This window comes from Coccinella septempunctata, chromosome 2 (assembly GCF_907165205.1).
Source record: "Coccinella septempunctata chromosome 2, icCocSept1.1, whole genome shotgun sequence".
Lineage (NCBI taxonomy): Eukaryota > Metazoa > Arthropoda > Insecta > Coleoptera > Coccinellidae > Coccinella > Coccinella septempunctata.
Window position 1 is genome coordinate 24,235,936 of NC_058190.1, and position 72,089 is coordinate 24,308,024.

At 36.8% G+C, this 72,089-nt stretch overlaps 4 protein-coding genes across 4 annotated transcripts; 1 reads left to right on the forward strand and 3 right to left on the reverse strand.

Moving 5' to 3' along the window:
• Nucleotides 1-33,373: 33,373 nt before the first annotated feature.
• On the reverse strand, nucleotides 33,374-35,138 carry LOC123307079. The gene is made up of 2 exons (XM_044889282.1): nucleotides 35,002-35,138; nucleotides 33,374-34,010 (listed from the first exon to the last, which is right to left on the reverse strand). The coding sequence occupies exon 2, from the start codon at nucleotides 33,878-33,880 to the stop codon at nucleotides 33,374-33,376; it is 507 nt and encodes a 168-aa protein (XP_044745217.1). The 5' UTR covers nucleotides 33,881-34,010; nucleotides 35,002-35,138.
• Nucleotides 35,139-38,271: 3,133 nt separating this feature from the next.
• Nucleotides 38,272-40,147, reverse strand: LOC123307080. Its single transcript, XM_044889283.1, has 2 exons — nucleotides 38,641-40,147; nucleotides 38,272-38,321 (listed from the first exon to the last, which is right to left on the reverse strand). The coding sequence occupies exons 1-2, from the start codon at nucleotides 40,145-40,147 to the stop codon at nucleotides 38,272-38,274; spliced, it is 1,557 nt and encodes a 518-aa protein (XP_044745218.1).
• Nucleotides 40,148-40,289: 142 nt separating this feature from the next.
• Nucleotides 40,290-40,871, reverse strand: LOC123307081. The gene has a single exon (XM_044889284.1). It carries the CDS (start codon nucleotides 40,869-40,871, stop codon nucleotides 40,290-40,292), a length of 582 nt encoding a protein of 193 aa, XP_044745219.1.
• Nucleotides 40,872-62,681: 21,810 nt separating this feature from the next.
• LOC123307977 lies at nucleotides 62,682-66,977 on the forward strand. The gene is made up of 3 exons (XM_044890492.1): nucleotides 62,682-62,916; nucleotides 66,264-66,435; nucleotides 66,491-66,977. The coding sequence occupies exons 1-3, from the start codon at nucleotides 62,761-62,763 to the stop codon at nucleotides 66,829-66,831; spliced, it is 669 nt and encodes a 222-aa protein (XP_044746427.1). The 5' UTR covers nucleotides 62,682-62,760; the 3' UTR covers nucleotides 66,832-66,977.
• Nucleotides 66,978-72,089: the final 5,112 nt, after the last annotated feature.

Here is a 72,089-nt window from a genome sequence, read left to right on the forward strand (position 1 = left end):
CTGGAGAACCACACACTCAAACTAGAAGAGCATTCACTTGCTCTATCTAGGCACGACACTGCTTTGGACAGGCACGACTCTGAAATGAGGAATTTCGAGCAGAACCTGACGGATTTATCTTGCAGAACCAATGAACTTGAAACTAGTCTACAGCGTTGTGAGTCTGCGTTGTCTGATATCAGGGAAGGGGCGGTTGCCATCGAGTCCACCAACTCAATTTCATCTGCTGGTCCTGATCAGCAGGAGACCCTTGAACAATTTCGACGGTCACATAACATCATCATTCGTGGGCTACCTGAGGCAGATCCAGGAGTGGACGCTACTTCTGTAACTAAGATTATTGATCACTTCGACACAACATACAAGGGTTTCAAGTTGGACCAATTCAGACTGGGAAAGCTTTCATCTACCTCATCATTGCGCCCGAGACCTATAAAAGTTTCATTCACGAATCCGTTAGTGGTTCAGAAGATCTTGCGTAGAAGAAAGACGTTGATGAATATCCCGGAATGGAAGAATATTTCTATATCAGATGACAAAACTCCTAAGCAGATAACTGAGCTAAACAATTTGCGCGCTGAATTACAACGAAGAAAGAAAGCCGGTGAAAGAAATCTTGATATCAAGTATATTAGCGGATCCCCCTCTATTGTTATCACTTCAAGTAATCCTGAGCAGAAAAACTGAAGAGCACTCTTGTCACATGGTCCATTCTTTATACCAACATTCAGTCGTTGTGTTCGAAAATCCATCATTTACAGTACTATGCCCATAAGTCAAAACCTACTTTCATTCTATTAACCGAATCCTGGCTTCATTCTGGCATTGCTGATGATCTTGTTGAAATTCCTGGTTATGTTCTCTTTAGACGAGACAGTTTGACTACTGTTGGCTACGGTGGTGTATGCATGTACATTGCTGATGAAATCACGAAAAATTTCAGTGTTGAGGTCTCCTCGGCTGATTTACCTGGACTTGACAACATTTTCATCGACATATCCAACTCCAAATCAGAAGTTCTCAGCTTGGGTTGTGTGTATAGGCCACGACCGAGTACGCACGATGTCGAGCTCTGTCAGCTTCTGGAAAACTTATCCACTACCAAAAAAAATCTCTATGTGACTGGAGATTTCAACATGCCGGATGTTCACTGGCCACTCTCCAGTGATAGATCGTATGGCTCTCCCTCAGGCGTTTTCGTGGATACTATCCGAGACGCCAATTTGTACCAACTTGTTGAATTTCCTACTCGATATAGACATCAGCAGGTGCCGTCCCTCCTCGACTTGATCATCGTTAATGACGAGAATCTTGTTTCCTCCATAACTCAAGACCCACCATTCGGTAAATCGGACCATATAGCGCTGGTCTCTCAGCTCCAATTGAGTATCACCAAGTGTGCCACCAAAACTACTAAGAAGATGAAGCAGATTGACTTTCAGCGTTTGCGTGATGGTCTAGATGGGGTTGACTGGCGAGATATTCTACCACCTTCCATGAACGTCGAGACGATGTGGAGGACCTTTTCTGAACGCCTGTTTGCCGAGATTGAGAGATGTTCGCACGAGACGTCGAGGATATGTATTCCTTCCAAGCCGTGGATTGACGACAGAGTTTACCAGATGATTCGCCATAAAAAAGCTTTGTGGCAGAGATATCTGCGTAGTGGAAGAGATGATGATTTTATGGTTCACCGCAACTACTCCAACGCTTTGGGCAAGGTAATTTTGGACGCCAAGAGAAAATTCGAGAGCAATTTAGCCTCTTCCGGAAACTCCAAGAACTTCTTCAAATACATCAGGTCTGCTATGAGTACTAAGGTCTCGGTGCCCCTAGTTCGAGGTAGTGACGGCATGATTTGTAACTCATCGCAGGAGACGGCCGAAGAATTCTCCAAGAGCTTTGCATCCTCATTTTCTGTCGAACCAGCATTTGTTCCAAGTGCATCGTTCTGGCAGTCCAGAAATGAGTTGAACTCAGTTAGTTTTCCACCCGAATTAATATCAAGGCATCTTTCTGAACTCAAAGCATCTACTTCGCCTGGTTGTGACGGCATTACCGCATCTGTCCTTAAGAACTGCTCTCTCAGTCTCGCCCATCCCTTGTCTATCATTTTCGACAAATCTTTTTCTTCAGGCACTCTTCCATCTTCATGGCTCGAAGCAAGGGTGACACCTATTTTCAAAAAGGGTGACAAGCTGGATCCTTCTAACTACCGTCCAATTAGTTTGACTTCCATCGTTGGCAAAGTCTGTGAGAGAATTATTCTCGACGAGATAATTCACTTCGCTACGGAAAACAATCTCCTTCCAGCCAGTCAGCACGGTCTTCTGCCAGGTCGATCTATAATAACCAACCTATTAACATGTGTTAACGATTGGTCGAGTATGTTGGATAGTGGTGCTCCAGTCGATGTGGTGTATTTGGACTTTTCCAAGGCGTTCGACCGGGTACCACACAAACGACTGTTAGCGAAGCTTGAAAAACTTGGTATACGCGGCCCCCTTCTTGCCTGGATCAGTTCTTTCCTCTCAAACAGGATGTTTCGTGTTCGTGTGGGTGATTCCCTATCGAGTGCCAGAAGCGTTACCAGCGGTGTACCCCAGGGATCGGTACTTGGACCTATCCTATTCATCCTATATACCTCGGACCTGCCAGGCCTGTTGAAGTCGAGGTGCTCACTGTTCGCCGATGATACGAAGATTTACGGAAATCCCATCTCTGATGCTGCTCTGATCCAAGATGACCTTCGAGCCCTACATGAGTGGTCAAGGAAGTGGCTCCTTCCACTGAATCTTGAAAAGTGCAGAGTGATTCACATGGGCAAAAACAATCCGAGGACAACTTATCATTTATCAGGCAACGTGATCGAGTCCACCAAGACGCATTCTGACCTTGGTGTTATTATCTCTGAAAATCTATCCTGGTCAGAGCATATTCTGCACATCACCAATAGAGCCAAAAAAGTGTTGTATATGATTCAAAAAGCCTTTCCTCGAAGCGACATACAGGTTTGTAAGACACTGTACACATCTTACGTGCGCCCAATCTTGGAGTTCGCTGGTCCTGTCTGGTCTCCAACACTAGTCCGTGATACCACGCTTCTAGAATCAATTCAGCGACGAGCTACACGTCTTCCCTACGGTCGGTCCCGCCCATCCTACGAGGAGAGACTAACTATCTTTGACCTCCCATCATTTGCCAGCCGCCGTACACGTGGGGACTTGATCACCACATACCGAGCGCTTAATGGTATGTTCGGTGTAGATGTTTCTCATCTATACCAACTAAATGCTGACCAGCGACTTCGAGGACATCGTTTCAAGTTACGGAAGGAAAAGTTCAGGCTGCCTTGCAGAGAGTATTTTCTTTGCAATCGTGTTTTCGACCTATGGAATCACCTGCCAGAGAGTATTGTTAACTCGCCATCCGTGAATGCCTTCAAAAACAGTTTCGACCGGTGGGCCAGTGCTTGAGTGTTTATATTGTGTTATTATCCTTCTTTTTTTTTTTTTTTTTTTTTTGTACTGTGGAATTCATATTTTCATTTCTTTTATTGAGTTTATAGGTTTATACCTCTACCTCATATCTGCATATAATAATAATAATAATAATAATAAGTTTTTTATATTTTCCCGTTTTATTATGGCTACTTCATCCACACTGTCTTGTTCAATAGAAGCATCATCTTCGTCAATATGAACTTCTTGAAAATAGTCCCCATTAGTGAGACAAACATTGTGGAGTATACAAGTAGATATGATGAGAAATGGTATTGAATCCAATTTTTTGGTATCTAACGTCTTCAATCTTCTGAAACGTCCTTTTAACCAGCCAAATTAATACCCTGTTCTTATTAAGACTTTGATTGTAAAATATTTGAGTGGCATCTAGATGGCCATTATCTTTATATCCAACCATTAAAGTTGGAGACAGCTTATATGCTAAATCACCAATCAAGTGTGAATCATTCTCAAATTTTATTTCATTTTGTCTCATTCGGTAATAAAAGTCTGACTTTGAGTAGAGCCTATAGTCGTGAATACTACCAGGTTCACCTGAGTAAACATCCAGGAATCTCTTTTTGGAATAACATATTCCTTGCAGTAGGACAGAGGCATAGTCTTTCCTATTTATGTTACCATTGCCTTCTGGGGGCTTGCTAATTCTAATGTGAGTCCCATCAATCACACCCAGAATTCCTTAAAAAACAACTGTGATAGGAACACAGCCGTCTTTCTAGTTCTGAGATAGAAAACACAAAAGGGGGATATTGTTTACCTGGAAAACCATTAATTCTTTCGAAATCTTGTATAATGTGATATGCTCTTCGTCCTTATGGAAAAATGATCAGTTTTCGAACTAGTTTTCAAACTGACGAGTTTGATTTAGAGCCAGTAACATATTACACACTTCATAGAAAGTACTCCAGGCACAATTTTTGCTAACCCCAAATCGATTAGCTACACTTCTAAAATAATTTAATGTATAAATAAATATGTAGGTATGTTATACCGGCATTGTGTATAAGCCGAGTATTCTATACAATACAATGTACTTCAGAACTTAAAATTATAACCGCGGCTCAACACACGAATATGTTTCCATCGGTAAAAGTGTTCGCCGTCTTTCTATTCCCTAAAAATATGAAGTAGCAATTATATTTTTTTTTTGTTCTGATAAGAGGTCATCCATTATTCAATATGCTGATGTTGATTCCAAATATCTACAGGGTGTCCGAGGAGTAACTGTACATACTCATACCCGAGATAGAGTTGGACTAGCTGATTATGGATTGACTATAAAAAATTAATTTCTGGATTTACCTAGAAAGCAACAGGGTGATTTTCCAACTTCATGGAAATACTTAGACCATCATAAAATCTAAATTTATTGACGGATATTATTGAAACTTAGGAGGTTTTTGGCACATGCTAAGGTGGAGTTTCCATTATTCCAGGGCCGGACTCATTAATCTTCATTTAAAGTATTCAGGGTAAAAAAAAACACTTTGTATTTCGAATTACAAATAATTGATTCGCTTTTTAGAAGGAAGCTGAATTATGCTTCAATTTTTGGTATCGCTCAAAGTTGTCACATCAACAATTATTTTTTTATGGATTTCTTAATTTGGATAAAGTTCGGAAATTGAAATTTATTTACCTGAACAGACTTAGTCATCTTGTGCAAGTCGAAAATAAATAATAAATTTTCTTAAAAAAGTCACTGAAGGTGAAGAAGACTATAATAATTTGTTGATATATACTGGGTGGCCACGCCAGACGCGGATTTCACTATGAGGAAATAAATGAAGGTATTTTGAAAAAAAAAATTGGTTATGTGTATAGGGTATACAGAAGCATATTTCAAAATTATTCTTATGTATACCGGGTGTTCGACAACAATGATATAGACCAAAGTTACACTTCTTCCAATGTAAAGGAAATGTAATGAATTCTATATGAATTCAAAATTGGTATGGCGAGTTCAAATAATCATGAGTCTTATGATTTTCAGTTTGGGAGAATGTTACAAAATATCTAATAGATTCAAAGATCAAGCTCGAAAATGCAGAGAAATGAAGTGCTTATCAAAGCTCTGAACTTCTTTGTAAATTTTCTACCAATACTTTCGCATTTTATATTCAAACATGAGATTTTCAGTTCTCTTCATGGTGAAAAATTCATTTTTTCGAACTTTATCAAAATTCAAAAATTCATAAAAAAATAATTGTTGATGTGACAACTCTGAGTGATACCAAAATTGAAGCATAATTTAGCTCCTTCCTAAAAAGCGAATCAATCATTTGTAATTCGAAATACAAAGTGTTTTTTTTTTACCCTGAACACTTTAAATGAAGATTAATGAGTCCGGCCCAGGAATAATGAAATAATTGATATCTTTCTGACTTGACCTTAGCATGTGTCAATAACCTCCCAAGTTTCAATAATATCCGTCAAAAAGTTTGGATTTTATGATGGTCTAAGTATTTCCATGAAGTTGGAAAATCACCCTGTAGCTTTCTAGGGAAATCCAGAAATTAATTTTTTTACTCAATCCGTAACCAGCTAGTCCAACTCTATCTCTGGTAAGAGTATGTACAGTTATTCCCCGGACACCCTGTATATCTCAAAATTCCCAAAATATTTTCTAGAATTTTTGAATAGATAAGTATATGAAAGACATGCATAATATATCCGCCTTTCTACTGTGACGAGGCAGATTTTACCCCGCCACGAAAAGGAAATTTCTCTACCGATACTTTCTTAATAGGACCTGACAATCGAAGTATTTCGGAAGAAAACCGTTAAATTATCATAGGGGGGATTTACCGATTGATTTCATGTCATTGTTTTCCACCGACCAGTCCCATATTTGTAGCGGAGACCGAATATATCTTGTTTTCAGAATTCATATATTTTAGAATTCTTTCCGTTGAACCGTACTTTTTCTGACTCGAAAAAGGTCTTTCAATTTGTTCCGTTTTTCCTTCTCTTCAATTGTTTCTGTCTCTTTCCGAGCCCGTTGATTTACCGAACAATTTGAGTTTATCCAATGGGGGACTGAGTTACTCATGGTGGGGACAATTTTCCGGGGTACCTACTTCTTCGAGTTCCGTCGCTGAAGGTCAAGATCAGTATGAATCGTGGTTGAGAGTTGAACGAGTGAGGTGATTGTCAAGTGAAAACCGTACTTACGAGACACAAAGGAATTTCTAAGGCAAGTGATATTTGAAATTATTACCGCTTCATTGCACCTTTATGGAATAATATTCTCTCTAGACTTGTGCTTGGCTGAACACCGTGAGCTAACCATTTCCTGCGGTATATAGATTTCCGTTACCGTAGGGTAGCATTTGGGTCCCAGGAGGACGTTGGGCCCCCCTGATTTTTCCGATTCCTGAATATTTGACCGTTTCATCCCGATTTCCAACCGTTTGAATTATAGTTATAGGTTAGATTCGCCGAGCATAGAGTTGGGATTCCATAACCGTCAAATACCCTCACCGCCGGACTCTGTGGCCGCTGTTTGACAGTCAGCCAGCTTGAGGTCACCGAGAGAGAGAGAGAGAGAGACCGAAGGACACCGGATCATAGACAAACCACCGAGACAGAGATAGAGGGCGTACCCCGGTGAACTGGTGTTTTTAAATTTTGGCCTGACTGAATTCCGTTTATTATTTTTAAAACCGTTCGTACTTTTCATTCAATTCAATTGTGTCTTGCCTTAGTTGAAATATTTTTCCGAAACCGTGCATGTTTCTTTGCACTTAGTTTAATTGAGACTTGACTTACTTCCGTATATTTCCGAAACCGTCCATTTTCCTGAAGTGAAAGTTTGCCAGCCGTCCTGCGCCGACCAGACACAGCCGTTGACGTCCACGATTTAGTGTACCTGTCTATTTTCTTTTGTGTACAGTTTATTTTAATAGTAATAAATAGTTGAACATTTATTTTTGTTGCCAATTGTTTTGCCAGTGAGAGTCTATTTATTAAATCAGTTTCATCTAAGAGTTTAGTTAGAAGAGGTAAGTACTCTTTCTGACGCCTAAAGAACGTTGAAAAGCAGACACTTAGAAGACGCTACCGCCTTAGTCTTCATCGATACCCTTCTCCACTGATACTCAAGTCTGCCCGGGCTCTCCAATTCTTTGGGGATTCTGTGAGAGACGTGGGGTTTGACTGATTGCCCCACTGGCGCCCGAGCAACCGTAAGGAGCTGCCAGAGTACGAAAAGTCTGTCACACTACGCATATGAAATTGCATACCTACTCGCACCGTGGCATAGTGGTTGTCAAAACAAATTTTCTTCTGGAAACTTTATATCCTGTATCTCAATACTAAATATGTTCCAGCATTAGTTCATATGATTTTTTTTCTCCGACATATCAGCATGTCTTCAAAGAACACCCTGTATATTAGCATACATCTATATATTGAGGTTTGATACTCAATGATATCAGTAGGGATTTTCAAAGTGTTCCCTTACGGCCGTTTTCAATAATCATATCTATCCATTGTTTCAGTTACTTAAGATAGAAAATGCATGTGATTTCGTTTCTATGATCTATCTGTAGATATATTTTAGAATGGTTACCAATGGTTACTAATCGTTAGTAAGCGAAACTATGGATAGATAGGTTTATTGAAAACGGCCGTTAGGCGCGGTTCTCACTGGAGCGATGCGACAAACGATGCGACAGGTGATTCGATAAGCAACCCGACCCTGATCCGACACCGATCTATTATAACCGTGCAAACGTAATGGAAGCAACTAATTCAGTGCAAACTGCAAACTGAAGCGATCGCGATACTACACCGATAAATATGGAAATCGCGTCTGCTTGGGTGATACAGCTGCCGGGTCGCTTCAGCGACAGAAAGGCTCAGTATCGTTCGACATGTTGAATCATGCCGGTGCAGCAAGAAGACGTACAATCCTCTATTTCCTTCGTGAAATTGGTGGAGCAGAACCCGTGCTTATGGAATTATACGCTGAAAAGTTATTGCAGGACTGATGTGACTGATGTTGTGTGGAAAGAAATAGCTGAAAAGCATAATAACTACTTGAGCTCATTCTATAAAACTCTCTAAATTTCTGTTCATGTTGAGAGAGCTCACGGGAAACCACTGCCGAACTGTGTTTAATATTGTGAAGATTATACGGGTGTACCCAGTATTTTCTAGATTTGCGTTTCCTCTGTTACAAGTGCCAGCAAGCAAAAACAACGTCCTCTTCTGAGGAGCTCATGACGACTGATTGCTCTGTTGCTTATCTTCTGAGAAACAGAAGAAGCTGTTTTCCCAAAACTAATTCAGGTCTTCTATTCAAGTTTTCATTTTGTTGAATTCCGATATATTGTAAATCATTCAATAATCTTCATAAGTATTTAGTGACACTCTAAAATGCTGCTTGAATTGTCGATCATTGAAATTGGGGATAGTTACTACGTAAAAATTCTCATTTATCTCCAGAATTGCCCTTTCTTCATCCCCATCATCTATGATTTCGCGCATCATAACAGTGACTGTACTAATTATAGTTGATATAACTGCTTCTTCCACTTTCCGTAAACCTTTTTTCCCGCGAACACTCAGATTTATTATTTCTGTTCGTCAGACTTGCAGTTCTGTCCGTCAGACTTGCAGTTGTGTCCGTCAGATTTGTATTTTCGTTTTATACGTTCACTTTACCTGCTCTGCACCCGTTCGTTTTGAATTTCTACACTCCGTTCACCCCGAAGTCACATGACCTGGAGTTCTGCTCCACTCTACTCCCCTCTAGTTTATATTTTCGAACTTAGTATATTTATTATATTATATTGATAAAAATGGTGAAAAAGTTTTGTATCGAATCGTGTAAGTGTGAATGGAGGCCTAACGGAAGTGTTATTTTCCATAGGTAAAATTGCGAGGCCTATATTCTACAATACAACAGTAAGTTCTTGAAAATTTCAGTTATCCACTGAAGAATCCAGAACTTTTGGAAAAGTGGATGATGGCAATTCCTGGAGATCGTAAAGCGCCTACAAAATATGAATACATTTGTAGCAAACATTTTTCCCGTGAGTTATTTGACAATTTAACTTCGAAACGAAGACTTCTAAAAAACGGTGCTGTACCAAAAATCTTCAGTGATGTTGTTGAGACTAACAAATATGTGGGCTTAATTGGTTCCATAATAGCTATTTATGTAACAAGTACATAAATTAGGTCTTTATGGACGAGTCCAAAGATATTATTTTTGATTTCTATAGTAACACGACTCGACTCTAGCGCCTCAAAAAAATCGTACTGGCTGAAGGGCGAACTAAAGCGGTTGCATTTCTGCCTATACAGTGTTTTTTTTTGTCTAAAAAACGAGTGGCGTATCATTTTTTATCTGAAAATATTCAGTCTCGCTGCAGTACGGAGGCCACTGGTATAAGAGAAAAGAAATGATATTATGCAAAAAGTGCTCCTTGATGCTCAAAACCTATGTCTCAAAGTTCATAAAAATATTTCAAGCAATGTGAAAGTTATTAATAAAAAACATTTTTTTTTCTATAATTTCAACACCCCGTATCTCGGAGAGGAAACATTTCTCGACATGTTTATATAACAAACTAGGGCTTATTTTTGATGTAGAATACGTGGTTAAAATTTCTTGGTTACGATCTGGACCACCCTGTATAAGTTGGAAGGGGTTGACCTTAGCAACCTTAGTAAAAACAGTTGTTGACTTCCTTAATTTTATGACAAACGTCATAATAATCCAAAAAATGGATAGTGCTGGAGAAGAAAGCGTAGAAAATTTAGCCGTAAGCGCCAAAGAATATGTATGCGGCCTATAACAAGTGGTGTAAAACGAAGAAAATTGTAAAATCGACAGAAGACAGTATTCTGGCTTACTTCAATAGTGAATTGAAAGCTCACAAAAGTTCTTCGCTATGGAATACATAGATGAATTGGAAAGTACTAAAATAAGTGTTTCCACCAGAAAATTGGGACAGGAAGTAGCTGATGCTAAGAGATGCAAGAATATTCCTGATCGAAAACTGTGCATCCACTTCGAGCTCGACATCCACATGCATTTTTACAATAACAAAGAATGTGTTTTTAATATTCACTACCACACTGATGCTTAGAATAGTAATTCATAATTTTGTTTTTAGGTCGAATTTCAATTCTTCTTTCTTGAATAAAGTACTGTTTGCATCTTTTATATTTACTTGACAGAATGATAGTGATAGTTGAGTCCAATAAAGTAGTCAATTATGGACACTAAACGAATTCATAAATAAAGTGTTAGTCGAACATAAATTATTCTCTAGATCTTTCCTAATGCATTTATTCAAGGCACAAAAAACGGTGAAGTATAATGCCGACACACAATTCGATCTGGATAAGGAAATGGATATAAACCCAAGATCGTATGAACAGGAAAATCAAAGTCATGTAAGTGTAAGTAGAATAGAAAGTTAGTGGAACGATAGCAATTGAAGGATATTTCCTGAATAAGAGGTACCTATAAATAAAAATAAATTAAATTAGAAACATTGAAATAAGTGGACTTATGTAATTTTTGCAAAGATTTTCACCTAAATACTTTTTTCAGTATTGAATAGCTTTAATAGTTCTGTTACGACTTCGTTAAGCTTAAATTAAAAAAAAACAACATACTTCGAATTTTCAGCCTATAGTTTTCGATTTTAACTTTCATATTTCAATTCCTTCAAGCGATGAGAAAAGGGTTTGTGATGCAGCTGTTCAAGTTTCGCCACAGCGCTTAAGACCATGAAACTGAGAAAAGGAACTTCAAAAGAGAATTAAAATTTTGCAACAACGGTTGAAACGTAGGGAACAAAAATTGAGCAGTGTAGGACAGATGTTGGATTTTTGGAGGAGAAAACGAGTTCGTTCATCGAATCTTGAGGAGTTCTCAATGAATCGATTCGAAGGATTTTCACTTTCACTTTTTTCCAATGAAGCACTAAACGCCAAGACAGGACGCAAACGCTATTCGGATGATATGAAGGACTTTGCTCCGACTTTGTACTTTTATTCACCAAGAGCCTACGCTTTTGTGAAATCGAAACTCAACTTACTACTAAGTGGTAAGTCTTGCTGCGACAATCCGAAAATGGCTCTCTAAATCCTCTTGTGTAGTTGGCATTCTTTCAGAGGTTCTCACATTTCTGCAGCGCAAAGTATGATTGTCCCTATTTGAAAGATGTCAGCTTAACAATCGATGCTATGGCCATACGCTGTCAAATTATTTTTGACAAGCAAACATATAAATATTGGGGGTATACTGATAGTGGAATTGAGGTTGGTTGCAATGAACCAAGAGAAGTAGCTAAAGATGCATTAGTTTTTCAAATAGTTTCAGAATTTGCAGAGATGCTAAAAATTAAAAAGAAAACTAGTGAATTTGATTGATTGCAAATAAAAAGTTAACGCACGGCGTACTCCTATAAAAAACTAATTTGGCGATTCTGCGCCCTTGCTTCAAACAAATGAACTCCTCTTTCATACATTGCATAGTCGAGATATACGCACTGCGCACACTTACCCCGAATGACTCTATGATGAAGCTAGCGCGTAATTGCAAGTGCAAAATTGCAGTCTGATAAAGCTGTTATATTGAAAGACTGAACGCATTACAAGAAGAAAAAAAGGCCTAAAATTCATAACCTAGTGCCCATGTTAATTTTTATGAAAAAAAATTTGAGGGTCAATCTAGCTACTCAAACACAAACTATAAGCTGCGGAGTAGCCGACGCTCTAGATTTTCAACGTGCTGCCGGTGGAAAAGATTTTATCCGATCTAGAGCAACAACGGAATTTATAAGGCAGTTCGACAAAATTTTTGATTAGCAAAACAGCAGGAATGCTTTTGGAAGAGGTTCGAAATCTCCTCTATCTCTTTCGAACAAGCAGTATTGGCTTAATGTCTTCAGTCAAACTGAAATTTATATAAAGAGTTCGTCAAAAGTCAATAGTCATAGTATTTTAGTTGATTCGAAGAAAATGTTCACACTGGGTTTCCTAATAAATATACAGGGTGTCCGGGGAATAACTGTACATACTCATATCAGAGTTAGAGTTGGACTAGCTGATTACGGATTGAGTATAAAAAATTGATTTCTGGATTTCCCTACAAATCTACAGGATATTTTTCCAACTTCATGGAAATACTTAGACTATCATAAAATCCAAAGTTATTGACGGAATTTATTGAAACTTAGGAGGTTTTTGGCACATGCTAAGGTGAAGTTAGAAAGATATCAATTATTCCATTATTGCAGGGCCGGACTCATTTATCTTCATTTAAAGTGTTCAGGTTGAAAAAAACACTTTGTACTTCGAATTACAAGAAAATGATTCGCTTTTTAGAAAGAAGCTGAATTATGCATCAATTTTTGGTATCGCTCAAAGTTGTCACATCAACAATTATTTTTTATGAATTTATTGATTTGGATAAAGTTCGAAAATTGCAATTTATTCACCTGAACAGGACTTAGTCATCTTGTGTAAGTCGAAAACAAATAATAAATTTTCTTAAAAAAGTCACTGAAGGTGAAGAAGACTATAATAATTTGTTGATATACTGGGTGGCCACCTCTGACACGGATTTCACTTTGAGGGAGTAAATAAAGGTATTAAAAAAAAATTGGTGATGTGTATAGGGTATACAGAAGCATATTTCAAAATTATTCTTATGTATACCGGGTGTTCAACAACAATGATATAGACCAAAGTTACACTTCTTCCAGTCAAGAGAACAGCTGATGAACAGAATAATCAACTGTTGCGATATTTTAAGAAATAATGGCGATATGATTCGGAAGGCTGTATCCAATTTGAAAATTCGGCAAGAGAAATGTATACAAGCTAATGGTTTTCATTTCGAACCACTTTTGAAATAATGTTGACTCAGCAATTTATTCGTTTCTATTTTCATTTTTATTAGGTACTCTTTACTGTATTTTAGTTTTTTTCATTTGGTATTGTTTCGTTATTGACGTGCTTATTGAAGCTCTGAACTTTTTCGTAAATTTTCTACTAATACTTTCGCATTTTATATTCAAACATGAGATTTTCAGTTCTCTTCATGGTGAAAAATTCAATTTTTCGTACTTTATCCAAATTCAAAAATTCATAAAAAAATAATTGTTGATGTGAAAACTTTGAGTGATACCAAAAATTGAAGCATAATTTAGCTTCTTCCTAAAAAGCGAATCAATTATTTGTAATTCGAAATACAGAGTGTTTTTTTACCCTGAACAATTAAAATGAAGATTAATGAGTCCGGCCCTGGAATAATGAATTAATTGATATCTTTTTGACTCGACTCCAGCATGTGTCAATAACCTTCCAAGTTTCAATAATATCTGTCAATAAGTTTGGATTTTATGATGGTCTAAGTATTTCCATGAAGTTGGAAAATCACCCTGTAGCTTTCTAGGGAAATCCAGAAATTAATTTTTTATAGTCAATCCGTAACCAGCTAGTCCAATTCTATCTCTGGTAAGGGTATGTACAGTTATTCCCCGGACACCCTGTATATAGTTTCAAACTTTTGGCAATGGACCTTTTCAACAATACTGAAAATCCAATTAAATATTTATTAACATAAAAATGTTCACAAGATCATATAGAGCTATTTTTCTCATGTAAGTATACGATCGTGCGGAGGCTGGAATAATAATCCTAGCTCTCTACAGTTTAGGTCGAGCATGCGCAAGCTTCTCCATAGGAATAGTGTAAAACCAAGCATCAACGTCAATTGCCAAAGTAATGAATTCGAAAGTGAAACGATCTTCGAATTCCGGCAAAAAAGTCGTGCAATGATAAATTAAGATTCAACCGAAACGGATTGGGATGATCTTCCTAAATTAATGGGCCTTATCGATATTGTCGCTTTATCATCTTTTCAAGATAAAGTCTTGTATTATATAACTGGAGGAATTATAAGCAGATTATTACAATCAAACTCCTGTACATATTGTTCAGATTTACTTTTGTCCACTAGGGATTCAGAAGACCACGTATATTGTGTCGATATGAACAAATACCTACTCTGCGTTTACGAGTTTTGTCAATAGAGGAAAGCTCACCTTCCCATCGCGAGCTGCATTCGAATTTGTGAAATATACTGAAAAAGCATTCAAAGTAAAAATGTCTGTTGTATTTGCCGGATCAAATATCAAAAAACGGATAGTTTCTGCTGGACTGCAGCAATTTATGCCTCGTGTGGTTACGCTGTTCCAACCTAGACTCCCTATTATTACCACAACAGAAGATTTTCATGAAATTCAAATACTACGGTGGTTGGCGAATCCTTATGCAAATATACGACTTCAAAGTAATGCAAAGACAATGACCCTGAATCATTTGGGGTAACTGTTCGTCAGAAATTGCCTAATTTAATTCTTTTTTACAACGTATAACATAAGGTTCTGACTTGCTGAAATTAAACCTTTTCTGTTGTATTATATTCAGGTATGTTTGTATATCGCTCCCCTTGTGTCAATAATTGAGAGGGATAATAATTATATGACATTTTGATTTTCTGATTCCATCCATCCATCCATGAATTTGCATATTTTGTTTTTCTTAACGAAAAAAGAGGCTCGAAAATACAGGATGGGCTTTTTAAAACGAAACAGACGAGATAACGGGCGGAATAAATTTATTTCGAAAAAATGCTCAGACACGTCGATTTTTGTTTCAAGGGGGACCACTTTTTAGGTCAAATTTACAATTATATCGCTTCAACCCTTAGTGTTAGAACACCAACCCCAAAATTTTTAATAGGAAAGATATAAGATTTTATCCCGAATTCAACGTATTAATTTTTTCATCATTTAATGCATTCGTTTTCGAGATATTCAATTTTGAATTTCGTACAGTACCAGTCATTCCGCTAACCATGCTATGTGAAATCATCAATTATTTGACTAATTCATTCTGTGGTTACGATGGTAACCGTTAATTGTCAACATTAGACAACAAAATAATTATTATTGCTAATTACTTTCTTCAACAAATAAGTTGAAAATGGTTTATTCTTTGGCAGAAAGAATTGAAATTATTTCTTTATTTTTCACGAATAACGAATGCGGGAATCGTACAGAAGATTTATTCAATCGATTGCACCCAGAAAAGCACGTCTGCAGAAAGTACGTTTCAGAACTTGTAAAAAAATTTCACGAAACTGGATCAGTGGCCAATAAGATGAAAAATCACAACCGTGAAAACCGCGTAAGAAATTCTAGGGCAAGTTACGGCCGATCCGACATTGAGCACGAGAAAACTGGCCGATATCACAAATAGTAGATAAATAGTAGAAAAAATTATTCGAAAAATTCTGAAAAGCAACAAATTTTACCCTTATAAAATTCGTCGGATAAATGAATTGAATGAAGATGATTATGATCGACGCCAAGAATTTTGTGAGAACATGGCTGATCGTATAGCGGCGATGAAAACTTTCTCTTCAACATCTGTTTCTCTGACGAATGTACCTTTTTCGTCAATTCAACTGTTAACCGTCAAAATTGTCGATATTGGTTAGATGGGAATCCAAGGATTTTTCATGAAGTCCATACTCAAACACCAGAAAAATTGAATGTATGGATTGGTATTTATGGTGATCGACTCATTGGGCCAATCCTTATCGATGGAAATCTAAAAGGTGAAAAATATTTACAAATGCTGGAAAATATAATATACCCTTTAATTGTGGATATTATCGAAAATGACGATCGTTATTTGGATGATCATTTTATGTTCCAACAAGATGGAGCGCCTCCTCATGCACGAGAAGTGCGAGAATTCTTGGACAGAGTGTTTCCTGAAAAATTGATAGGCGAAGGGGTGCTATAGAATGGCCATCAAGATCACCACATTTTACACCGCTCGATTTTTTTCTCTGGGGTCAACTAAAGAGCAAAATCTACGCTACATAGGTATCATCATAAGAGGAGTTAACGCGACGAATTATAGAGGAATGTGGACGAATAGACCCAATAATGCTACAAAACGTGAGGACTAGATTCAAGCATAATGCGTTTGAACATTTATTTTCATATTTCTATTGAGTGACTAATATTCATCGTTAAAATTTCAACTTTGTATTCACTTTGATTTCCTTCACTAATTCTAACATAAAATTAAAATCCGTAAACCTTTCTCCCTCAATGTTGATGAGAGAAATGAACATTATTTTGAGGTTTGGTGTATGGCAGTTATAGGAGTTTCATAAATGAATAATAAATTCGCTTGATTCAGACAGCTTGCTTGACGACAATACCATCGTTGTTTCAAATTCAAATGTCAATATTTCAAAATATCAATGAATCAAATGAAGAAAAAACCAATATGTTGAACTCAGGATGAAAAGACCTTCTAAATGAGGTGAAATTTACCCCATCTTCCTCGTTGAAAATTTAGGGGTTGTTGTTCTAACACTAAAAGGGTTGAAGCGATATAGTTGTGAATTTGACCTTAAAAGTTGTCCCCCTCGAAACAAAAATCGACGTGTCCGAGCATTTTTTCGAAATAAATTTATTTCGCCCGTTATCTTGTCTGTTTCGTTTTAAAAAGCCCATCCTGTATCTATGTTCATAATCTGTGCTATTCATATTGTTTTGAAGATGATAAACTGAAAGATGCATGAACAGATGAGGATGCACATACTTCGGAATGAAAATAATCAGTGACTCTTCTTGAAATCTTTGTGTGTATTGATATTTTTCTGAGGAAATATTTGTGAAGAAACGAGTGAAGAAATAATGGAAAAAACGGTGTGATTGTGTTGAATGATAAGTAGGAATAAATATTATTCTGGTACTCAATTTGGACTTTCCTATACAATTTAAAGGCGATAAAATCATTTACTACATAGAAAAATCGGAATAGAAGGGGCACGACGCTCTTACTACGGCCCTGGCAGACAAAAAGGCCCGACACTCTATTGACTATCTCTCTCGGCTTGCTCGTATCTTTGGCGAATCCAAAAATCTAGACGCCCTCTGCCTACTGAATTACGAAACTACTTTGTCAGTACTGCAAAGTCAAAACAAGTTTTGTTCCTTATGTTTTCCCTTATCTCACGTTCTCCAACAAAGTATTATAATTATTATTTGAAGAAGTTATATTGGGATTATTGTCTGGGTTTCTAGTAGAAATATTGATTCCGAAAAAATATTAGAAAAGGTATTTATCAGTGCTTTCAAGTGGCAGGAGTTAAGTTAAACGATTTTTCTTTGCGAGAGTTTTCTGCTAAATGAATTTAGCAGAAAATTGACGATTCAGAAATACAATTTGATAATTTTCATAGTTCCAACTGAATACCTTTTCTCATCTGTAGGACTTGTTCCGTGAGCTGACGTATTTATGTCTCTTTGAGATTTCAGAATGAGGAATACTTATATCATTACATGGAATTGAAATATTTTCCATAGAAACTTTAAAACTTTCACATAAACGCTTTACTTATTTTCTACCTCCTTCACAAACTCAGTATATTCTACTTCAACATTATTACCAAGGTTTACTTCAAGAAAGAATCTCTGAAATCATAGGAATTTGTGTCTAGGTACAGTGGATCAACAATATTATCGCTCGATTTTATTCCACAATTATTCATCACCTTCAAATGAAGTATTTCCAAAGAATGTTGATCTTTCTTTAAGAAACTAAATCAATCAATCCACGATAATTCCGATAAATATCTCGATTTACTAGAAAATCTCTGTTAGGCGGTACAAATCTCGAAAAGAGTACTGACAAACGTCAAAGTTTGTTTACATTTCGCAGCGCCCTCAACGGTAATTGGATTCGCGAGCATAGGCGGAAATAGACATTTTTTGTGGGGGGCACCCCTCAGGGAGGTGTGAGGTGAGTCCGGAAATTTTTTAAAATTTATTTGTTTTCAGAGCAATTTTAAGGTGTTCTGAAATTTATTGTAGTTGTAGTCAATTTTCTTTCATAAATAGCTAGCAAAATGACGGAAAATGCCTTTCGCGTTAATTGAACTTGAGAAATATCTGAAAACCTTTCTGCAAAAATATGTATTTTGTGAATTCGAGAAATTAGGTAATACCTTCTTTTTAAGTGACATATTGAAAATATACATGATATTCCTAAATTGAAGGTACATACGAAAAGAGGAGATTCCTTGAGTAATTTTAAGGAAAAAAGTCCCATACACATGGACAGCAAAACGATTCGTTTTCGAGATACAGGCTGTTAAAGTTAGAATTTTTTTTCTTATAGTATCGGTTGATTTGAAAAAATGTGAAGAGAATCTTTTTTGTTATATTGAACTCTATGGTCTCTTGTGGTTTTGTCGTATCTGCTACCGATTCAGAGTAAAAAATTTTGAACGATTTTCTCAAAATCCTCAGAAAAATCCAAATTATCCTATGAAAAATTTCCTCGAAATCAGTAGCAGATACGACAAAACTACAGGCTACAGGAGAAAATAAAGTTTAGTACAACGACAAAGCTTCTTTTTACATTTTTCCAGATCAACAGTGTCTAATCGAAAAAAATTCCTCTTCGTTTGTTCCACCAATTAAGGAACACCCTGTATAGAGAATAGAATCTTTTGAGCAACCAGCTCCAATGCAAACATAAGTAAAAAACAAGTTATCATTTCAATACAAACCAGTATGAATGGAAAATGTATGAAAGTCAAAAAATATGGTTAAAAAAAATCGAACGTATATAAACAAATAATTTATATGGGTAGTCAAGGAAGGATACCTTGAAAAAAAATAGTTTTTACTACGATCACGATGAGTACAATAATGAAAACAAGTTGAGTTAAGTAGCCTATAGACATACTAAAAAAAAAACTTTGGTCCTGAACACACACAGCATCTGAAAGAGATGGAGTTTCCATTTGCCTTCTCCAAAAACTTCCACAATTTTCGGGGCAGTCGCAACTTCCTTGGTCAGGGCAATCTCGATGTTTAATATGCCCAAATTCGTAAACCTATCCTGCCTCATGGTGTTCCTCAGCCAGTTTTTAATCCGCCGCATAGAGGAAAAACTTCGCTCACATTCGGCTGAGCTGATTGGAAGACTAATTGCTACCTGGAGAAGTTTGTGCAAATTTGCAGTGTAGTCTTTACGAATTTCAGCCTTCAAGTTTTTGTAATTGATCTCTTTTCCTTTGTTTCTGAAAAGGTTGCGCATTTCCAACATGGTTTTCTCGCGAGACGAGATCACTTGTGGATAAAAAGGCCAAGATTCACAACATATTTAAAAAGTTCCGGAGAGTTGACGATTATAATCAGTTTTCATTTTTGCGTAAGCGTTGTAAAGAGTTAATTCGCAAAGACTACTCGGACTATATTGCACGCGTCGAAAATAATATTGTAAAGAATCCCCGGAATTTCTGGTCATATGTTTCGGACAATCGAAGTGGTGATAATCTACCTAATCTGATGACTCATAATGGTATCGAGTATGATGGGGCTCAGAATGTTGCGAATGCATTCGGTGAATTTTTCGCAGATGTTTTCGAAGACACATTTAAGCCAGTCATCGACAAATCTAACGTGAGTGATATCTCAACATGTGTTCGTATAGATTATATTAGTTCAGAGGAAATTCTCGAAAAGGTCAATAACCTGAAGGAAAGTAAGGGTCCAGGTCCGGATTTGATACCGCCGGTATTCATTAAATCATCGTCTGCTGGGCTCGTTTTACCCCTTCATATAATTTTCAATCAGTCCTTGCGTGATGGTGTCTTCCCTGACCGTTGGAAGATAGCGAAGATTACCCCGATACACAAGGGTGGAAAAAATAACGATGTGTCTAATTATCGACCAGTTTCTATTCTGAGCCATTTCGGAAAATTGTTCGAGGCAATTATAACCGACTTTCTATTTAGGTCGTTGAAATCCACGATATGTGTTCGACAGCATGGTTTCTTTAAGGGTAGATCGGTCCTAACGAATTTATCACCCTACATTAATTTTGTATCTCAACATCTGGATCGGAGTACTCAGGTGGATGCCGTTTACACGGATTTTTCCAAGGCTTTCGACAAGGTTCATCACGCGACTCTTCTGAAGGTTTTGTCCGAGTACGGTGTGGGGGGTAATCTGTTAACGTGGATTGGGTCTTATTTGTCTGATCGGTGTCAGTATGTAATTGTAGGCGACGCTCATTCTCCTCCTCGTGTCATAACGTCTGGAGTACCTCAGGGTTCACACTTGGGACCGGTTCTCTTTTTGTTGTACATAAATGATATTTTCAAGTGTTTTAAGCATGTATTGTTCGAACTTTATGCGGATGACCTTAAAATGTACCTGGCGGTGGAGAGTGTGGAGGACGCGCGGAAGTTTCAGGACGATCTTGACAGACTATCTAATTTCTGTGACAATCGCTACCTATCTCTCAATGCTAAAAAGTGTAAACATATTATATTCACCAGGAATTTCAACGTTCTGAGGAGTCCACTCTCGCTGAACGGTTTGATTATCGAGGAAGTAAATACCATTAGGGACCTCGGAATTTTGCTCGACTCGAAGCTTTCATTTCAGCATCATATGGATGATGTTGTTTCCAGGGGTTTTAGAATGCTCGGGTTTATTTTGAGGATTTCACGGCTGTTCAGCAACTCTGAGACCTTGAAAACTCTCTTTTTTTCGTTGGTGCGCAGTATCCTTGAATACGCCACACCGATTTGGACTCCATTTTACCATAAATATATTGATCGGATAGAGAGAGTCCAAAGAAAGTTCACTAAGACCTTGTATTATAGATTTGGCGGTCGTCAGGTTGAGTGCCCTTACGGCGCTAGACTCAGATTATATAAGATGATAAGCCTGGAGCATAGGAGAATAATTTTTGACCAAACTTTATTGTACCGAATTGTAAATGGCCACTTCGATTTTCCACTGATCAGCGAAATCTTATTCAATGTCTCTGTTTTTTCTGGTCGTCGCAGAAACCTCTTTTTTCTACCTAGGGCACGTACATCTTTGTTTTACCAATCGGTTTTTTTGAGGTTGATGCGATTTTATAACTGGCACCTTCAGAGCGTTGATATATTCAGTACATCATTGTCCGTTTTTAGGAGGAAATTGTATGAATATTTATGTAGGAATTATTGAGTGTAATTTTGCTTTTTTTTTCCTTTTGTCGAGATTTTGTAAATATGTAGTTGTTAGGATTAAGTTCAATGTGGATTGTTAGAATTAAGTTCACATAATTTTTTCTAATGTACCTATTATTTGGTGAATCCCTGTAATTGGGTTCTCCTGTTGGGATTCCTGATTGATGAAATAAATAAATAAAATAAATAAATAAATAAATTACTTCCACTTCAGAGCGCAGAATATATGTCGATGTCTAAAACTTTCTCGTAATTGTCAATGAACTCTTTAGCACCATCTAGATCGAGTTGGAGAAAGGAGTCATCTGCTTCGGCTAAAGGAAGTGACTGAAACCGTTTCTCAAACTCACCAATGATGTTGTCCAAAATGCGGTAGTAGTAGTTTATTTTCCAGTAATCCATCGCACTTGTATCAGACGGCAGATCAATCACTTTGGCCTACAGGCGTATTCGCAAAATAATCATCAAATTTTCGAGGAATTTTCCTTTTCCTACAAGTTGAGGGCGGTTCTAATGAAGTATCACATTCTCTGGCAAAATTTTCAATCTCGCCCCAGAGTTCATCGAATTTGTCTCTTGCTTCCTTGAAGGTGGTGAGTGTTGCATCAATCAAATCCTTCGCCCGTCCTAAAGTCGCATACTCCCCTTGGAAATATTTGCTGAGATGGTTTAATGTTCCAAGCACATTACGTAAAATAAACATGAGCACAATAAATTCAGGTTTTGAAATATGTACCAAAATTCCCACTGCTCTTACAGAATCTTTGTCTTCAGCCTGGATGATCTCTTCTTCTAGTGCTGCCTTGACGGTGTCGTAATTATTCAAAATAGCCCGGTTATTTTCGTAACGGCATGACCATTTTGTACTGCTTAAACTTCCAAATTCTAGAACATTTTTCATTCCCAGTTTTTCGGCGACTTCCAGAAAACTGGCATGGTTGCCTGGTAGAGAATAATGCTCGTGCAAGGATTCTAAGGTGTTGAAGTAATTCACCACCAATGAAATATTTGAGCATGCGTTTTTCACCACCAAATTTACCTTATGTCCCAGACAGTGGATATAAATAGCTTGTCCGTGCACTTCTTTAATTTTTGCTTAGAGCCCTTCGTGTCTGCCTGACATTACAGATGCTCCGTCGTATGATTGTCCGACTATCGGCAAGTCTGATAGCCCGACTTTTTTTAAAAATTTCAGGATTAAATTTCTTAAACCTTCAGCGTCTCTAGAGCTAGAGCATTCAATAAATCCAAGGAATCTGTCTTCAGTCTCCAAATCTTTAACATACCTGATTGTCATTGATAGCTGTTCTTGTTTGAAGCTCTTTGCTTCATCGCTCATCAGCGAGAAAAAGCCACAATCATGGACTTCGTTGCTTATTTCTTTCAAAACGAGATTAGCAGCAATATTAAGAAACTCGTCTAGATATTGGTGACTGCAGTAGTTGATGGATTGTTGATAATGTTCAGTAAAGTTTTTATCGTACTTTGCAAAAATGTCACCAAGTTCCAGAAAATTGCCTTTATTGTTTGACTCTCTGTCCTCTCGGTGCCCTCTGAAGGCTAACCCTTGGCGTGCTAAGAATAAAGTTATGTCGGCCAACATCTCTAAATATTTCCGGTTTTGAGTTACCTCCTCGACATGCTGTTTTTTCACTAGCTCTACAACGTTGCCAGATTGAGTGGATATTTTAAAATCAATGTATTTTCACTACATTTTTTATGCTGCGTTGATTCGTGGTGTTTTGAAAGCTTATCACTCAGTTTCTTCCAATTGGAAAAACCTGAGTGAACGAATACTTCATTTTGGTCTCTCGGCAGGTTCGTGCAAAACTGTCGGCAAACGAAACAGAAAATTCGATCTTCTTCGACACTGTACTCGATCCAGTCGTACGTTTTGTAGTATGTGACACAAAATGATCTGATTTTCTGACCAAATCGGGATTTCGGGAATTCCAGCAGTCGGGGCTGCACTGGACCAGTTTCTAGTGTGCCCAAGTCTGTGGTCTCCGATTTTTTGGATTCATTTGAAAAATTCTCACCATCGCCAGCATGTGAAAAACTTGAAGTTGACTCTTTCTCTGACAATGAGCCTAGTTCGTACGTGGGGGTGCTTAAATCTTCCTCAGGTTCAGGGTCAGTATTGGAGCTCGAGGGTTTGAAGAATGACTTGATAGTTTTGAACCGCTTCATTCTTGAATTCCAAGACTGTAACAAAAGCGGAATAAACATCTGAATTAGGTGCATTTATCATCTTTATCCAGAAATTCTGAAACATCTGTAATGCAAATTATGACATAAGTCTCTGACCATTTAATATCAACGTATCATCAACTGCTACCTGCTAGACTCATCAATATTAATAAGAGTTTCTGCAGTTTCTGGATATCGCTTCTGATTCCGTTTTGGTGAAATAAGCAACGTTGTCCATGTTTGATCATGGTTTTTTCTCACTAATGGGACATAAACGAGAGTTTCGAACGAGAACAGCTTACTTTGACAATCAAATATCTTCTATATAAATAAGAGGGAATCTATGGAAATGGATATTATGTAAGTGCATCACGTTCAAATGACTGAACCAAATTGGATAATTCATTTTTTTTTCGTTATTGTCAGGGCAAGGTTTATCTAACGGTGTATTCCAGAAAATGTAGTAAGGAAATAACAAAAGGGCTTTCCTTTTTCGCCATTTCGCCCGAAAGATCAAGCAATCACAGAGTATATTTCATGAGGATTTTGACAATAATTGCGAGAACTAATTCTCGAACACATATTTGTCCAGGCTTCACGAAATTGAGTGATGAGAAAAAAAAATTGCGTAAAAAAGAAATCGAGGATGGGTGGTCCAATTTTTTTCATTAGTTAATAATTTGAGAGTGAAGAAAGGTTCCTTAGATCTCTCGACTCTTTCACCTCCAGGGACTCCAAAAGTTTAAAAACTTGATTTCATGAAGTCAGGCCATTAGACTTGATAATTCATGCATACGTTTCTGCGACAAAATTGTGTCGTACCGTTACCAACCTATGCATTCTGGCAGTTTGGTGACATCTGATACTATATAATATTAACAAACAAACAACTGCTCCTTCTTTCGAGATGATTTTCAAAAAACACAAACAGAAGCAGCGAGGAAAAACTGAAAAAGCCGGTGCTTTCAAGTAACGCAAATTTAATGGCATTGGCCACTACTATTACACTAATATTAACTCGGTTTAGCCCAGTGAGCAAAGAATAAACAAGTTGTAATCAAACCCGATGATTAATCTTATTCCTCATTTTTCGCACAACTATAAAAAAAGAATAAAAAAATAATACATACCTAACAGAAACAATATATGAATCTCTGGTAACGCAAGTTCCTTTTATTTAAACTTCGAACGATTGGACGTAAAATGTAACCTAGAAATTAGTTGCAGAGCAGTTGCGAAATTTGCATGCACCAAAAAGTAGAAGAGGCGCAGACGCAGTCTGCCGAAGAATGAACGATTCAAGAAGATATAGCAATAGGAGGGCCAATAGGAGATCGGAAATACTCGGGCCCACTTGTTTTGCCCCCATCTACATACCACTAGGGCGGTCAATGACATTTGGCGCGCATTAGCTTAGCTCACATAAAATCAGATTGTGCCGTGCAATAAATTTAAATTATTTCATTCTTATCCACTGACTCTCTTCACTTGTGGAAGTATCTGCATCAAGTTTTCGAACAAAAGTCATCTTAAATTATCTTCTTTCTAACTTCATCTATGGCCTATGTTATGGCATTACTAAAGGTAACAATTCTGTCAATTAAGCTTAACATTAGCCCACATTTACGTCATCATCTTTGTGACGAATTGCGCCTCCTTTGCTATATCTTCTTGGAACGAATCACCAATTCCATGATTTTCAATACGAATTTGGTCCTCAGCCTCAATGTTTACAATTGCGTGATATAAAATTGAATGACAGTTAATTCTTTTAGAGGAATAAAAAATAAATAAATATGAAAAACATAAATCATAAAAAAAAAGAATCCGTATATCGGAGTTCCCTATACGTATGAATTCTAATCCTATGTTTTAGATTTTGGGAGGAAAAGATGTGCGAAAATTCCAGAAATAGCTGAAAATAACGAAAAAGCTCCGCAGAATAGCTGTTTTTTTGTGGCTTCTTTTCTTCCTTCTTTCCCCACCATTTTTCTTCCTTCGCCCTCTTCGGCTACTTTTCCTCTCTCACTTTTTTCTGGGGGGGGCACGGCCCCCCCTGCCCCCTATTTCCGCCTATGTTCGCGAGATCGCTGTGCGCTTTCCATTTTGAGTATGGCTGTATTCGGGTTCGGCTTTCTGACAGTCCGATAATTGTTCTAGGACTTCGGAAAACTGTTGCGCCCTAGTATTAAATCCTCTGCGCAGTTCTAGAACCATTCTCGGACTGTCCGAAAGCCGAACCCGAATACAGCTTATAGTTCAGTGGTTCTTACGCCACCTTCGGCACAGCACTGAAAATTACACATACAGGGTGTTTCATCATAAACTGGACAAACTCATATGACGTGTAGAGAACATCGGGAGAATCATTTTTTTCTTATGAAATATTTCCCGTTTTCGAAGCATAAGGGAGATACACGGTGTTTAATGTCATTTTCGAGCGTTATTATATTGAGTGTGGTCGGTTATGTATAAGACTGGAAGTAATGGTTTCTTGTCATATCGTAGTATTTTTGGATGCTTCATTCAGAAATGGTGTAGAGCACCGAAAAAAAAATTACAAAATGGAGGAAAACCTGCAATGTTCGTGATTTCTTTTTTCAGTTGCCAAATTGATTTTCATTTCCTAAATTAACACAATTTTTAAAGGATATCTGTGAAAAAATTTTTTCAGGAATCGAACATGTCTACAGCGAAAAAAAAATTTCACTCGAAATTGATGAAATTTTTCACGATTGAACTTACTTTCATACCTAACACGAATATCAAAACAGAATCGAAAAATATCAAACGGTTTCGTTTTTACAGCCATTCAAATGTCCCGTTCGAATATCTGAAATAATAAAAAAACATGACACAGCTTGTGTTCTTAGGCCCATAATTTTTGAATTTGTATGTCGAAACATTCCAGATTGCAAAATGAATTTAAAAAAATCAGTGAAACTTCATTGAGAGTCGAACTCCCTACTCTGAGTTAAGTATTAATGTGAAATATGAGTCTGTTCTAAGGTTCTGAGTATACATATTAATTTTCGTTGCCGAGCAACAGTAGCTGATAGAATTTGACAGGGTATTTGAATTTTACTGAATAATTCGAGTATATTGAAACGATTTGTATGCAAACGAAAATGAAATATTCACTTTTAGAAAAAAATGATATGGTTCAGGCTTATTATGAAGCGAATTCCTCAGGGAGAAAAGCAAGGGAAATTTACGCTCGCAGATTTCCAAGCCGAAACGTTCCTAATTTTAAAACTTTCATAGAAACAGTGCGTAAATTACGTGAAGAAGGTATTCTTCACCGCAAGAAGAAGGAAACAATCCGAAATAACGAAGAACGTATCCTGGATTTAGTGAGTGAAAATCCGATGGTATCAACGAGAACTCTAACAAATCATCCAAGTGTGAATAAGAGTAAATCCACTGTATGGAGAGTTTTGAAAAGAAATCGCTACCATCCGTACCATTTCCATTCATGTCAAACCTTAGAAGAAGGTGATTTTGAGAAGAGGAAAGAATTCTGTGAATTTATTTTAAGAAGGACACGTGAGAATAGGAATTTCCTACGTCTCATACTGTTTACGGATGAAGCAACATTCCACAGAGATGGTTTCTTCAACAACAAAAATAATATAATATGGCAAAGGGAAAATCCACATGCAACAGTAGCAAAAAATAGCCAGAAGAGATTTTCTGTCAATGTTTGGGCGGGAATGAAGGATGGATTCATTATAGGACCGTACATTCTTCCTGAAACATTGACTGGAAATGGCTATAATCAATTTTTGAGGGGAAACTCTGCCCGATCTATTGGAAGATATTCCTTTGAGTCACTTTCAAGGAATATGGTACCAGCATGATGGTTGCCCTGCTCACACAGTGAGGAGTGTACGAGAATTTTTATACTCTCAATACCCTCGCCGATGGATCGGCCGATTGGGACCTGTCGCATGGCCTCCTCGTTCTCCAGATCTTACACCTATGGATTTTTATTTCTGGGGTCATATGAAGAGTCTTCTTTATGATAAGCGAGCTCCAGTGACTTCGAGAGAAGAACTGATTCAAAGAATCGAATCAGCCGCCGAAGAGATTCGCCGAAACCCGGAAATGGTTCGTTCAACGGTGGATAGTGTGGCGAAAAGGGCGAGAAAGTGTATCCTGAAAAATTGCACTATTTTTGAGAACGAATTATGAATAAATTTTATACTAATAGTTTTTTTTTGTTGCGTTTGTGAAATTGTGGAATTATTCGTAGAAATTTCCGCAATAATGCCATGCCATTAATATCTGGAAAGTATTAACCGCCAATTTCTACTCAAACTGCATAAATTGGTTTCAAGATAGTTGCAATATTATATTCAGTTAAATTCAAATACTCTGTCAAATTCTATGAGCTGCCATTACTTGGCAACGAAAATTAAAAACCTTTGAACAGTCTCAATTCAGATTCCACATTTATTTTAATAGGTACTTAACTCAGAGCAGGGAGTTCGACTCTCAATGAAGTTTCACTGATTTTTTTTAAATTCATTCTGCAATCTGAAATGTTTCGACATACAAATTCAAAAATTATGGGCCTAAGAACACAAGCTGTGTCATGTTTTTTTATTATTTCAGATAGTCGAACGGGACATTTGAATGGCTGTAAAAACGAAACCGTTTGATATTTTTCGATTCTGTTTTGATATTCGTGTTAGGTATGAAAGTAAGTACAATCGTGAAAAATTTCATCAATTTCGAGTGAAATTTTTTTTCGCTGTAGACATGTTCGATTTCTGAAAAAAATTTTTCACAGATATCCTTTAAAAATTGTGTTAATTTAGGAAATGAAAATCAATTTGGCAACCGAAAAAAAAATTCACGAACATTGCAGGTTTTCCGCCATTTTGTAATTTTTTTTTCGGTGCTCTACACCATTTCTGAATGAAGCATCCAAAAATACTACGATATGACAAGAAACCATTACTTCCAGTCTTATACATAACCGACCACACTCAATATAATAACGCTCGAAAATGACATTAAACACCGTGTATCTCCCTTATGCTTCGAAAACGGGAAATATTTCATAAGAAAAAAATGATTCTCCCGATGTTCTCTACACGTCATATGAGTTTGTCCAGTTTATGATGAAACACCCTGTATATACCTTGTTTCTCACGAGTGTCTGGGTTAGGCTTATTCAATGAATATAAAAATTTTTCTTCATTTTTAGGACTGCTTACATACTCTGCATAAAAAAACCGTCAAATCAAAATGAATTACCGTAAAAAGTAGTACTGAATTTACCTGCCAAATTTAAAGTTGGCAGAGCAAACATTGCGAGCCTTCCATTAGTGATTATGCATGAAGGATGAAAATGGTGCTTACAAATAACAGCGTTTTGTATATATCGTAAATTTCCATCTCTGCAATTCTACGAATCCAAACTTCTCGCACCTCCTTGATGAATGTTATGTGATAGCTAGATACAAAATATCTAACTAACAATTACATATAAGTTATCATATAAACTCTGAATTTAATAGAGTTTAATAGCAAATTTCATTGCTACCAGTGGTGCGAACGGAGATCATATTATTTTGAACTCACTACAATAATTCCAGAAGAGCTAAATCACATTTTACCAATGCAATTCGTGTGGTATAGCAAATTCTATTTGTTGAACTGGTGCGCATTGAATATATAAATATTATAAATGGATTTTCATCTAGTATATAAGTATATTGTATTCAATATTATACTCACCATCTTTCGTCTTTATTATAGCACATGGCAACACAACAGTATTGGTCGGCATTTTCACTTTAACACTCTGAAAAATTGGAAAATCTAATGCGGTAGATGGTGATCAAGCTAAAGGTAAATTTTCAGTGGAAATTGGTAGACTTTTACTCAATGTTATTTTTTGGATAATTCAAAAAATTTCGCTTTATTGTATTAGATAAGTCATAATTTTTTTTTAAGTTACTATGGAAATTGAATTCGATCAACAGGAAATTTTTTTTTTCAAGTTTGACATTAAGCTCCTTCTCATTGTAATATTTCATTGAAAGGAAAATGTGAAATCCGATTATTTCAGCAAATGTGAGATACAATTCTGTATACATAATTCATGATAGGAGCTGTAAATTTCATTGAAAGTGAATACAACGAAAAGTATGTATAGTGTGAATTCAAAATTCCCGCCATTTTTATATCCACCTAACCATGAACTTATATCTTTATTCTTTTTCTTCTGTCTCAGCCAAAGTTGCTGATTGTTAAATAAATATCCATGCAGAAATCTATCCTAAGATATTTTTTCGTCGCTAGTTAAAAGGAAAAAACTCGATAGATGGCAGCACTTCTGCACGAACAAAATCATTTTAAGGAAGTTAATCCCCTTGACTAAGGTTCTGTTGTCAAGGTGGGAAATTTGGACATTTGTTTTGATGTTTCGTTTTGAAGTCGTATTTGTGAGAAAAAAAAAACGCGAATTCAAAAAGAAATAGGTGTTTAAGTTTTGGGTCCGAAGAAAAATTTCTTATAGCACAATATGTATGTGCTAAATACAAGGAAATACTAGAAAATAAGAAGACAGACCATATATCAGCACACAAAAAAGCTCAGTTGGGAATAAAATTACCGCGGGGGTAAATGCCTGGCATATTCCGATCCAAAGAGGTATTGAGGCGCTTTTATGAGAATCGAAAGAGGGAGGTGAGGACAATTGCTGCCGAAAAAAAGAGAGAAGTGTAAAAGACTGGTGGTGTAGGGCATTTATACCAAATAAAGATGAATATGAATGCCATGGAATTTTTGTATCACTAACGAATAGCAGAACGATTTACGCCTTGGAATGTGAGGTTGGAGGTGGAAACCGATAATGAAAATATTATCCGCAATGAAGAAATAAATAATGCAGTAAGTGCTTTTGGCCATGATCAAAACAGTTTACTTTTCATAATATTTCAATCTATTAAGACAAAATTATGAAAAAAATTTTCAGAATAATGAAACTGTGCCGACATATTTGCTAGCACCATCAACATCTCAGTCTTCAAAGATCCCAGATATTGCATTCGCACAGGTTGAAACCATTTCGAATCAAGTCGATGCTTTTGTAAGTAATTTCGACCATGATAAAAACTATTTACTTTCTTTATATAAGACCACTAATATTTTATTTTTCAGAACAATGAAGCTTGGCAAAAATATGTGCACACCGATTTACTGACGCCGATCTCTCAGCGTTTAAGAGGTCCAGAGGTTCAATCGGTTCTGGAGGAAGATACTCCTTCATTGTCTGAGAACCAAGAAAAGAAAAAGAAGAAACATGATGGTGAGAAAATTTTAAATACTAATTGTTTATTAATAATATCCATCATTCTTTCAGGTGTTCCTTTGGATACACCATCTTAGAGGAGACCTTCAACAGTGGTAAAGGCTGCCACGCGTACAGAATTCGGGGAAAAATACAACATACTCCTTAATAAGAGATTAAATCTCATAAGAAAATAGGAGGAAAAAAAGTGACGAAGAAATTCTTTCCCTAAAAGCTGCCCGAGAAGCGAAAGCTAAAATTCATTTTCCTATTACTAACGAATAGCAAAACGATTTACGGCTTGGAATGTGAGGTTGGAGGTGATGTGGAACCCGATAATGGAAATATTATCAACAATGAGGAAATGAAAACTTCAGTAAGTGCTTTTGGCTATGATTAAAACAGTTTACTTTTCATAATATTTGAGTTTATTAAGACAATTATGAAAAAATTTTTCAGCATAATGAAACTGTGCCATCATATTTGCTAGCACCATCAACATCTCATTCTTCAAAGATCCCAGAGATTGCATTCGGAAAGGTTGAAACCATTTCGAATCAAGTCGATGCTTTTGGAATTTTGTTATTTTTGCTAATTTTGACCATAATCAAAACCATTCACTTTCTTTATATTTGATTTATTAGGACCACTAATATCTTATTTTTCGGAACAATGAAGCTTGGCAAAGATATGTGCACACCGATTTACTGACGCCGATCTCTCAACGTTTAAGAGGTCCAGAGGTTCAATCGGTTCTGGAGGAAGATACTCCTTCATTGTTTGGAACCAAGAAAAAACAAGAAGAAACATGATGGTAACAAAATTCTAAATAATAATTGTTTATTGATATCCATCATTCGGTCAGATGTTCCTTTGGATACACCAGCTAGGAGGAGACCAACTACAGTGGTAAAGGCTCTCACGCGTACAGAATTCCGGGAAAAATACAACATACTCCTTAATAAGAGATAGAGTCTCAGGAAACAAGAGGAAAAAAATTGACGAAGAAATTCCTTCCATAAAAGCAGCCCGAGAAGCGAAAGTTAAAATTGATGCCTTGGAATATCAAATAAAATTGGAGCAACTGACAGTTCTAGTCACAGAAGCGAATCCAGTGTGGAACACAAGGAGCACAACAACTAACACCTCTGACAAAAGAGACTGTACAGAACTTGGAAACAACTTGAAATTGATTTTCACAAGTAAATTATGTTGAGAAAAATGAAAATTGATATTTCAATACGTCATTAGTCATTAGCTTACTGCTGATAAATTAAATTGAAAAAGTAATTATTAATTAGTGCCGACCTATAAGCATTGATATTGTCATTTTGACTATTGAGAGGCATATCAGGTATATTTGGTGGTGGAGGTAGAGGTCTTCATTTTGCAATAATGCTATTGTTCGGGATTGTGATAGAATGGACCTTTGTTGGTTTGTTTTGTTTTTTGTTTTCCTTTATAATTTGCACCAGGGTGGTTATTTGGCAACACCGCTTCCTCGGGCTACAGGAAGAGGGGTTGTTCGGGGGGACAATATTGATTAAAGATTCGATCGCTCGAGTGCCGTTAAGAAAATCACAAATCGTCGGGCTTGTGCATCGATCAAGTCAAAGTTGAGTCAAATTGCTGTTTTGGTGCATTTTGTCTTCATTTTCTGAATTTTGAATTCAGTTAATTTACAGTCACGATCGCAAGATGTGGGGAATACATATGCGCGATCAGGCCATAGACAAATATGACAGGAACATTCACCATTTTCAAATTTTGAAATAGCGTATAGTGAAAATGTGCGAGTTTGACGAGGAAGAGGCCATTTTAATGGAATAACTTTTGGATGAAGAAGCTCACAATAAACAGTAAATAAGCAATAATAAGTTATGACATATAAATATTCACCATTTTATGGATATTATAGAAAGATATTATATAAAAATCGTAAGGAGGAAGGTGAATTCAACAGATTATACCCATACCTCCGGAAAGATTCCGATCGTTTCTTTACATATTTCAGAATGGACTCTGAATGTTTTGATGAAATATTGAATCTTATCAGAAACGATATAACAAAGCAGCAGAGTAAATTTGGAGAACCAATCGGAGCAGAAGAACGATTAGTTACATTGAGTTATAATTTTCAATTACCTATATAAATAAAACATCATTGTGAGTTATATATTATATATTTATGTAAAACGAAAAAAGCGAGAAAACTAACAGAAATTCATGAAAAGAATGATATTTTAAAAGTATTTATAGATTCAAATCATTTGATGAATTAGGATACCAGCAGTCTCCAGCAGCCTCCAAGTCTGTGTCAACCGTATTGGAATTATCAAACGGTGATGTAGGCGGGGAAGATACCACAGAATTATTGGAGAAACTTGAAATTACTTGGTTCTCCCTTTCAAACTCCATTTGCTGAGCCAGCTCCTCTTCCATGATCATTTTCGCTATTTTGAATTTAAGCATAGTCTGTCGGCGATCCGATAGTTTTTTAACACTAGCAGCATAAACTTGGAATGTCAGATCTATGCTGTCGTATTCCTTGTGCCTTTTATCTAGAAAACTGATAATTTTCTCTACATTTGACGGGGTTTCTGATGGAACCGCAGAACGTTTCCTTTTCTGTGCAACTTCTGTTTGTGGACCACTTTCTTCTATTTCATTTTTAATGATTCCGAGATTTTCGGCTTGACTATCTTGACTTACGTTTGATTCTGTCGGCGCATGATGCAAGAAGGCCTTAAAAAATGACATCTGCTGTGCCCATGGCCATGTTTTGTAGCGACAGATAGATGCCGCTGCTTGGCCAGTCCGGGTTTTTTCGGAGCGTAAATGCTTGGATCAACAATCTCTCAGGTTTTTCCATTTTTTTTCAAATCTTCTCCTGCAAAAATTTTTCTACTAACTTATCGCCTGAGTACAAACAAACAAAAACTTTTTTTCAGGTTTTTAGCTACTGGCGATTCTTACAAGACAATTGGTCACAGCTTTCGACTAGGATTTTCTACTGTTAAATTAATTGTTGAAGAAGTATGCACAGCTATATGGAATAGATTACAGCCAATATATATGCCACATTCCACCAGAGAGATTTGGGAGAAATCAATCTCAGGCTATGAAAATTTGTGGCAGTTTCCCAATTGTTTGGGTAGTATAGATGGAAAACATATAACAATTAAATGTCCAAAAAAGAGTGGATCAAATTATTTTTCTTACTTGAAAAAATTTTCAATTGTCCTCATGGCAATTGTTGACCCCGGATATAAATTCATTTGCATTGATGTAGGTGCATATGGCAAAAACAGTGACGGAGGTATTTTTGAGGCATCTGCTATGGAAAGAAGATTTGAAAATGGCTCATTTGATATTCCCCCAGGTAGAACTTTACCCGGAGGAAATGAAGAAATTCCATGCATTTTGATAGGTGATGAAGCTTTCACCTTAAGTACATTCTTGATGAGACCATTTCCCTATAGACAATCTCGACATGATCATAATAAAGAAAAGTTCAATTACCATTTATGTAGAGCTCGTCGCGTTGTAGAAAACGCATTTGGAATGTTGGTACATAAGTGGAGATTATTTTTTAGACCCTTAGAAGTGAAAGTGGAAACGGCTAGAAAACTAGTTGAAACAGCTTGTGTATTGCACAATTTTCTAAGGGAAAAAAAGATTGATGAAAAATATCATCATTTACGAAGAAACATCAACGATATGCCAGTATATGGTAATGGATAAGGAGATATTTCAGTCGATGGTAGAAGAGCAACAAACCAAGCTTTCATGATACGGGAGAAGTTCGTCGATTATTTTATCAATTTGTAACAATAAAATTTACCATCATTCTAATAAATTTATCGAAAAACACAACTTACCTGTAAAATTTCCCATTTCTGTCGCAATCCCATCCCATATTTTATTTTTCAACCGTACATTTTTGTATTCAGGATGCGACATGTCATACAGTGCTCTATTCCTTTTTATTATTTCAATTAGCTGTTCAGTAGAAGAATTCGCTATTACTTCGGTCATTCTTCCTGGCGCTCGATTCTCGAATCTGTAGGAATGTCATCTCTTGGGAAAAAGTGACATTTTCTATGAAAATTTCAGATTCTGTATTTTCGAAATATAGAATATCATATTCTTACACATTTCAGAGGAATTGCTTCTAATGCTATTTACAATGGGATCATGAACCTATAGGATCCAATTCCTTAATATTCGGAAATCAGGCCCCTGCTGGGGCCAAAATCTGTAGGAATTGCATCCTAATTAATTAGTTGCTGCGTTTGAACGTTGATCGCTGAATACATCGCGACTGAACGCCGCTATATCGCTGAACAGATTGTGATAGTATGTGCGGAATAATACATGGGACGCGTTTGATCGCTTCTCGATCGTGATCGTGGCCGCTCATATGTGTGTTGATTATATATTTTCTTTCAAAATTCATTATTCTCGATTTTTCTCTTCAGTCTTGAGTTTTTGAACACTGTTCACTCAATTGATGAACCAGACTATAGAAAAATTTCAAGTTAGCATCTCAAGCTGCTTGACCATTTAGAAGGATTACCCCGTCCTTTTTCGAAATACTTCAGCATCTTCTCCCCCTAAGAAAGATGTAGTTTTTTGATTGAACGCAAATTTGATTGAGGAGAAAACAAAAAATCACCCATTATGCCGCTCCGCGTCGTCCATTCAACTGCAGTCTCTTACGGAAAAGTATCACTTTCCACACTTGTTAGGAAAATAACTATTATTTACAACCACTTTATCCACTTCCTATTAGTTTAAATTGAAATTATGAAAATTGATACGGCGGCCGTGCTTCGCAATTTGTATCGTTCTCATGGTGACGGGTTGTCAAAGTGCCAATACAAACCTTGGAACATAGGTACAAGTGCAGCGTTTCAGAATTATATCTCGGAGCTCCGTGGAGAGAGCAGATTTTCAGGTCACGTGGTTTGGGATCAAGTTGAGGAGAAAATAATGGAACTCTACTGACAGCTGATTTCATAACCTAACATGTTTGGTCAAACGAAAAACAGTTTATTATTCATGTTTTGTTATTCTTGTTTGCTTTGTGTATAGTTGATTTGGACAGAGACAACTATCTGGTTTGGATTATAATGGAGGCTGAAATTATAGGCGAATTGATTTTTGATGAGGAGGACGATGACGAAATCAATATCCTCGAAAAAACAGATCATTTCGCCGATTTTACTGTATACAACTTCAATGACTAACAATTCAAGCAGCATTTCAGATTGTTGCCGGCCACTTACGATGAATTACATTTGATTCACTCTGGTCAACCAGAAATTAATATTGAAAAAAATGTCTCATGACTTTGTGGTGCCTGGGAAATATGGAGAGTTTTCGGTAAGTGCATTGCTTCGATAGTTTGTTTTTCATTCCTACCTTTTTCAGTTCTGTAGTCTGTAGGTGATAGATTTGGAGTTAACAAAAGTTGTTGTTGGCATGTGTTATGACTACGTTCGGCCTGTAAACTCCGGTACAGAGCGAGTAGAACTAGAGTTTTATCACAGATCAGCTAGTATAGTGTTGATGTACAAACTGCCCGAACGAATGACAAGACCTGTCAACCACAAAAAACGTGGGAAAAATTTGAATTTGAAAGCGATTTATTCGAAAATGAACATGAATAGACAATTCTTAGTCCCGATCCTTAATGTAGCAAAGTATCTTTATTTTGAGGACAGTTCAGATGAAGAAAATGAAATATGTGAGAAAGTTGATCAATTCTGCGAATTCACTGTACCTCATATGAAGGATTATCAGTTTCAAACGCATTTTAGAATGGATCCGTCAACGTTTGAAGATCTACTCTTGAAGATTCATCAGACCATAATTGAACTCAATATATGTAATGGGCAAAAGAATTCTATTATTCTGTATAATTATTCCTTCCCCGGTCATTATGGCACTGTGGCTCTTTATGGTATATGTCACTGACATATTTGTAAATCTTCAGTATTTATTTATTTATTTATTTATTTATTTATTAATTCGGGACACAGACGGGACGAACCCAAAGCAGTGTCCACAATTCAGTGTTACAGAAAAAAAAATATTTTATCCACATATGAACATCAAGCCCTAAATTGAACACATAAATCGATGACTAAACAGAAAATGATATTATTATTCAAAAATTATACAAAACAGTGTGGTATACATAGGAATTTATCTGAGCGACCTCAACAAACCGGTACTACGACTGCAGTTGCAACGGCGAAAATAACCAAGAAGAATGGACCGAAACCTAGAGGCAGAGTCAGAAAATATATCAATGTTAGTGACTTTAGACAGCTCATTAAATGTTTTCATTAATCTGTGAATTGGAGAGTTAAGAAAATAGTAAGTACTCGCAAAGTCAGTAAAAAATGTATCCGTGTGTCGAGTGTTATAAGAGGGAACGACCAACCTTACATAGTTGGACAAATGAGTACAATCGATTTTGTTGTTCACCAGTTTGTAAGTGAACATTGCATCAGCCATCCTTCTGCGATGCTCAAGAGGAATAAAGTTTAATTTCCGATAAACTTCGGATGTATCATTCACAAGAGGGAAGAATCGTCTCTGGCAATGTCTCACGAACCTCCTCTGAACACCCTCCAGTCTATCTATATAAATCCCATAGCGCGGATTCCACACAACAGACCCAAAACATAAGATGCTGTTGACGTAGGCCATGAAAAGAGTGCGAGCCACGTCGGCACTCCGGAATTCAAATGTTGTTCGAAATATGAAACCAAGCATCCGATTGGCCCTTTTCGAAATATTAAAGATATGTTGATCGAAGAGCAATTTGGAGTCCAACGTGATACCCAGATCTTTCACGGAGTTGACGTTAGAAATAGGCTCACCGAAAATTCGGTATGTAACTGGCGCAGAGACGGGTTTTCTGGAGAAGGTAATAGAGCAGCATTTAGATAGGTTTAGAAGAAGCTTGTTTTCCTTGCAAAAATCAGCAAATCGATTTAAATCTTCTTGAATACGTACTGTGTCGTTAGGACAGGAAATAGAATGAAACATCTTTAGATCATCGGCATAAAGAAGAACTCTGCAAAATTTAAAACATCTAATAACGTCATTAATAAAAAGCAAAAAAAGTAATGGGCCTAAGTGGGACCCCTGAGGTACACCAGATGTGATATGAACCGCTTCAGATCTGAAACCACCCAAACAAACACGCTGATGTCTATTAGTCAAATAGGACCCAAACCACCGGAGAAGACTCCCACACACACCAAACCCAGCAAGCTTAGAAATCATTATGGAGTGGTCAATTCTATCGAAAGCCTTGCTAAAGTCGGTATAGACAGCCCCAACCGAAAGTCCAGAATCCATATTCTCCAAGATATATTCCACATATAGGGACATATTAGTCTCCACTGAGCGATTTTTCATGAAACCATGTTGTTCGGTGTTCAATATATTCTTGAAATCAAAATAAAGGAAATCCGTCACGATGCTCTCAAACAACTTACCAATCGCGCAGAGTTTAGAGATAGGTCTGTAGTTCTCAACAAGATTTTTATTCCCTGATTTGAATATAGGGGTGATACTGCTAACTTTCCATTTATAAGGGAAGCAACCATCCTTTAAAGACTTGTTGAATAAAATAAATAGAGGTTCAAAAATCAAATCGCAACAATTTTTCAGGAAAGAGGAAGGAATACCATCAGGGCCAGGACTCCCATTACGCATGGACGTGATCTTAGTGCGGATATGATCGCGCTCAATATTTAAATTAGATAAATGCAGAGGAACCCCTTCAGAAGGTTCATTATAGGTTATAGCCGAGGAAGGAAGAAAAACTGAGGCAAAATAATCAGAGAACTTATTACAAATTTCCTGCGGGTTAGTCGAGACACCACTGGGTGTACCGACAGAATCAGGCAAACAAGGAGAACCCTTCTTATTCCCCACATATCGCCAGAAAAACTTCGGATCATCCACAATGCTACCCTCCACACTCGCCAAATACTTTTTGTAATCCTCTGAGATCAGATGCCCGGCTCTAGCCCTCAAAAGCCTGAATGTCGCGTAATCCAACGAGTTGGCATACATCTTCCACCGCTTATGAAATTTTTTCTTTTCCCTTATGGTTTTGATAGAAGCTAGGGAGTACCAAGTTGGATATTTTCTGCAGTATTTGGGATAGGAAGGGACTGAACTATCAAATATATCATCCAAAATCTCATAGAATCTATCCACAGCAGTATCTAGATCTTGGTAGGACAACTCGCGTGTCCAATCAATGGCACCAAGAGCTTCATTTATCGCACCAAAGTCAGCACGGTTGAAATTTCGATTGCGTGAATTACCCAAACATTTCTTATGTTGAACAGGAACATTTATATTAAACTGTAAAGTATTATGACTTGGATCTTCAGGAACTAGAGGAAATTCAGAGAGTTGAAAATCGGTTATATTGAAATTGTTATTAAGAACTAAGTCAAGTGTATTGCCGGAGACATTGACAAAGCTGTTGAACTGATTCAAGCCCGAGAGGGAAATGGCGTCCACGAAGGAAGCCGAACAGGGATCTCTAGCATTACTTGGGATACAGAAGGAATTTAGTGGGTTCATATTCCACTTTATTTCTGGCAAGTTGAAGTCGCCGCAGATAACAAAGGTATCGTTACAATTATTATTATTAACTATATCACATAGGCTACTTGTAAAGGAAGTTAAAGCCACCATGTCTCTCGGTGGGATGTAGGCACATCCAATGTGAACTCTAGCTTTGCTACCCCGATCAGGAACTATAGTTACCCAAATGTCCTCAGCTTCTGAGCACCAGGAGCTCTCAGAAAAACTCGTGAGATTATTCGAGACTGCCACCAGAACACCACCCCCCCTACTCTTGAGCGACGAGCCAGACCTTCTATCTCGCCGGTAGACTTTATAGGAGTTATTTAGTACCTCAGAGTCTAAGATATTATCATCGAGCCAAGTTTCCGTTAGACAAATTATATCATATTCACTCATAGATGAATTTCTGTTGAGGACTGACAATTTAGATTTTGTACCACGTACATTTTGATAATATACAGAAAGACCCATGAAAAGAAAACAAAAAACAGAAAGAAAATGAACTAACAAATACAAAACCGACTACAACTCAGAGGACTTATACGATCTTAGATAGATCCTCTTCACTAGAGACCCTAACGACCCTCGACCTATCATCCTTTCTAACGAAGATGAAACCATTGCGTGTCCAAGCAAACTTATAGTTTTTGCTGCGTGTGACCTCTTTGGTCTTTTTCAGAAGTTTCTTGTTTTTTGGAGTCAAGTGTTCATTAATATATAAATTATCAGAGATATTCTCAATCTTCAAGCCCTTGTTAGGTTGCAGTGACTGACGACGTTTGGTCTTAGATGCTCCGAGAAAATCATCCCGCTTCTGTTTCGATGTGAACTTAACCACGATAGGCTTTGGTCTAGAAATGTCAAATGTTGGGACTCTGTAAAAACTATCCACATCGGATGAGTTAATGGGACAACCAATAACCTCTGCAACCTTAGATATGATATGAGAAACGTTCTCATTGGCTTTCTCGGGAACACCACAGATCTCCAAGTTGTTGACTCTACTCTGTTGCTCCAATACCTCCATGCGCTCCTGTAAATCCTTCACGGTAGATTTCAGCTGCATATTTTCTCTGGTTATCCGCTCCATATCGACCATCATTCGATCAATCGCAGACATGCTGCGCTCAAACGAAGAGACGGAGTCACTACAGAAGTTGACGGATTCAAGAAGAGTTTCATATTTAGCAACAAGGGACTTCATTTCTGATTGAATATTCTGCAGCACGCTGAGCGAGTCTGGGGAGGCCTCCACAACATTATGCACAGGAAAGGCGAGCGATCGCCGCTTATGCAGTAAAAGAATTTCCACGAACACTTCCACAAAGTGAATATTCTTCCCTCAAATTTCCACAGTTTCAAAACAGGACGCCGCGTAGAAACAAAAACTAAATGCAGTTAATGAGTTTTTTGTTTATTTCTTGTTTTTTTATGGTTTGTCTCGTTTCATAACCCCACTTCTACAGAACCTCCTTTCGCGCCCCACCTTCGGAGCTGGGGCTCATAGAGTTGATTCCGAAAACTCCACTCCGTTTAGAACGAACGACAACTATTGACACTTTTTGTTCTGAAACTGCGTGCCCGAACGACACGGAACAAAAAGTGCTTATAGAGTCTACTGGCCGAACGCGACATATATAGCACTTGTCATAGAATATTGCAAGTGAATTCTCATTTTGGAATAATAGTTTTACCCACAGAAGAAAGAGCGATTACAATAATCAATTCCTTTCAAGAAATAAATGGTTTTCCGGGTAGGTACTTCATCTGAATTTATAATGTGGATCTACCCAAAAGATGTGCGGCTTTACTCATATCAGTCTTTAACCCTCCTCTGATCCATGGCATCATTGGGTTAATAGTGTCCTTTTCATTAAAACAGAAAGCTATTCCACAATGAGCTCTGTATTATTTGGATCTATCGTTCATTGGTAGATGACATAACTAAAATAAGTCAGTTACAGAAGTTTGATAAGAAGGAATTCTATTTATGTTCAGTCGGCAATACGGTTCGCCATAAGCCACGTGCATAAGTGATTATTATTAATTTTTTAACTGTTATTATCACCCAAAATTCGGCATATCTGTGTAAACGGTAAGTATATATAGTAGTATATTTTATTGAAGTTTTCAATTTTGTTCTATAAAATCAACTTCCTGATGGCCAAAACTTGTGTGATTCCATATCGAGTCAGTGAGCATTTACGGGCAACAACTTTTTTTGTTGTTGAACTTTATTCCTTTTTTGGTATTTTGTTATCAAATATATGAATCAATGATATAGTTTCAGATGTCAAGGGTAGGACTATCGTAGGAAGAAGAAAAACATCTCCTCTTGTTGCTCGAAGGATTTAGATATTGAACCATCAGATAGAGAAGATGATGAAGATATCATTGGAATATCAAATGATACAGTTGAAGTGGTAGAAACAAACCTTGAATTGGGGTGACTGGGGGTGATTATGATTCTGATGATGATGTACCATTGGCTATACTGTTAGGCCTAAGGCCTAACCCAACAACAACCATCCGTAAATGTTCGTAAAACGACTAGAAAGGAGTACTGCTGGCGTATGAAAGATTTGGATGAAGACCTGTCAGTGTGTGCCATAACATTTCCAGATCCACCAGAACCAACAAGAAGAGATGTATGTTATGTACCTATATATGCATATATTCAAGAATTAGGTGTCAGAACTGTAAAGTTGCCCTATGTCTAACAAAAGATAAAAGTTGTTTCACCTCATTTCATGTAAATGAATAATATCACTGTTTGATTCTACCTATTTTATTTATTATTATTCATTCCAAAGTGCCAAATACATATGCCCACTGACTCCATATGGCATCAAGTCAATATTTTACTGAAGACTTGAAAAAACAAATTTTTTCCTCCCCAATGTGTTCAGTATACTACTTATACATAGTTATTGTTGAGAAATATGTTTTTTTCAATGGGCGGATAAAAATTCGGGCTGGAAAGGGTTAATAAGATTGTAATGAAATATATAGTGAAGTAACTCTTCTGTGGGTACCAGAGAGTTGTGATGTTGAAGGAAATGAAAAAGCCAATGAACTTGCAAAAAGTGCATCTAGGTTGAAACCTGTGGAACCTGACCCATTCTGTGGGCTTGGAAAATACCAATATAACCTGGACAGTATCCTCGAAGAAGTACAGGCCGAACCTGAGCTTGTGGAGGAGGGACTTATTGGACCAGAGCCAATCCCAGAGGGATTCCGACCGATAGTTGACGACCCAGTGATGCAGTATATTCTCGATGTAGCTCCAACTCTGGAAGAGGAAGAGGACATCAGATTTGCTGCTGAAATATGCACTGGAGGGAATAAGATAAAATCCCTCAATGATTTTGCCCTCGAAATTATAAAAAAGTAAGGCAGATTCAGGAAAAAAGGCCGAGCCCCTCCCAAGACGCCCCTCCCGACCTCTAGGAGAAAGAAAAGAGCTGCCGCATTCCGAGATGTCCAGAGAAAATGGGCCACTAATAGAAAACAGCTTGCCGAAGAGATCATCGAAGGAATGGACCCAATTACTCAACAAGAGAGGCCATCCAAAGATGATATTGAGAGAGAATACAAGAACATTATCTCCAAAGAGTCTCCGCCTGATGCAGCTCCTATGAAATCAAGAGCTGAGACCATCAACCTGTACCGCCCTATCACTGAAGAACAACTTGTGGAAACCCTTAAGTCAACCAAGCAGGGAGCAGCGGGTCCGGATGGTATCACTCTGCGACAGATGTCCAAGATCCCTAGGTGCAAACTTATACTTCTTCACAACGCCATGCTTCTGCTTAAGTCTGTCCCCGCTTGCCTCAACTCCAGCAGAACTACCCTTAGTCCGAAAAAGAAGGACGATCTTTCCAACACTAAGAACTGGAAGCCCATTACAATCTCGAGCCTCCTTTTGAGGGTATGTAACAAAATCGTCAACAAGAGACTCATGAACGTACCAATACATACGAACCAAAGGGGCTTCGTTAGTGTGGATGGAGTCTTCGCCAAAAACATGTCCCTTCACACTATAGTAAAAGCTATGAGAAGAGCCAGACGGGGTTACTCCATAGTTGCTCTCGATATCTCTAAAGCGTTCGATACGCTGTCACATGCAACTGTGGAGAGAGCTCTAGAACGCAAGGGCATCGACAAAGATACTCGCCAATACATCATGGCCAATTACAAGGAAGCCTCAACTACCATATCTTGTGCCGGGGAGGAGATCTGTACCCTCCCTATTAAGAGAGGTACAAGGCAAGGTGACCCGATGTCCCCCTCCATCTTTAACTTCGTATTGGAAGAGGCAATAGAAGAACTGGAGCAGCAAAATGGCATTTCCCTGGGCGATCAGAGGATCAGCTGCATGGCATATGCGGATGACCTGTTGGTGATGGCGGATGATGTGAAGCTGGCGAGAAAACTGCTGAACATCTGCCAGGATTTCTTTGACCTGCACCACCTGAACCTCAATGTGGACAAATGCTTTGCCATATCGGTGGGGAGAGCACCTGGACGGAGGCTGTTCGTATATTCGACCAGCCAATTTCACATCCACGGCAAACCCGTCCGACAAGTAGGTGTGAAGGAAATGATGGAGTACTTGGGGAATAAGTTCTCGCCCATGGGAATATCTAAGTGCTCAATCTCCAACTTAAGAGCACAGGTGGATAGAGACTGTAGAGCCCCACTTAAACCTGACCAAAAGCTCCAGATATTCAAATTTCATCTGATCCCTAGGTATATCCACTCTATGCAGAACCCCCGAATACATCTACAGACTCTGAAAGCAGCAGATAGAGCCATTAAGTGGGGCATAAAGAGGGCACTACATCTGCCCACCCACGTGAGCGATGCGGTCATCCATGCACCGCTAAGAGAGGGTGGCCTGGGAGTATTCTGCATGCGGGACAAGATCCCCATTATAATCTCCCGTAGGATGCAGCGACTAAGAGGAATGACGCCAATTCTGGACTGCGTCGTAGAGAATTCCTCAATCTGGATGAACAGGGTGACCAAGATGATAAGACCGCCAAACGCCACCACTGCCATGAAGGACAATAATAGGGCCAGTGAACTCCACCAATCTTTCTATGGCAAGGGACTGAATGCACTTAAAAACCATAAGATGTGCAACACGTACATTGATAACCCTCCCAGATACTGGTCAGGTGAGGACTATGTACGGGCAATACAGCTGCGGTCAAACTGCTTACCAACAGCAGGCCTGCCGTACAACCAAGGACCAGAAGCCGTTTGCCGTGCGGGATGTATGCAGCGTGAGTCACTCTCGCATGTCCTGCAGTAGTCTTATGCACTGGGAGAGGATAACCAGGCACAACTACGTTGCTTATCGCCTCGAGAACATAGCGATAAGGAACGGCTGGCAGGTGACGAGGGAGCCCAGGATTAGGGACAGGGAAGGAAAACTTTTAAAACCCGACCTTCTTCTAACTAAAGATCAGCACGTCATAATATCTGACGTTTCAGTTAGCTGGAGAGTGCCCAGAGCCTTTGAGCAGTTAAAAAAGCCATATAGTCCACTCCCACCTTCCTAGAGAAGGTTGAAGAACAATACCCCGATAAAATTATCGAAGTACTTCCGCTCATTGTGGGTGCTAGGGGAGGATGGTGCCCTGAAAACCTGAACATCATCAAGATGGTTGGCGCTACGGATGCGGATATTGGAGACATAATCTATACCGCTCAGAGGGGTGGCTGCATCATACACAAGCAGTTCAACCGCGTGGTGTGGCGCAGTTCTCGTAGGTTTCGTATAGTTCGTCCCACTGCAAGATCTCAGTGGTAAAGCTTCAGCTGGTCTCGCGAGTGCGGGTACCGGTTGTGTGTTCGGGCTACTGGTGCGGCTATGGATGCTGTTCGAGAGAGTTTGTTCGTGCGATAGTGTTCGTGAACTTCGTTCTATAAGTGGTGTACTGACTTGTTCTCTCTGTTGTTTGTCAAAGATGTGATGTACTGGTCTATTTTTATTTTTTAACTTTTGAACCTGACATTGAGTCATCTCTGAGGTCATGTGACCCATTAGCTTAAGATTTTGATCTGCTTGTACTGCCTGTAGTCTGAATACCGAATAAAGCCTTATAACAGCGATCCAACAATGGGAGTTGAACAACAGAATAACCCCGCTGGGAAACACTCCTGGACTTACTCAGCCAAAGAAATTTGTGATGATTTCACCGACCTACACCAGAAAACTGCTAAAGCTGTCTCGAGCTGAGCTTCCGGTGATGGTGCACTGTCGGTACAAATATCGTTTGTACCGTATGGGGAAGTCAGCAGATGAGATGTGCAGGCTCCGTGGATCAGAAACAGCTGAACACATGGTATGCAAGTGTGCAAAGCTGGCTGGTCAAAGAATCATTCTTATGGGGAAAACGGTCAAGGTAACACCTAAGGCTCCTAAGGATGTTGTCGGTTTTATCAACACCTCCTTGGGTTTCCATGAATGAGTAGGGTAGAGAACAAAAGATCTACATGGTGGCAGTTCCAGGCAGGCTAATCTAGCAACAACGAGACCGGTTCAAATAATAATAATAATTATAGATATATAAATTGTAGGGGTTGTGGATGGTTGCCATATAAGAATAGAAAAACCAAAGGGTTTTCTATCCGTTATTCTGCAGGGTATTTGTGATCATCGTAAATTATTCACTGACATATATGTTGGACAACCAGGGAGTCTTAATGATGCAAGAGTTTTTTCAAAATCTGATATTCTTAAGAGCATCCAAGAGAATTACATTGAGTTTACCGAGAAAAGTCACTTGATAGAAGATTTAGCATACCCTTTATCAACAACACTCATCGTTGGTTTTAAGCAAGATCCTACACTTACTCCACAAGAACTTAACTTCAACCGATCTCTTTCCTAAGTGCGAGTGATAAATGAAAATACATTCGGATTACTGAAAAGCAGATTCAGACGTCTGAAGTACATGGAGACAAAAAGGATAGATTTAATCTGCTTGCTAATAGCTAGTGCATGTATTCTACATAATATATGTATTTTAAATACTGATATCTTCCAAAAAATTTTTGAAGATGAACATGTTATTGAGGTTATTGGGGATATTGAAGATGATTCAATTAATTTTTACTCTGCAGCAGAGACAAAACGATATATAGCTAATTTTTTGTTCCACAGTTGACTATGCAATTTATTCTATTCTTTATCATGTCTCGTGTTCTCTACAGTGTGTTACCAAATAAATTCTAAAGTTTTTTAGAGAATGATTCCTCGTCGGAATGTTTAATCGATGAGGACGATACTTGATAAAAATCCATAATTAATCATCACCATCAGGTGAATGATGATGCGAACCACATGTACTGGTTAGAACTCAAAATATATAAACTCTAGTTTATAATTTGACCCCCTTGAATTTTCACCAAGTGATCACCCCCTATAAACTTTTGCAATCACTTGATAACACTAGTAGAGTTCCATTATCTTCTCCTCAACTTGATCCCAAACCACGTGACCTGAAAATCTGCTCTCTCCACTGAGCTCCGAGATGTAATTCTGGAATGCTGCAAACGTATATGTAACACAGAGTATATGTCACATTTTTTTTTTTTGTAATGTACTGAATGTAATAATTAATAAATGATGATAAACACTGTTTTCATAGTTTATTCATTAACCAATATGGAATACTTTTATTTGAACAATAATAGAACTATCAAACTTAACAGCTGCAGGGTGGGAAGTGCGTCGTTTTTTCAGTCCAAAAAAAAATAATATGAAGAAGCTACTGAATCATTGACAGTACCAATTGTTCAACTGTGATGCTCTTTAACTGACATATTTTACAAATCTTCATGTTTTTCACTCTGATAACATGATATACAATAGTAACATATTTTTTCTTCACAATCTCTACCATCTCATCTAGTGAATTTTGCAATCTCTCAAGCATTTGCATCTTTTCACGCTGCCTCTTTTCCACAGAGGATTCATTCTCTTTCCTCTTTCTGGCAAATGTTGATTCATAAGGCATATTGCCACTATCTCCACATGTGGAAGTTGAGGGTTCAGAAACATTTATTTCTTCAATATTTTCGGTACTGTATGTATGTTGATGAGTGAACACGTATTGTTTCGGAGCTCCGTTCTGATTGATGAAATTTCGGTGAATTATTGACCGTGTGAAAGATTGAGTTTTGAAGGAAGCTGTTAAGTTCATTGAGTACGCAGGTATGTGTTTGGAATGAGTTCATTCAGTAAATTTCGTTAAGAAATCGTTGTTTGTATTCATAATACCGCTTCTTTTTTTTTCGTCGGTATCGGCGAGCAGCGTACGTTCCCCAGGTGGAAGTCGATGTACACATCTTTCGTGTGATTCATTCGCGGAAAGGCGCATTTATACCAAACGAGCATTTTTCGCGAACACTGTTTGCAAACAGTAGTACGGGCGGTGTAAACAGTCATCGGCGCCGAACAGAGTTCGCAAACCCTGTTTTCGAACGTTTCAGAGAGTTCGAGCTCATTTCGCCACATGCCGGTAAAGTAACGTTTCATTATAAGGCACTGTTTGCGAACAATGCACGCAATATGCACAGGCGGTGTAAACCATAGATTAAATAGATGGATCATAAGCTATTTTCCAGACTGTTCATTCTTCAAATTATTCCCACTTCAAAAAACCACCAATGAAATGAATTTTCGCTTGTTTTCCCCTCCAGATCGCTTTTAAAATTTCTAAGACGGCGTGTGTATTTCTAATTGTCAAAATATTATTTCAATCATTCACGTCGTAATATTTTGGAAAATAAGCAGCGATGTGCCCTGAAAACGTGTGTTTGAAATAAAAGTGCAATTACAAGAAAGAGGAAAGCGATTTATTTATTCTGGTAAGTTTTTGATATTTTATTCTTGTTTGAGATCACGACTTTATGAAATCAGGGGAGGGAGTTAGGGCACGCCAGGGTCGAATTAAGTTTGAATCCCATCAAATGATGGAATTGAAATGTTGAGTTTATACAATCAAATAATTGATTTCAATTTTAGATTTCCCAGAAATGAAACCAGACGACGGCAGTGGAGAGTTGCACTGGGTCTTGAAAACAATTTACACTTCTCTTGTAATTTATACTCCAGACTTTAGTATAATGAGAGTAATCGACTTTTACCGTAAATTTGAAAAAAGATGCCATCCCGAGTGAGGTAAGATAGGTAGTTTACCACTTATTTAACTCGCTTTATTGTCTGATTATCACTTTCTTTGGAATTTTGCAAGTGATTTCTGACTACTTCTGAACTTGAAATTTATAGTAGATTTTTTCTTATTATATCATGCTTTTTAGTATAAACATTCTTCCTGGTTTCGAGATGAACAGTAGAACGAGATTTTAATTGCTTCAATAATGTTGTAATTATAGCCAATACTGTGCCAAACCTGTAATCAGTACTGGAGTTTTTGAGGAAAATGCAAGGAAAATGGGAACAATATCAAGAAACACGAATGCCAGTTCAGGATTTGCAGAAATGAAAGCTTCTTGTAGTTCAAGGATAAAACAAGTGAGGTACATACCTACCCAGGGAGGTATACAAAATTTCTTATAAATTGCTATGGCAAATAGAACTCGTCTTAGGAATGAAAATCCATAAAAATGAGCTGAGGTCATGTTTGGAACTTTTTGTGAAAATCAAAAAAGTTTCCTTTATTTCTAAAATGTATTTCAATGTAAAAATTATGCTACTACTGTAATTATGATTATAATAATGACCATTCAATTAGAGCTCGGATATTCCCATCATTTTTATGATTTATTGAATGAAAATGTCTGTTATCAGGATACCTCATATTTCGAAGTAAAACTTCAGTTGAAAAATTGTTGCAGGAGACAAGCGGAGAACAGAAATTAAAAAACAGCTAATTGACGTCAAAAAAACCGATTTAAGATTAAGAGTGAGTCGTCAGTACTTCAAGAAAAAAGTTGCTGCCCTACAAGCAGTTCCTAACTCATTGGAAAGAAAAATTCAAGATGAAAGCTTGGAAAGCTTTGCTTAAAAGTTACATTATTATTGAGTTAGAGCTTACAGTTTCGTAAAATAACTCTTGATTATTATGCACTTCAACACCAAAAAGCACTTTCGAGGTGGTATAAAAATTTGAAGGGGGAATCAGGTTGTTGAACTAGGTATTTGAGTTGCTGAAAAACACTGCTCTTTAGTTTATATGCAATATAACTTAATTCAATTTAAAACTACCCGTAAAAAAAATATTGATGCTTCATCTAGAATTGAGGGATTCTTTTATGAGTTACTGTATACAATAAAAAATAATTTCCTATTTCACAATCATTGGTTCATGTTTACAGTATTACATTACTGTTTCATTCCGCAAAATCTGTACGGAAGACTTGAGGATTTCTTCAATGAACAAACTCTTTTAGATTCTCATTATACAAATTCCATAAACTTCAGCTGCTTCCACTTCTATTGATTTGAGAATTAACCATTCTAAAGTGAATTTTTTTATGAAAGTAATTTTTGGTTTCCAGTTTATGCTTAGTGAATAAAATTTTAAATAATCTGTATGTAGGTTAGGGTCATATTGACTATTTGTGTATGGTACAATTGTATTTAAAATAAATTCTTTTTTACATAAGTTGTTTTGGTATTACATATTAGTTCTACATCCCTTTGATTAGTTGTCATAAGAAAAATACTCGAAATCTTTGCATTGAAACATATTTCCATTCGATATAAAATTATTGCCGACTACCTGAAATATTCACAGTGTGACTAGTTCTGAATCCGCCCCTGTCCAGTTCCCCCACCCAAGATATCCAAATTCATATTTATGGCAGTATTTTGTGAACGCATTTTTGTCGAGATGCTCTATCTCCTGTTTTATTAATCTATGGTGTAAACACTCATCGTCGCCGAATAAAGTTTACGAAGCCTGTTTCAAAACGTTTTAAAATGCTCGATCCCGTTCCGTCTCATGTCGGTAAACCGACGAATCATCAAAGGGATTCAGATTTCCTTGCACATCTGGCGTCATATCATCGAAATCACCGGTGGACCGTGATAAGTTATTGGGTCTTGGTATTTAATTTATTTTGAATTTTGGTGAGATCTCTTGAATCGTGATTTCATAATTAATCAATCCATTTGAAATGGAGTCCATTTACGATGGCTTCACGATAATAATTTTCGATATTGATGGTTTTGAAATTCGGTAAAGGTACATGACACCATAAGAATCTCCCGTAGCCTAGGCTAACCAGATTATCCAATGTTCAATGAGGGACGGACCTGATGAAAAGAAAAATTTTTTTTACCATTTTTTCCGATTCAGCCCTGATAAGAAGATATAGCCATTTTAGGTTTTCATAATGAGCTGTGCCACCCCTGGAAAAACAAATTACCTTCAAAATAACTAAATGAATCTGTGACGTCTGTGGATCTTTCAAAAAGAGTTGCATTCGGTCAAAATCACCCAATTTTTCGAATTTCACAGATATCTTTTATTTTTGAACTTCAAATTACTCGAAAACTATATTTCCAAATTCATTTCATTCGATAAAGCCTAGAAATAACATTTTTTTATATTTTTTAACAACCTGTATCTTTTAAACCGAGCCGATTCGGAAAAAAACGGTATAGGAAAAAAGTGTTTCTTTTGACCTCAAGATTCTACTGTGAAATATTTGTACGAGTCTATAAGACTCACCCTGTATATGATTCCAGCTACTCAGTTTCCTACAAGGTATGGCGCTAAAAAAAATCTATTTATTGAAAATAGAGAAATAATAAAAGTCTATTACAACACAAAAACGAAAATTTAATAATATTAATATAATGGTTGTGCATTACACTGTGGAATGAGAAGAGTGCTTCAGGCGTTTCTAGAGAAGCTTCTTCATCCCCAAAATTTGAATGCCTTAAATATTTGGTCAGGGAGGAAGACGCTGCTGCATTAAATTTTTTTTTATGTTCGTAACTTGAAACATGCCGTACATTATCTCTTCTTCCTCCAAATGCAATCTGAATTGGCCCAAACACTTCGTACATTGGACTTCAGAATCAAGTTTTGTGTTTTAAAAAATGGAAATTCTCTCGAAAGATCTTCCATAAATTTGCACTGCACTTTCTTTTTTTACTATCCATCTCAAATAATCTTGAGAAAAATACTGAATTAAATTTTGACGGACGTTTTCCAGTGATGGACTTCTTGGACGATTGACGGACTGTCCGTCACAATGACGGACGTCTGGTCACCCTACCGTAGTCAAAAATCGTTAGTGCCAGTCTAACCGACGCTGGAATGCTCTATCGATGATTGGTGTCTTTTTTGACACTTTTTCCTCAATTTTGTCCGATAATGACATGCGGCAGAAATTTCTAAAAAGTTCAGTTTCGTCCGCTCTCAAGTCATCCAGCAGCTGGGTATAATTTCTTCCTTTCAGAAAAGAATTCACCCAGGTTGTTCGTCTCCTCCTTTGGCGTAGAGTTCATTTGAGAGATTATTACTGTCAGAGACTCTGAGTACCTACTATAGATTCAGTAGAAATTGCAATTTATTGCAATTTTCACTAATTGCATTATAGATAATGAGGGTTCCATGTCGGTGAACTTTAGAGAGACCTCGTTGAATTATCAAGAACAACTGCTCGTTCGGACAGGCGCGGGCTGTGTGAACACCTCCCATTCTGAGTTCTCGAACGTTTGAAAACATTTCAAAACGTTTCGAAACGTTTTGAAACGTTCGAAAACAATGCTCGTTTGGTGTAAATGCACCTGAAGGAGAATCCAATAAGTCAACCTTTTATATCGCACCAGATTTCCCCGATTCCTCTTATTCCGTGGCCTTCCTTGTCTGTCTTGAGTCTTCCTTAGGGGCCCAAGGAAGTGAAGTTTGTCCTCCTGATTACCATTTGTGTGTTGGATTATTATATACTGTTTTAAGTGCTATGGATGACAAACTGATCGAGCATATAAATAATGTTAAAACCGAAATAAAAAATAGCATTCAGGCTTCTGAATCCAACATATTGCTGGAGCTAGAAAATTTGAAATTCCGATTTCGTCAGCTTGAATCGGAGAACGCAATTCTGAAGCAAAAGGTTGAAGAGTTTGAAAGAAAGTCAAGAAAAAATAATATTATCGTTTTTGGATGGACCGCGCCGAATGAGGATATCGGTCTGGATTTTGTTTGTTCTGAACTCAGTAGGCTGCTGGAGATTCAGGTTGGCAAGGAAGATATAAATGATTTATTCTGTCTGGGTAAGAGATCGAACAGACCGGTGAAGATCGAATTCGTTTCGTACCTCAAGAAGGTTGAAGTTATTAAGAACAGTAAGAAACTTAAAGGGACTGGTATCGCTATTGCAAGTGACCTAACAGAAAAACAGCGAGACGAACATCGGGTACTAAGGAAATTTTTGATTCAGGAAAGGGAGAAGGGCAAAACTTGTTACATTAGGGGAAGTGAACTCATTATCAATAATGAGAAGTTTTCTATTCGTGAACTGCAAGAGCCCCAAAAGAAAAACACCAAACCTAACAGTACTCCGGCGACACCAACTCAGGACCCTGTAGGGCGGTCTGAAAATATCGAACAACAGACTAGAGTTCTCTATACTAGAGCTAGGGAAGAAATTTCGGAAGTAGGTCCACAGCGTAACACACCGGTATCTGGTACATCGGATAAACAAACAAATGAAAAAAGACCAATAACTGATAAAGGTCTCCAGAAAAATATCGGAAAGAATACTAGACTTCGCTCTAATTTGCAGAAGGATTACTTGAAGTAACTGGCACAGATCACCCTAATTTCACCTCGTTTTTTTGTCAAATAAAATAAAAAATAAGAAAAAAAAATATAGTAATAATAAAAAATAAAAAAAAATTATATATACAAAAAAATACATACATATTCGCATAAAACTTTACTATTCTTTTGTCTAGTATCCATTGAGTTCTTTTTCTGTTAAAATGGATCCATACATAAGAGAGTTCCATAATATACCAATTCTTGCAAACATAGTACCTGATATAACTGACTTTTCGCCAAAACAGCAAACACCACTTAACATCTTGCACTTGAATATAAGGAGTGTAATGGAGCATATGGATGAATTGGTTTTGTTTTTGAATAGGCTCTCGCTTAAGTTTCAGATTATTGTTCTCACTGAAACATTTCTTGTCTATGATTTGCATGTAGTAAAGATTGATGGTTTCACCACATTATATAATGAAGGTGTATTAAACAAGAATGATGGAGTCATAGTTTACATACAGGAGAATATCCATTTCACACATGAAGTAAAAAAACTAGGATTAAGTTACTGGAAGTCTCAGCGGATATTGGATCACAGCCATTTACCCTTTCGGCTGTATACAGATCTCCAAGTACCTGTCCGAAAAAGTTCAACGAAGATCTACAACAATACCTACAAACCGTAAGAGGAGATGGCATGCACGTTATAACGGGAGATATAAACATAGATTTATTGTCGAATTCGGATTTCTGTGAGGAATATAAGAACATTATGAGTGCGTTTGGTTATGAGTCTTATATCAATCAGTGCACTCGACCGCGGAGCAAAACTTGTGTTGATCACTTTTACGTTAGAACAAAGATGCATAGGAAGATTCAGTCGTATATTTTCCAGTACTCCATAACTGACCACGATCCTATAGCATTGACAATAGAATTGAATCAAAAATCGGAAGAATTATCAAGGATACATGATAGAATTAGAAAGTTCATTGATTATTCAGCACTGAAGACCGCACTGAAAATGGAGAAATGGGAAAAATTCTATTTTTCACAAAATATAGATGATAAAACTGATTACTTTATTGATAAAATCAATGAATATTTAGAAGAAAGTACAAAAAGTGTGAGAACGAAAAAACAGAATACTAAAAGAAAAAAATGGATCACTAATGCACTTGTCACATCAATTAATACAAAACAACGATTGTATAAAGCCGTACAGAGGGATCCCGAAAATCAACTTTTGAAGTCGGAATATGTGGCATATAAGAACAAATTAACTAAATTAATGAATATTGCGAAGAAAACATATGCTCAAAAGTTGATAAGAGATAACATTAACCAGTCCAAGGCTCTCTGGGGTTGTGTGGACTATATATGTAATCGATCCAGGCCTGAAACAAAAATTGATAAAATCAGATCGATGGAAGGTACAGTATTGGAGAATAAGAAGGAAATTTCTGACAATTTTAATAAATATTTTAGCTCTTTAGGTCAAAATTACGCAGAAAAGATTGTAATACCAGAGAACTATAGAGAGAATGATAAAAATGTACAGAGCTCCATGTGTCTCTTGCCTACGGACACGGAAGAAGTGCATAGGACAATAATGCAGCTAGGACTGAAAAAAACTCCCGGACATGATAACATAAGATCAGAAACTTTGAAGAAGATATCTGATGAGGTGAAAATCCCTTTAACCCACTTGATAAATTGCTGCTTTAATGAGGGATACTTTCCGAAAAGGCTGAAGATTGGAATTGTGAAACCTCTGTTCAAGAGTGGAAATAAACAAGAAATGAAGAACTACAGACCAATATCTTTAGTATCTAATATCGCGAAAGTAATGGAAAAAATATTGAAAAAGAGAATAACAGATTTTTGTGTTAAATATGGGATCATTTCGCAGCGCCAGTTTGGATTCATGGAGGGGAAGTCAGCGGAAGATGCACTCTATCACCTTACGTCTCACATCTACAGTTCACTAGACAGATGTAATCCATCATTATGTGTTTTCTTTGATCTCTCTAAAGCCTTCGATACAGTATCTCACGAAAAATTACTAAAAAGATTGGACAGTTATGGTTTTAGAGGGAAGATTTATGATTTATTAAAGAGCTATTTAACTGATCGAGAACAGAGGGTTGATGTTGATGGTGAGATGAGTGATCCCGTGTATGTGACCTACGGGGTTCCACAGGGGACTGTGCTCGGACCTTTGTTGTTCACTCTGTATGTTAACAGCTTGCTGAATCTCGGAATCAAGGGCAAAATTCTCGGCTATGCGGACGATATTGCAGTGTTTTGTGAGTCTGAATCGTGGGAAAGCTTGAAACAGAAACTGAAGCCGACATAAGAATTCTGAAGGATTGGCTGAGTTTCAGCACACTCACCCTAAACCTAGAAAAAACAAGATATATGCCCTTTTGCTCATACTCCAGTGGGTTGCCTTCTATGGGTCCTTTAACGGCAGGTACTGACTCTTACATCCTGGAGGCAGAGTCGGTCAAGTATTTGGGTGTGATCATTGACCGTCACATGAGGTGGGACCTACAAGTAAAAAATATAGTTAATAAGTTAAGAGGGGTTCTATATAAAATAAAATATTTGAAGGATTACCTTGATCTAAAACACCTCAAATTGATATATTTTGCATTAGTCCAGTCGCATCTGACATATGGAATCATCGGTTGGGGGGGTGTGAGCGATGTTCACTTGGAAAAATTGAGCGTTATTCAGAGATGGATTCTAAGGGTTATCTATAAAAAACCAATTACCTTCTCTAACGATAGGTTGTATGAAGAGGCCGAGATACTCGATGTGAGACAGCTATTCTGTTTGAACATGCTGGTGAATATAAAGAAATCCAAAATTGCTTTTGAGCCCATTGTAAACTGTCACAACACCAGAACGAGATTAGGCTCCTTGAGTGTACCTAGATGTGGGAAGACTATAGGCCAGCGACAATGTAATTATCTTGCACCGAAACTGTTCAATCAACTTCCTGCCTACATCTTAGGGATAAATAATGTCAGTTTGTTCAGGGGAATATGCAGGAGTTGGGTACTGTGCTACGGAAGAGAAAGACTACATAATTTCGTCAACAATGTTTAGATATAGATGAGTAGAAAAAGAAGGGGAAAATTGTGATATTAGAACACTTTGAATATGAATATGATAATATTAAAAAAAAAAAAATGAATAAATAAATAAAAAATTAATAAAAAAAAAAAAAAATTTCTGGGATGGAATGTGTGCGTTCACTTTGTTCACTCATCATCAAGGGTGAATTTTCAAGATATGACAACACGTACAAGCGATGGCTTCCAGCTGGAGCTTCTGTGATGTCGTTTCATCTTTTCATTTGTTCACATATTACTTTATACATTGTTTGTACTGTAGAAACTTTTTTTCATAGTGAATAAATTATTATTATTATTATTATTATTATTATTATTACCCTCACTTCTTCCAGAACCACTATAGCTACTATACAGGGTGAGAATGAAAAACTGCGGACAAACTTTTTCTCATTCAACATCGTTGAATAAAATAAATTGAACAAAACAACAACGAATAATAATAACATAAACATTTGGTAATAATATATTTAAGCGGTCTCGAAATTGCTTCCTTTGGTGGCGATATATAGCTTCACGCTTCATGAAATTTTCGGCAATGGGCCGCAGCTCCTTGGCCGTTAATCAGTCCCATTCCCGGCGCAGGGATTACTTCAGCGACTCCAAACTTTTGTTGGAGTTGGTGTGTTTAGCACACACCATGAGCTCCAAAATCGACCATTCGCTGTAGTCCGTTGGGTTGCCATCCGGCGGTAGGGCGGCCATTCTGCAGATGTGATGAAACCCGTAAAATGGGTCTTACACCATTCTTGCGTCATTTTCGCTTTTTGAGCCGGATCGGAGTCCTGTTGAAGTGCTGCTGCGCTCACGAAAGTACCACGGGCTCTAGAATTTCACAGCGGTAGACTTTTTGATTGATTTTGATCCCTTGATCCACGAAAACCAAGCGTGTTTTGTCGCCTGCGCAAATTCTGTCCCAAGATTATCCCATAGGCCAAAATTGACTGGAAATTGGCAAAATATATAATCTTCAACAAGTCTAAGTCAACTTGATCTATCAGCATAAAGAGCACATAACATACAGAGTTAAGCCTAGATTTGAGTTCTTTAGTATGAGGTCCCCATTTCTGATGTCTATCCAACACAATTCCCAAAAACAAAACACTCTCTCTGACGATGACACTGCTATTCGAAAGGTTAACTGATGAAGGATGGTTCTGCTTGGATCTTTCAGTGTACAAGAAAATACATTGCGTCTTACTAACATTCATGATGAGATTATGGACAGAAAACCAGGCTCCCACAGCCTTCAAAACATCATTCGAGTCAGCCACCGCTGAAGCTACAGTAGAGGACTTAAGCAAATAATTGGTGTCATATGCAAACATCCCCATAGAGTGCTCAACTGAAACTTTAGCCCTGGGTAACCTGTTGATATAAATGATAAAAAGGATCGGCGCTGGAACACTTCCCTGCGGTACGCACACAACAATCTCTCTCATGTCAGACATGAGTAATTCTATAGCAACTACCTACTTGTTTACGAGACGTAAGATAGCTGGCCATCAACTTCAATTGATTGTCTCTTATTCCACAGTCTTCAAGGATTTCCAACAGTCTTCCATGGTCTGCACAATCGAATGCCTTGGTTAAATCCAAAAACAGACCCATAGGTACCTCACCCTGCTCAAGGGAAACCAAAATCTCATTAAGTTCATAAGTGGCTGTTTCAATATTTCTGTTTTTCACAAAGCCATGTTGACGTGTCGAAATTACATCAAATTTAAGGAAAAAATTCAGTAATCTGTTGGTCAAGATTTTTCGAAAACTTTGGAGAAAGAAGACAGAATGCTGATGGGCCTATAGCTATTGGGATGGCCTGTAGGACCCTTCTGGTACACAGGTTCAACCACAGCAATCTTGAGTTGATCCGGAAAAATGAGCGGTTAATTATGTAACAGAGTGGTGCAAGAATGATTTCAATCGACAATTCGAGAATTTTTATTGAAATCTCGTCATGGCCACATGAAAGCTTATTCTTTAGAGCTTTGAAAGTTTTCCTGACTTCATCCTGTGAAACCTCAAACATATAAAAGACTTATCAAGTCTATCTCGATTCGTGCTATAACTTTTATTCAGATTTCTAGTCAGGAAAGTCGACAAAGAAGTTATTGAACTCGTTTGACAGAAGAGGAGCATCGCACCGAACACAGGAAACCGCGGGAGTAGTCTTGCTTTTTGCAAGAGAATTTATGACCTTCCAAGAGACCTTCAACTTATTATCAGAGTTCCTGATGAAGTTATTGTAGTGGTCTTTTTTTGTCTTAGATAAAAGCAGATCATAATTTTTCTTAGCTGATTTATAATTGTCTTTGAATTCTGATCTAGAAAATGAAAGTGTGTAAAGTAAATCAAGATGTTTTTTCATCTTTATCAATTCAGGTGTAAGTTTGAAGTTTTCCTTCGGCGTTGAGGGATGGATGCTGACCTTAGCAAAACACCTTTCAAATGTCTGATAAGATTGAGTATGAAATATATACCATAACTGATTGGGATCAGATTAATCTGTAAAAATATCATCCCAATTCAATAGAGACAGTTCTTGAAGGAAGTGATCGGTGGAAACATAATTTTTTATAACGTGACAGAGGATGACTGGAGAGATCAGAATTGCGAAGGAACACCTTCAATTCGGCCAACTTTTCGACATATTTAATGTCTTCATCAGGGCACTGTAATTAGATAAAATCTCATGCAGTATTACACAAATACAGTAGAAAATATATACGTGATCGTTACAATAAGATAGAATAAATAACACTCACAATTTGTATTGGTTTCCTCTAAATCAACAGTAAAAAAAACATCCGACAACAATACACAAAAATGGAAATCTTCGCAAGGAAAGAAAAACAACATGTGATGGATTGACCATTGAAAGGAAAATAAACTGGCGTTCTTCAATCGAGTGTGCGCATGCTAGAGATGTTTGATCTACTGTGGTCATGGTTTTCTTTTAATATATTATAGTAGCCTTGGTTGAAATTTAGAATATCGCTTCTGAAATTTAAAAATTTTCTACTGTATTTGTGTAATACTGCATGAGATTTTATCTAATTACAGTGCCCTGATGAAGACATCAAATATGTCGAAACGTCGGCCGAATTGAAGGTGTTTCTTTGCAATTCTGACCTCTCCAGTCATCCTCTGTCACGTTCTAAGTTAAAAGGTTACCGTTTGTTTGTTTGGTTACCATTTGTTTGTTTGTATAATTTTTTATATACTGAACGGCTTGAATACAGGTCTTGTATACCGCTGTAAGGTTTTTTTCAATTGTGCTTCTGAAAATTTTGTAAATAATATGTAAGTAACGGAAATGTGTATTCTATGACGGTAAACTGAATATTGTTTCATATCAATTTCTGATATAAATTGTAAAAATTCAACTCAGTTTATTAATTCAAAACGTTTTCACAGAAAAAACACCTTTGACGTACCTATAGTCGATAACCATGTACACTTGTATCCTAGTAAAAGCTCCATTCGTTGTCTATAATTTCAAATTTTTTAAATTTTTTATAGATTGCAAATGAAAATTTATCACATCCAACAGCGTATTTCGTTGATACCAATTGATTCCTAACAATGCTCAGATGAAAACTAACAACCTGGTCACAAAACGAAACCAAAGAGTAACAACAAGAGGTTTCACTCATGAATTTTGGTTGATCGCCTGCCTATGACCTTGAGTGCTGTCTGTGTTGTGGTGGGGGAAAATAAAGAAGGACTTCCGATGTATTTTGTTCTCTCTCTGTCAAATTTGAATTTCAGAATGTAAACATCAACAATAACACCTCCATTAATACAGTTGACTAAGGATTAGGTTCTCGATTCAGATTTATCTGTATTTCAGAGTTATTAATTATTATTATTATAAGATATTATTTGTGTTCTGTGGTTATTACCTAAGTTGTACTCACATAATCGCAAATTCTTTGAGAGCTTTTCTAATTGCTCACTAGAAATTTGCATCCTGCAGTATTAATTTTCAAATTGCTTCTGAAATTATTTTAGATTGTACGTTTTTTGTTTTATTTTTAGTTTGTTAGATCTAAATGCATGCCAGCATGGATAATCGCAATAGGAGCAAAAAGTGCTCTATTAATAATTGTTCTAGTTCCACAGGTTCTAGATTTTTCAGATTCCCTAAGCCAGATGACGTGCGAGTACTACAGTGGAAATTGGCATGCAGCAGTGAGAACATTTTTATGAAAGATCCTGCTATATTATATGCCAACAATAGAATTTGTAGTGATCATTTTGAATCACATTTCATGACAGGTCACCAATTGGACAAGCGTGCTGTTCCTACCTTAAATTTGTTTCAGAAACCTAAAACAAACGATGTTGGAACGCAAACTGAGAGTTCCAAAAAGACCTCAGAAATTGCCACGCAGACCATGAATTCAAGACAGAATATCTTACATACAGAGAACCAAACATCACAAGCACTATCGTCACAAACACCTAGAAAGGAAAGATTGAGGAATTTAGTAAAGGTATGTTATTTATTGAAGGTTTTTCTTCATGATTTCATTTTTGTTATTGTAGCTGAAGTCAAAAGAAATTCGAAGGTTGAATATGGAGAACGAAACTTTGGGGAAATGTTGTGAAAACCTACGCTCCGAAGTAGGTTTCATAACAAAGGACATTTTCAAAAATGCTTGTGCAGTGCACCTTCCAAAAGTTTTGGGCAATTTAGCACAAATTGTCTGTGACTTAAAGGATAGGAAAGCACAGGACCGAAGATTTACAAGTGAACTGAAGCAACACGCTTTATCCTTGTATTATTCCAGCCCAAAGACATATAAGAAAATGGTGAAAAATTATTACTTTCCCTCTCTCTCCACACTACGAAGAATGACTGACAACATTCAGAGAAGACCGGGACTGAATGATTTTGTGTTTCGAAGCCTGAAATGGAGACTACAAGAAAAGAATAGAGAAGACAGGATTTGTGTTCTTTCAATGGACGAGGTCTCTCTGCCAATCTGGAATATGACCCTAAAAATGATGAAATAATTGGATTTCACGATTTGGGTTTGAACTTTTCCATATATAAAAAAAAGTTCAGAACATAATTAACTCATATTTTTTACGAAATGGAAAAGAATTCATACCAGCTAAAAATGCATTGGTGCTCATGGCAAGAGGAGTTAAAGACAATTGGAAGCAGCCGCTGGGATACTATTTTCTTAATACAGTTTGCAGTGCAACAGACTTGAAAGTGATAGTGTTCAGTTGTGTTGAAAAAATGTTTGATGCAGGACTTGATGTTAGAGCTCTTATATCTGATATGGGCTCTAACTTTGTTTCATTTTCAAAACAGTTGGGTATAAACACGAATAATTGCAAATTTCAGGTTAATGGCAAAATCTTAATCTATATTTTTGATGCTCCTCACTTAATGAAATGTATGAGGATAGGTTCCTCATGTTGAATCATGAAGTTCACTTTGAAGATCAAATAGCGAACTGGGATCCTATTGAGGCACTTTATAATATGGAGAAGGATAAAGATTTAAAAATGGCAACAAAGTTAACAGATGCCCATATATACCCAACTTCATTTCAGAAAATGAAAGTCAAGTATGCCACTCAAGTTTTCAGCTCAACAGTAGTTTCTGGTGAGAGATATTTTCCAAAATGAATTGTTATTAATGAATTTTTTTATTGAAGCTTTATCAACCTATATCGCAAATGGCAAAATGTCTGCTCCAGCTGCAGGCATAGCACATTTTCTGGAGCAGTTTGACCATTTGTTTGATATTTTGAATTCGTCAACTACAAAAACTACAAACCGATATAGACAACCATACACAGGATCTGAAGACCAGGAAGACTTTTTATTGAGAATGTTGGATGCTCTGAAGAAAATCAAAGTCTTTTCTACAACTAATGATGGTAAGAAAGATGTAACCGGAACATTTAAATGTATAAGTTGCTTTCGGATCACCAAATTAATATTGTGGCAAAATCTCAAAAATGAGGGACTTCAAGATATGAGGACTAGACTTTTAAATCAGGACTGTATTGAGAATTTTTTTGGTAAGATAAGACAACAGGGAGGTAATTCATTGAATCCAACACCATCACAATTCATGCATGCTTTCAAAAAATTGTCTTGTATGGATTTGTTGGATTGTGTGGATACCTTCAACTGTGCTGCTGATGTAGACAAGCTTTTAATGGCCACCGTAGACTTACCCTCAATATTAGAACCTAATATTAGACAGCCAGAAAGGACCCCTTTCAAGGTATAGTGTTGGTGGAATGGTTTTTTTGGGCTATGGAGTGTTCTTATATTTTGTTGAATTACGTTTATTTTCAGCTTTAATTTTTTTTCACAACAATAATTTGAGTTCGATCAAAGAATAAGGGGTACTCAATCTATCCTGCAATGAAATTGCATTTATTCATGTCGATATATACCCCTAATTCGATTGAATTTTTGTTTTTGTTGATTTATTTTGAGCATGTTGAAAACGTGCCTGGTGAGTAATTTGTCCGATAGGGATTCAGATGGTAACGAGGGGTGAACCGGTCATGAAAATGTTGTACACCACAATTCAGACAATTCACGCAATTCCTATAATAGCATATAAAACAATTCAGACAATTCAACAATTCACACAATTCAAGAAAATTCATGGCAATTCACGGACAATTCAATACAATTCATGGCAATTCAATACAATTCATGACAATTCAATACAATTCATGACAATTCAATACAATTCATAGTTATGTATTTTTTTTTTTGAATATATATTTTGGGAATTTTCTTCACATCACACTATGAGAGGTCTGAAACCACTCAATAATATGTCTTATAGATATAGCCAGATAGTAGTTAAGGCTAACTAAGGCTAGCTTACAGAAATTGCTTCTATCCATGGATATCCTATACTTCATTGTTCGATGTACTATTAACCTCCCCTTATCAACATAGTTATATAGGCTGATTCAAACAACTTTGAAATTCAACTGAATAAAATGTTGTGAAAACGACCTAATATAGGATAAGAGCATTCCCTTCCATAACGACAATTTTGAAAATTGAGGTATAAAATTGTATGATCCGAAAAAATACTTTCAGGTAAATTTTTTAAAATTCCCTCAGCAAATGGCTCTAGAGTTATTCTGTGCATAAAATCTTTTTGCTCAAAATGGGCAACCCTAATATTGAATACAACAGAGCGTACCCGTTCGTAACGACAATTTTTGTAGGTTCTTCCAAATTGAGTTATAAAATTTTATGAAGCGAAGAAATACTTCTAGGTGGAATCTTTTGAATCAGTACCTTCTATCAAACGCAAATTGATCGAGTAGTTGAAAAAAATGGTTACTGTGCAAGCTATTAATTTTAAATCATACATCAACATGTCGAGTTATTTTATGGAATTTTATGAAAGTATGTGAAGTACTACAAAATAATAACACAACTTACCAGGTTTCAGAAACATGGTGCGTTCAAATCAAGATTGTGTTCTCATGAAAGTTGTTCGTTCAATTTATATGGAATAACAAAGAGCTTACAGAATAACCATCAAGAGATTCGACACACGTGCTGAAATATCTATGTCTACTTTTTGAGTGCTGAAAACAATTATTAATATTATTAATTCATCTTCACTGATTAATCAACTGAAAATATATCCCTCTCCGAATTGCCCAATTCGGTGATCCTTAGTGTGTACCTACATATCTAGGAATTCATTCAACGCGGACCTTAATTATTACATTACTAAAGCTCTATTGATTACAAGTGGTATAAGCGAAATATATGATTTATATATTATTTGAAACATTAGACAAATGTTTCAAATAATTTTTATTTTAGACTTGGAGAAACATCTCCAAGCGAGTCTCCAAGTCTTAGATGAACCTCCGAATGATCTTTGTCAGGTTGAGAGGGAAGAAGCTGTGAATATATAATTGACATTATTGCAATCGATATACCGATATAGACCGACATTTCGAATTAACATCTTCTCAGAAATTATAAAAGTGTTAAAAATGAGGTTGAGATAACCAAAATTATATGATATGCATTGAAGAAAGAACGCCCGTTCTTAACAATGATTTTGATGGGTTATTCCCAACAGAGTAATAAAACGGTTTCAACCAAAGGAATCGTTTCAGGTACCTGCTATTGAACGCAAAGAGATGGGACCAATATTCACCAATATTGTTGGTGAATAGTCCCTGTACAGGTTAACAATGTATTTTGATGACTCTTCATGATGTAAAATGTTATATCGAACCAATTTACTCTATTCTCAAGAATGCACATGTCTCGAGAAAATTTTTAACTTTGAATCCCTTCAGGCCCCCCGTACGGGCTGACAATGAGCTTTGATGATTTTCATTAGTATAAATCAAGGTATGAATAATATCCGATTGCACCATATCTCATTTTTTTTCCAAGAGAAACTCAAATCCTAAAACGAGCATTAATATGTTTTTCAGAACTGTAAGAATTGTATACTGAAAAATACAGTTATCCTTAGAGCGCGGCGTTGACAGATTGTAACTGTGGATGAAAGAAACCTGGCTTCACACCCGTAGGAAATTATTGTGTATCAATAAGAAATAATGAAAAAATTAGATGTTGTATAATTCTTACCTGCTCAATCTTATATCACTTTAATTCAAATCACAGAATACAGAAATTAAACTCGGAGTTTGCACTATTGCGCCGGCATGCGACTATATACATGTCTACATGAATATGACTATATACATGTCCATATACATGTGCAAACCTCCCTTTCTGCTTCCTAATAGTTGGACAGGTTGGACACCTGTGAATTGCAAGACAGCGAATCGCCCAACAATTAGAAAATGCATTGCAATTCATAACAATTCCAGACAATTCATGAGAATTTTCGAACAATTCACGGAAATTAATAGTTCAGAACAATTCTTTATAATTTACGACGATGGGCAAGTTTCCTAAAACTCCAAAATCGAATTCAAATTATTTATGGAAACCCATTTCCATTAGTTATCCAACACGTGAGAGATTCGCTTCAAAATTCAGATATACACCCTTCGAAACTTAATAAACATTCGATTGTGTAAAAGCGTGTAACGTAGAATGCCCTTACTACAGTCTAGTAATTTTTGTCAATTCGACACCAGTGAAACCGATCAAGAAAATATAGAATTCCATATCCACCGAAATATCCACATATTACAAAAAAAATTTCTGAATTCTATACCTTAGAACATATCCATGTTCTATAAGAGAGCTCTTCTGAAATCACAATTTCCGACCGAATGCAAAGTGTTAAAATTTAAAAAAAATAAATTTCCATATGTGTATTTGAGTTATAAAAATTCTTAGATTTTGAAATTTAGAAAAATAGCCCATTCTCCACAATTCACGACAATTCTCAACAATTCCCGACAATTCACACAATTCTTGGCAATTCACAACAATTCTTGACAATTCACCACAATTCCTGGCAATTCATGACAATTCTCAACAATTCTTGGCAATTCAATTCAATTCATGACAATTCCTGCAATTTGTACACCACAATTCACGACCGGTTCACCCCTCGGATGGTAATAAGTCTTCTCAATTATTTTTTAGATAACTAACGCAGATTTCAGAAGAAATGATTTGCCCACAAAAAACGTGGAACAATATATCAGCGGATATCTTCTCAGAAAATGTTTGAAGAAACATAGATGCACCGAATGCCAAAATTATGCGACTCAAATGGAAGATATTAAGTTGGATAATATTTTCTGCCATTTCAAGGGTATATTCCACATTCTATAAATATATAAATTTGTTTTAAGCATGTGTATTTGCAGCTAGTGCAAGTAAATATGGTGAAACGACAGGAAATTTCGGGAAATTGTTGGCTCCAGCCGAATCTTTCGTGCAGTTTGTTTCATCCATGGAGGAGATATTGATGGCCAATGTAAAATTAGTGGCAACTAGGACGCCTCGTCAACTTCTTTTTGAAAAATTGAGAGCTATTCCTTTCCATCACCCTTGCTCACAATTTCCTTATGAATATTTGATTCATTTATACATTAGAATGAGAATATTTTACATTGTTAAATATGCTAATCAAAATTTCAAACCCGATGAGTGCTTCAAAAGAAAAACTAATAAAATGAGAAAATTACTGATATTGCAACACCAATAGTGATTTCAATAGTCAAAATTTCAATAGATCTGTCCCAAAACTCTCAATTTTTCAAAAATCAAGATGGATATTTTGTTCAGGGATTTGCATCCCATTGTGAGTGATATTTTTAATGAACAGAATTTTGTTCCACTCAATTTCAACTTTTCCTAAGCAGTAAGTAATGTGATCAGCAAGGACAACATTGGAAAAAAAAATCCTCATGGTGCAAATGGACTTCGGTCGAAGATGCTTTATATCTGGAGTGAAATGCATATTACTTTTCTTTATAATGTAATTACATCATAATAAATAAATAAATAAATAAATGAACAATGATTCCATTTAGAATTCCTTTCTGAAACCTAATATATAAACTTATTACCAAAGTTATTTGTGAGCAAATGGATTTTTATTTATTTATTTTTATTTATTTATTTATTTATTTATTTATTTCTACACATACACCCAAGAAGGTAATTACATATGCAGAACAAGCACAAAAACTCTATTAACTACTTAACCTAAGAGAACAATCTTCTCACATTTCCCAAACTAGTATTGAACAAATCCAAGTCAAATTTTTCAATCAACTCATTGCATATAAGCATCATTTTATTAATGGGAGATGAACTACTTGGCGTTACATGAAAAGTTTCCCTATTTCTAAGCCTCAGATATAAATTAGGTACTTTAAATTTGACAAGATCAACAAAATTACAGTCTTGAAATGTTAAATTATTTAAAATTTTGAAAATGAAAAGAACTGCGTTGAACTTGCGTCTGTTTATCAATGTGCACATATTGAAGTCTTCCAACATTGAAATATATGACTTCATGAAAGGATACTCATTGTATTTTTTCAGGTATAAGTATCGAAGGAATCTTTTTTGAACTTTTTCAATCATGTCAACATGACTTATGGTTAATGGCATCCATACCACTGAAGCATAATCAAGGTGTGGTCTCACAAGAGTTTTATATAGTAGAACAGTAGTATTACAATCAAAATCTTTGCTATTTCTAAGAACTAAACCTAGTATCTTGTAAGCTTTGTTGGTGATGAATTCAAAATGGGTGTTAAATTTCAGATTGTTTTGAAAGATTATACCCAAATCCTTAATTTCTGACTTGCGTTCAATGATTTCCGAATTAATTTCATAACTGAAATATATCGGGTTGGATTTTCGAGTGTAGGTGACAACATGACACTTCTTTATGTTGAGAGACATTTTATTAATCTTGAACCATTGTTCCACCCTATTCAAGTCCTCCTGCAATAGAGAGCAATCAAGTAGGCTCAAGATTCTCCTAGACAACTTGAAATCATCCGCGAACAACAATGCCAATGAGAATCGCAAACAGGCAGGAAGGTCATTAACAAATATCAGAAACAGCAATGGCCCCAGTATGCTACCCTGCGGAACACCAGAACTCTGTATTATATTTTGTGAAAACTCATCCCCAACTTTCACAACTTGTATTCTTTGATGCAAATAGGATCCAATAAAAGCACACGCATCCCTCGAAAAGTCATTCATAGCAAGTTTATTGACCAGAAGTCTGTGATTGACTCTATCAAAAGCTTTTTCACAGTCGGTATATACCGTGTCAAGTTGGAAACCTTTTTCTATTGCTTCCACTGCAAGCTCGGTAAAAGAGCAAAGATTACTTATGGTTGATTTCCCTTGAACAAAACCATGTTGGGACTTATTGAATTCAATATTGGAGTTTTTAATTATATCATTATATATTATTATTTCAAATAGTTTGGATAGGGCATTCAAAATGCTAATTGGTCGATAGTTTTCAATTATATTTGTTTGTCCTTTTTTATGGACGGGAGTTATTATAGATGGCTTGAGAAGGTCAGGAAAAGTATTCTCTGAAAGTGATGAATTAAATATGTGAAGCAGTGGATCTATTAGAAAGTCAATACAGCCTTTGTAGATGTAGGACGGAATATTATCGGAACCATTAGATTTTTTTGGTTTCAGCCTTTTCGTAGCGTTCCTAAGATCATCCTCTGAAATGACGGAAAATTTGAAACGTCCCCATGTCGAATTAATCTCACACGAATCAACTTCACTGGTGTATATGGATTCAAAGAAGGTAGCAAAAGCACATGAAATTTCTTTTGCGTTATTGAGCAATTCTTGGTTGAATTGCATCGATGTTGGAATTTTATTTTGAGATTTCTTTTCACCAATAAACGACCAAAATGATGAAGGATTACTATTGATATTATTTTCAAGTTGTTTTTTATATCTTACATACTCAAGTTTTGTTTGATGCTTCACTTCCTTTCTGAGAGAAGAAAACATAGCACCATCTTCATCTCTCAGATTCTTATGTAATTTATTTTTATTAATTATTTTTTGTTTCAATTCCGGGGAGAACCATATGGGAAATTTATGCCTTCTCACAGACGTCGAATTATTATATTTAGGAATAGACTGATCCAGTATAGTGTAAAGTTTGTCATAAAACAGGTCTAAACTTTCATTAACACTCCCACAACTAATTACGTCTGACCAGTTACATTGAGAAATCAGATTGTAGAGTAACATATAGTCACCTCTAGAGTAGTTATAATCATGTTTTTTAACGAATCCATTTTCTAGTTGTTTATCTTGTTGAAACTGAAAGGAGAGCTCAAGTGCCGGATGATATCCGTCCTCGCAAAGAAGAGGAACTTGTGATTTCCGCACTAATAGATTCATATCGGAAAATATCAAATCCAGCATTCTACCCATAAAGTTTGGAAATACATTGAGTTGCTTCAAATCAAATAAATTCATGAAACCATTGACTAACGTACTTTTTAAACAGTTTTCAGAGAAAATAGGGATGTTAAAATCTCCTAGTATCAGTAGATTCTTATCATCTAATAAAACATTATCGAAAATGTTAAAGTAGCTTTCGTACAAAGTATGATCTGATTTTGGCGGAAAATACGCAACAGAGACATAGCACTCACAATTTCCCATCAGTAGTCTCAACAGCACACAATCCAAAACACACTCAGTTTCAATCACTTCAAAACCTATATCACATTTGACTGCAAAAAGAACACCTCCTCCCCTGGTTTGGCCAGTGTTTCTGTCACTCTTTACTACCACATAACGATCATCAAAAATTTCCTCATTAAGTATTCCATCGTTCAACCAAGTTTCTGTCAGGGCGATAATATCAAAATCAGATGATAATACACTGGTGTATAGATCTTCCGTCTTGGACCTCAAACCTCGGACATTCTGGTAATATACTGTTAGTTGTTTGTGTTGTTGAGTTGATAGCCTGCCAGTTGAGTTTCGCTCTTCGGTGCAGGCTTCCTCCGTAAAAAATGAGAAACGATCGCACCTTTCGGCCACAAATCTTTATTCCAAGCCTTTTTTAGCTGCTCCTGACAAATTGTGACTTTCATGAAAGCATAGTGGGAAGGATGTTTGGAGGGATGTGTCTCACAAACAACATTTCCGAGTTTATTCTCCAGCAACTTCACCATGTCTTCCACCTTGGTAGATGGATTCAGTCTAGTAACGTGAAGGGATGTTAATTTTGGGACAGTCTGAACGATTTTATCATCACTTCGTCCTACAAGAATTTTTCTCTTCTTTTTATTCTGAACAACCCTGAAGCCCTCGGAATCGGATTCAACTCTTTCAGGCTTAGATATGGACAAGGCCTCGATGGAATTATTTTTTGCCTCTTCGTTAAATTTAGAGTTATTGATCCTTACCCTTGACTGACACTCCATTTTTGATGTGTTCTTGGTAAGATCAATCGAATCAATTTTCAACAATTCGTCACGGGCCGTTTCTGATGAATGAAATTGCTTCTTAGCCTCAATTCCTTTGTTTATTTGTTTTTCTCCGTTTTCAACAACATCGGTATTTTGAATTGTTCCGGTATCAATCAGCTGTGCAGCCGATATAGCGTCAACGTTAACATACCGTCCCCGCTGATAACTTTTTGTAGAATTCAACTTTTTATTAAGGTCATCAATCGTTGAATCCCGTTCCATCAGTTTCGATTCCAACGTAGAAATTTTAAATTTCAACAATGAAATATTCTCCACTAAAATGGAATTATTATCCTCCAAACCAGCAATGATCCTACATAGCAAATCGCATTGTGTCGACTCACTCGTCACAACCACTGACTTAGATTCCTTTGATGAATTGACCGATTGAATAAGTGTAGGTGTTGTATTTCCACTTGATTTTATGTCAACTAATACCATCTCAAGTTCACAACACTCTTTATTTTTTGCACAACCTGGATGGTTTGCTTTGGAACAAATTGAACACTTTAATGCACTTTTTGCAATTGACCTCTTACAATTTTCACATTTTAAATACTCCAATCGCGGAGCCGCTAGTGATTCATCCTTCTTATTCGCCGACATGTTGTCGAATGAGCCGACATGTTGTCGAATAAGAACAAAAAAGCAAATTTCAGCCATGTTTTCTTATGAAGGTGAAGCACAAATACAATTTTTCAGAATGTTCAAAGAAATATTCGGAAAAATCATCCAAAAATGCTGGAAACAGCCCAATTAATCGCCATCAATAATAATAATAAATATCAAGTAATCCATCTACAAATATACCCCGTAATTTCTCTACCATAGCATTTATTTTATATAACGAGTTCCAGCCACATCAATTCAGTACAAACGATTTCAGAGTCTGAACGATTTATTTCTCATTTTCCATTTAGAAAATTATTCATAAAAATAGAATTTCTTTGGCAATTGACATTAGAAATTGACTGCCGACAAAAAGAATTTCGTAACCATGGTAACTTCGGTTCGAAATTGATCTTCGACCTGATTGGTCCACAGCTATCACAAGTCTCTATAGACGGCTGTGATTGGTCACCCAGGTCATTAAGAGCTCAGATGGTCGAATGGGTGAGATTCGGTGCTTCTGTATTCAAGGTTAAATTTCTGTGGACGAGGTCTTGCCTTGTAAATTGACAGAGTGAAACCTGTTGTTACTCTTTGACAAAACCGTTCTTTTGTTTTGTCGCTCAGTATGTTTGTTTTCTGGTCTCAATAAGATCAATATTGAAATTCAATACAAGGAATAGATTTCGAATTTCGCGCCCCTCAATTATTAAACAGAAAACTATTATTGAACAGTTTTTCTGTATTGATAATACGTTTTTAGAGCCATCTCATTGTCAAATGTGTTTTCACTGGCCAAAATGTAGTCGGTTTTCAGTACTAGCCATATGAGGACGATCCTTATCTTCCTACTCTATAATCTTTG

What these genes read in the sequence shown, in the direction of transcription:
- LOC123307079 (XM_044889282.1), bottom strand. Translation starts at nt 33,880, where the DNA reads ATGTCATTTTTTAAGGCCTTCTTGCATCATGCGCCGACAGAATCAAAC.
- LOC123307080 (XM_044889283.1), bottom strand. Translation starts at nt 40,147, where the DNA reads ATGAGTGAATATGATATAATTTGTCTAACGGAAACTTGGCTCGATGAT. An exon ending in CTCTAAACTCTGCGCGATTG is followed by an intron (nt 38,322 to 38,640) that starts GTAAGTTGTTTG and finishes GGGTGGTTTCAG; the next exon opens with ATCTGAAGCGGTTCATATCA.
- LOC123307081 (XM_044889284.1), bottom strand. Translation starts at nt 40,871, where the DNA reads ATGTCTGCGATTGATCGAATGATGGTCGATATGGAGCGGATAACCAGA.
- LOC123307977 (XM_044890492.1), top strand. Translation starts at nt 62,761, where the DNA reads ATGCATGCTTTCAAAAAATTGTCTTGTATGGATTTGTTGGATTGTGTG. An exon ending in CAGAAAGGACCCCTTTCAAG is followed by an intron (nt 62,917 to 66,263) that starts GTATAGTGTTGG and finishes ATTATTTTTTAG; the next exon opens with ATAACTAACGCAGATTTCAG. An exon ending in TATTTTCTGCCATTTCAAGG is followed by an intron (nt 66,436 to 66,490) that starts GTATATTCCACA and finishes GTGTATTTGCAG; the next exon opens with CTAGTGCAAGTAAATATGGT.